At 47.0% G+C, this 70,052-nt stretch overlaps 2 protein-coding genes across 8 annotated transcripts in view; one reads left to right on the top strand and one right to left on the bottom strand.

Annotated features, from left to right (window-relative positions):
• Positions 1 to 13,068, bottom strand: part of ARHGEF37 (Rho guanine nucleotide exchange factor 37) — a 19,212-nt gene extending 6,144 nt beyond the window's left edge. Inside the window, exons 1-10 of one of the 4 annotated variants that reach the window (XM_075056611.1) lie at positions 12,776 to 13,068; positions 8,739 to 8,956; positions 8,198 to 8,321; positions 7,635 to 7,782; positions 6,516 to 6,715; positions 5,842 to 5,972; positions 5,188 to 5,292; positions 3,002 to 3,112; positions 1,443 to 1,772; positions 357 to 485 (exon numbers count right to left, since the gene is read on the bottom strand). In XM_075056611.1, the coding sequence (XP_074912712.1) occupies positions 357 to 485; positions 1,443 to 1,772; positions 3,002 to 3,112; positions 5,188 to 5,292; positions 5,842 to 5,972; positions 6,516 to 6,715; positions 7,635 to 7,782; positions 8,198 to 8,321; positions 8,739 to 8,942 (1,482 nt within the window). In that variant the 5' untranslated portion in view covers positions 8,943 to 8,956; positions 12,776 to 13,068. Of the gene's footprint in view, positions 1 to 356; positions 486 to 1,442; positions 1,773 to 3,001; positions 3,113 to 5,187; positions 5,293 to 5,841; positions 5,973 to 6,515; positions 6,716 to 7,634; positions 7,783 to 8,197; positions 8,322 to 8,728; positions 8,957 to 9,270; positions 9,338 to 11,073; positions 11,264 to 12,775 lie in introns of those variants that run through there. The other 3 variants (XM_075056610.1, XM_075056612.1, XM_075056613.1) reach the window with 3 other exon arrangements.
• Positions 13,069 to 31,529: 18,461 nt separating this feature from the next.
• On the top strand, positions 31,530 to 69,574 carry CSNK1A1 (casein kinase 1 alpha 1). Of its 4 annotated transcripts, none has more exons than XM_075056791.1 (11): positions 31,531 to 32,104; positions 32,979 to 33,085; positions 46,846 to 46,972; positions 48,767 to 48,865; positions 51,310 to 51,393; positions 54,754 to 54,893; positions 58,209 to 58,287; positions 59,304 to 59,378; positions 60,586 to 60,692; positions 61,558 to 61,670; positions 66,880 to 69,574. In XM_075056791.1, exons 1-11 carry the CDS (start codon positions 31,982 to 31,984, stop codon positions 66,885 to 66,887), a joined length of 1,062 nt encoding a protein of 353 aa, XP_074912892.1. In that variant the 5' UTR covers positions 31,531 to 31,981; the 3' UTR covers positions 66,888 to 69,574. The 4 variants fall into 4 exon arrangements, with proteins under 4 accessions (XP_074912891.1, XP_074912892.1, XP_074912890.1 ...); XM_075056789.1 differs by having other exon boundaries at positions 61,558 to 61,706; XM_075056790.1 differs by lacking the exon at positions 66,880 to 69,574 and having other exon boundaries at positions 31,530 to 32,104; positions 61,558 to 61,711.
• The last annotated feature ends 478 nt before the right edge of the window (positions 69,575 to 70,052 follow it).

Below are 70,052 nucleotides of genomic sequence, written 5' to 3'. Positions count from 1 at the left end.
TGGTGGGGAGCAAGAGACACAGGAGCGCTTGATGAGACAGGCAGGAGATTGAGGCCCTCCATGTACATGTACCCTCCATTCTGCAGGATCACATCCCAGTGAGAGGTTAGAGGAGAAACTCCTTCACACTATCTGTTCTACCTCATGGTTTGGAGACGAGTGTCTAGAACCAGAAGAGCTAAGACTGTTTCATCCCTGGTTATTCCCAGCCAGCTGCTGTTGGGGGCTTGGGGGAAATACTGTGGCTGTGGCTACCCCCCGTGCCACTTTCTGAGCCAACCTCCACCCCAAGGAGATGTTCTGCACTGCGAAGCCACGGTCCAGCTGGACTGAGACACCCCCTTCCCAGCTCCTACCTGTGTCACAGGGCTCGGTGCGACAGTCTCAAATGTCTGGCAGAAGGTACGGAGCTGAGCACCAGACTGCTGCAAGGTGTCTTCCACCATCTTCCAGAAACTGGGCAGAGGCATGCGGCCATGGGGCATCTGTGAAGACAGACCCTGAGATCAGAGAGGGCCCTGTGGAGGGGAAGAATTGTGGGTAGGGTCAAAAGAAAAGGAACAGTTAGAAAAGAGGTGAGAAAGCAAGAGAACAGACCTGGCCACTAAAGATGCATCTTGCACCTAGGATGTGGTTCCCTTTGGCAAGGAGAGCTGCTGCTCTCTGACTTTGAGCCACCTACCCTGGGCAGGGCAGTCCCGTGCAGGGCTCTTGGGCTGTACCCAGCCCACCGCAACAATCCCTGGGTCCTGCTGTCCTGCCCCAAGCCCAGAGTCCTTTCCACCTGACTAAAAAGGGAGACAGGTGGATGTAGCTCTGGGGTAGATGTCTGCAGCGTAAGCATCCCAGACTGAGCAAGGGGAATCCACCCTCATGAGTAGGTATGTACAAGCAGTGCCTGACGGGATACTTCCACGTGGCTGCATCTTGTTCTCATCTTGGTCATGGGTCAGGCCAGGGCCATGCTTTACCCCAGGGCTCTGGACTGGCCTGACCCACCACGTTTGCAAATGTCAGGCTCAGTGAGTGCCATGCAGTGAGGAGTCCTGGGAGATAAATCCCAGGGGATGGAGGTTCTAGGGATGCTCGTTCCTCAGGCTAGGAGCTGTCCTTCTCCTCCTTGCCTTCCCAGCACAGAGCTCTCGGGAGCTCAGAGTTAACACTGATCTCTCAGGCAGCACATCAATAGATTACCAGCGGTGTCCTCAGAGAGAGAGCAGGCCAGTTCCTGGCACTGAAGAAGAGACAATTTGGCTTTCCCCAGCCTAAGGGGAGATCCCTTACAAATGCTAGACAGGGAGCTGTGTGTCTGCAAGGGCAGGCTTGGGCTACAGCAAACCTTCAGTGCCCTGACGTCCAAGTGATGTTCCAAGCCTGAAGAAGGCAGGTCTGGCTCAGCACGTGTGCCAGTTTGGGCACACAGGCCAAGGGGTCACTCTCACCTGCTCTAGCTCCTTTTGTGCCTGCTGCAGGACCTGGGCAGCCAAGTCCCGTTGCAGGGCGCTGAAGGAGCACAGTATCTCCCCCAGGAGCTGCAGAGCCACCTGGTTGAACTGCGGGAGCTCAGCCACGAGCAGGGCGTTGATGGCGAGGTAGGTGTTCATGGCTGCCTCCTCGTCGTATGTCACGCTGCCCATCTCGCTCTTCCGCTCCTGGATCTCCTCATAGTCCAGCAGCTTGTCCAGGCGCTTCTTGACCAGCTGTTGTGGCCCCACCAGCATGTCTGAGAGGCTGCAGAGGGGCTGGCAGACCAGCCTGTCTAGCCGTCGCTTCTGTAGGGCGAGAGAACCCAAATCTCCATGTGAGCCCCCCAGACAGGCCCAGCTGTCTGCATGGGGCACTGTCTTACACAGGAGAAAAAGCTTGGGGACCTGTTGAAGGGCTCGTGCAGAGTGGGGAGCATCTGAGGCATCCTTCCCTGAAGGCACACAGGACGCCAACCAAAGCAAACCCTTGGTAGAGAGCAGCCACGCATGCCACGATTCAACACTTGTGCTCCACGCAAATGGTCAGGTAGGACCCTCAGGCGCAAGGTTCCGTGGGCCAACAGGGCTGCTGCAGTGACTGTCCCATGCAGGTCACAGTGTCCTGGTTTGATGGAGGCCCTCAGTCCAGGGTCTGTGTGGTTATCCCACGTAGCTACCCTCCCTCCCCATGCTGGCGCTCCTTGGGGATGCCGGCATCCAGGTGTGGGGTTCAGGCTGCCCTGCCACACTCCTCACTGCTTGGAAAACCTCCCTGACTGCGTCCATGGTGGCAGTCAGCACCTAAGAGGGAGTCCTGGAAAAGCAAGCAGGGGCAGTGGAAGGAGACAGATGGGGGACTCTTGGGCTCCCAAAGGCGAGTACAGATGCCCAGAAGCTGTGGGCAGGTTAGACTGGGGTTTGGCAGCAAGTGCCTTGTGTGAGTCAAATAAGCAGAACGCCTGGTTTCCCACCATCCTCTGCTCCGCTGCAGCCCTGCCTGCATGGTTGGCCATGAACATGTCAGGGCCCTGAAGGCACAAATAGTCTTTAATGGCCCAGACCAGCCTCACCTGGGGTCTCCACCCACACCCCTGCCCACAGCCCATTGAAGGACCTTGGGCTGCTGCTTGACTATCGCTGTAGGTGAGCTGATTTCTGCTTCTGTCTCCTGGGTGGACCTTGGACCTCTGCTGCAGGTAGCTCAGCTCCTGGATGGACCCCTCAGATGGACATTGCAGCTTGTCTCCAGCCCTGGATGGACTTTAGAGCTGTGTTGTAGCCATGTCTCTGGCCCTGTCTCCTTTTGTTTCCTGGGTGGACCCTGTTCTTCAATTCAAGTGTCTGGGACTGCTGATGGACCCTGTTACCTGCCCCTTCATGTTCAGACCCCAGGAGACTGGGTCTATTGGTGAGGACACTGCCTGCTCTGGGGATCCCTCAGCTCTTGGCTACCCTGCCCTGGAGCCAGCCTCTGCTGTAACCTGGCAATGCTTGGCTGTGACCCTGAAGGAGATATACATAGAAGGAGCACTCACAAACTCTGGGAAAACAGTGCAATGGAGGTATTCTGCAAAGCGTTGGTACTGCTGGGCAGGTCCCTCATTGATCTGCAGCTCACACTTGTGTGGGGTGGGCAACAGGAACGCCTGAAAGGGAGAAAGCCATCAGACCTGATCTGCAGAAGCTGCCCAACATGAGCTAACCCATCTGTAACCGCTCCCTGTGTTCCCAAAGACGTGCCAATGTCCCAGTCTGGGTGCTCTGTGCTAGCAGCTCAGTGGGACTGATGCTCTGGTCTACTCTTGTCTGCAACTCAGAGAGCTCATGCCGGTGTTAACAAACCTCTCTCCTTGGGCAGGAGTCATGCACTGGCTTGCAAAAGCACTCCTACCCCAGCAAGGTGGCCAAGGCTGTCCTGTGGCCCCAGCCAGTCTGCCCCAGCTTGATGTTGCCTGGTGCTTTGACACTGGGGTTTGGTGGTCCAGTAGCTCTGTGGAATTTCTTGTATTTGTGTACAAAATCTTCCCCCTGCCTCTGTGTGGAGAGTGAGGCTGGTGGGAAAGGAAAGCAGCTAGGGATGGTTTGGGTGGACACCCTCCTCTGAGAGGCTTTGCTCTAACGTCAATTCTGTGGGCAGCAGCCTCCTTCCTGCCTGGAGGTAGATTTTGACCCACAACCTCTAGACCCAGGGAAGGGAGCACTGAGCTCCCAGAGCCCCAGCCTGCTGCTGGTGCCAAGGGAAGGCTGGCCTCCAGCGCCTCCCGGGCTTAGCTTTGCTGCCCCTTGGAGTGCTGCTCCTGCAGTCAGTCCTGGAGCAGCAGGAGCAGTTTCTGTTTGATTCTCCTCAACCATGGCTGCCATAGGCCTCTTTTGGAGTGCCCTGATCTCTGTCCTAAATCCTGTCTTTTTGCCTGTGGTCATGCTTAGAAGACCCTTTCTTTGTAGTCTTCCTTACCACAGGAGGGACTGGAGACAGAAATATAGAAGGGGAAAGGGATTGACCCTTTGAGCAGAAGGCGGCAGCTCTGAGACCTGTGTGCTTTTCCTCAGCCCTACAGGGGCTCTTACGCAAGCAGAAGTGGCTGTGATGATCTTGTACACGCCAAGATTTGCCTCTCCTGGTGGTGGGGGCACTGGTACAGACAGATGCACAATAGGGAACTGCCAGCCAGCACAGAGGCCAGGCTGTTTCTGCCCTATGAGAACATGTCTTCATCGGCTCCTCAGGATGTCTTTGAGAAGCTTTCAGAGGGAGAGAGACGGGGCATGCATGCAGCCCCACCTTCCCCCACCAGCAGCTCCTCTGAAGCTGCATCCAAGCCCCAGCATGACTCCTAACCACAGCTTATTCTCTAGGCTGCCCAGCCTATTTGCAGACACTTAATGTCCTGGCTGAAGCCAAGAAGCTGGCTTACAGAGATGCAGCTTACCGAAGAGCAGTGCCGGGCAGGTCCCCAGAAGCCCTCGATGTCCCAAGGAATGGTCACACCCTGTTCCCTTAGCTGATGCCACATCTCCCTGTCATACAAATTGCCATCCTCATGTTTTTTCTTCTAATCCTATTTTACCCACTCTTTGGGCTACAGGGAGTCTTTCTGTTCCCTTTTCCTCCTTCCCAATCCTATATGGGGAGCCCTTGTCAATATTTTCATGACAAGGTGTCTCCAGCCCTTGAATTGCTGCTTTCTGAACCCTCTGCCATTTCCTGAGACTTTCCTGATTATATAGTGTCTGGGGATTTCAAGTTTGGCCATTGCTCATACTTTTATTTCCCTCAGATGCCCCAAGGGATTTCCATAAGAAAATCACAGCAGCTGCTCAGCCGGGTCATCTCAGAAGGGAAGTTTGTTGTTTCCCTGACTTGGGGACACTTCTGCCTTATACCTGTTATGCGAGAATTCCCAGGCTGAACAACACATAGCCTTCTCAGCTATTTAATGCCTTGAAATAATGATCAGTTTAAGGACCAATTATTCTCAAATGACAGCCAGCTCAGACTGGATCAACGAAGCTTTGACTTTGTTTTAAGCTCTGCTGGACCTGAGTGATCCCTGGACGCTGGGCAAGGCCCCAGCACAACGTCTTTAGCTGAGAGATGCAAGTCACTGAACATCCCCAGCTGACACTGGTTTCCATAGGGCTTGAAAGTATTCTGCAACCCCAAGAAACAGGTCCTGAGGCCTGGATGGGGCCCACCCCCTGCAAGTTATCAGGGTTTTACCTCTAAATGGCCGAGGTAGGACGCCACATTCTCCTTCAGTGCAGCCACGCTGGACACCACGCACTGGAACTTCTCCTCCAGGTCATCGTACTCCCTGTCCTCCATCTGCAAGGCAAGGGGCAACTTATCCCCAGCACGGGCAATGCCGCGGGCAGGGCTGATGCTCCTCGCTGGGTGCTAACGTAAAAAGCAGCCAGGCACCTGCCTGAAGCTCACAGTGCTGGGGACAGGCAGGGGAGACCCTGAGAGGCTCCAGGAACCTGAAAAGGGCCAAGACCTAGGGTGCTTGGGATGCATGCAGACGCACGGCTTTTGGTGTGGTTGCGGTGCTAGGGAACACCAGGGTGTCTTTCCTTTTGCTGGGGTGCCTGAGGATCCTGTGGGTCCTTTGGGGGCCAAAGCACTCCCCTGCAGCGCTCTGATGCAGGGAGCAAGGTGTGTACCTGCATCTCTCCTACCCTGCTGGTCCTTGGGATTGGGGACCAGGAGCCACCCTTAGGCTGCTCGAAAATGAGACTGTGGCTCATGTGACAGCATGGGCCACTGGGTGTCAGCACTGGCCACCTCGGCTCCGCTCGGGAGGCAGCGGAAAGGCCCAGAAATGACTCGAGGAGAGGCAGTGGGTCCGCAGGCGGTGGGGCGAGGGCTGCCCACCTTGGCCACGATGCCGGCCTCGTGCATGAAGAGCCGGCTCAGCCGCGTGGTCTTCTTGGCGATGGAGTGCGTGTTGAGGCGCGCGAAGCGGTCCCGCAGCGTCAGGTGCTCGGCCTTGTTGTATTTGATTGCTGCCTCGGGTGAGGGCACACGAGGTGGGAGGAAAAAAAGATCAGAAGAGGAAACTTCAGGGCAGCATCCTCAGCAGCCTGAGCAGGCAATGCGGGTGAGCAGCACTGAGGCCCCGGAGCTGACAAGTCGTGATTAACAGGATAAGCACAACCCACATCAAAGAAGGGCAGCCTGGGGGAAAGTACTATGAAAACCAAAAAGAAGAGCAAGCTCCTGTTTGTGGGGAGCCTGATTTCTCCTATCCCAAGGGCAGGACTGTTCCTCTCATTCCCCAGCTCCAGGAATGCAGGCAGACCGGTTTTGTGCTCAGCCCCCCCCCATGCCACCCTTCTCCTGCAGCCTTCAGGTCTTGCCCAGAGTGGCATTTGTAGGACCAGAGCGGTGCCAGGAGCTGCCTGCACGACTCTGCGGCTCCACCGGGCAGGATGGGTGCAGGGCAGGAAAGCTTTGAACTGACTTAAGTAGGAATTAGCACAACACCAAGGGAAGACAACTGGGCTCGGGCTGGGGCTTCCCAGATGCCGTGCCCCCTGCCCGCTCACCTACTTCTCTGCGCCGTTTGTACTCATTGATGTTGGCGTTGACCTGGGTCATGGCACGGACGGCTGCCTGCAGGGCCGGGTAGGCGCTGGCGCTGGTGGGGGTGTTCTCCAGGATCTTCCCCAGCAGCAGCGGGTATTTGGTGACCCTCTGCACGGGCATCACCAGGAAGAAGCTGAGGTCTGACGCACCCGTGTGAGGCCTGATGGAGAGGGGAATTGCTCGAGGTCGGCATGGAGATCTGCCTTCCTGCCTTGCTGCTCCTCCCAGCTTCTCTGCAAACATTTTGGAGAGAAAGCAGCGCCTGTCCAGCTGCAGGGGAGATCTGCCGCCTTGGACTTGCAGGCAAGCTGTGCCCAGCAGCTGGGGGGGGTTCTGGCTGTGAATCCCTGCTCCCTGCCAGCTGCGGGGCCACCCCCCCCAGGAGTGCTGGCAGGGGGACACTGTCCCCACCAGTCCTGAAGGCAGTGCCAGCCCCGGGCGGGCACCCTGCCTCCCTGAACAGTGCTGCGCTTGTCTAGCTAGGAGGCACGGGATCGGTGCTTGCTCTGGGGCAATGGGGAGGGAGGGTGTGGGCAAAGTGCAGGCAGGCTGCAGGCAGGACTCCCCTTCTACCCGCGCACAAGGTATCGCTCAAGTGGGAGTCACGTAGCCTGTGCCCTGAAACAGAGAGCAGCAAATCCCAGCAGCTCCTCCACTGCCACTCGTGCTTCTCCTGGCTCCAACAGCGTTTGTGACCCCCTCAATAGTTCAGGAGGGGTTTGGCAGGTCTCCCGGGGACAGCCCGTCTCTCTAGTCAAGCTGGGCAATGTGTGCTCTCCGTGGGCACAGCCTCTCAGGCTGTGGAGCAGGCAGGAGCTGCGGATGCCACCCCATCCCTTGTTTTGGGGTCCACCATAAAAGACCACCAACCTGTAGTGCCCTTGGGGCAAGTGGCCACAAGGATGCAGGACAGTCTGCCAGGGGCTACACCAGGCAATGCCACAAAGTTGATGGCTGTGATATTACACTCAGCCTGGTGGCACGTACCTGTGCAGGCAGATTGTCCAGAGAGGAGAAGGGCCAAGGACAGTAGGTAAAACAGGGAGAGGAAGGTGGTTGCCTCAGCAGCAGGTACCTACACTGTTGCATTCAGGGTCTCCAAGATCTCCTCCTGCAGCCTGGGGTCCTTGCGGTAGCTCTCCACCAGCAGGAGGGCATGCTCATAGCTGGCACAGTAGATCTTGTAGACGGTTTCCATCTCCTCCTTGAACTCCTGGAACAGGGCGCCTGGAGAAGGAGAGTGAGGCTGGAAAGGATGGTCCTTCCCTGTTGCCTCAGAGAAAGGCGGAGGTTTCTCCCCAGCCTGCCTGAAGGGTGAAGCCAGCAGAGCAGTGCCAGCCAAACGTGCTGGGGCAGTGCCCTGCACCACAGGCACCTCTGCCAAGCTGGGCCTGATGCTGCCCCCCGCCTCACTTTCTGCAGGCTGGGCAGGTCTGCCTTGCCCCTGTGGGGTGAGTGTGGGTGGCTGCCCACGGATGGTGGTGCGCAGGCAGCGGCGCTTCCCAGAGCCGAGGGAAGTGCAGGAGGTGTCAGGGTGGGTGGGCTGGGGGCTGCACCCAGGCACAGCGCTGGGCAGCAGCACTGCCAGCACCAGTAAAGGCATGGATGGGCACGGGTCAGCTCTCGGGGCTGCACCACTTACTGATGCAGAGCAGCTGCTCGTGCTCCTGAGCGGCCGTGGCCTCGAGACCCTTCAGAAACCGTCTGGAGACATGGAGGATGTCGTCCGTGTTAGAGAAAAGTCCGTCCAGGTCAAGATCAGGCAGCTGAAGGGAACAAAGATGCCCCAGGGTAAGCCGAATACAACAGACAGAGGTGGATCGTGTGTTCTGGAGGCACTCATGCCCTCCTGAGCACTCGTGTCCTTCCAGCTGCCCCACGCGACACCTGAGGAGCTGGAGCGGTGCTCTGTTTCAGGAGGCACTGCAGATGCTGAGATCTGGCTGTGCTCCCGAGCTGGGCAATGAGGGCTTTTCATGTTACAGATGCAGGGTTAAAGCTGTAGGACAGCTGGGTCAGACTCAATGTCCATCCAATTCAAGACCTTGACTGATCAGGGGAGCCCAGGAAGGTGGAAGGTGAGCACGCGTGACCTCCCTGGAATGATCTGGGCATCTCACAGCTCTTGACAGATTCACCCCACAGTCCCCAGCCCCTGGGTGGGGAGACGTACCCCATCTCACCTGCTTCTTCTGGAGGTGCGCCCGGATGTCCGACACGCAGAGCTGGATGTTGTGGACATAGCTGGCCTCGGTGGTGATGAGCTCCTCCACGGCCAGCTGCTGGCTCAGCTCCATCCTGTTGCAGGGCTTCACCTCCTCGTAGATGGCCTCTTCAGTTTCAGCTGCATCCTCGGCATCGGGGTCTGCCCCATGGGCGCTCGCCATCTTGGTGGCACACTCTGCAGGGGGTTAGGGACAGGCTGTGGCAAGGGCAGCCCCGGGACTGGTGCTCCAGTGCCTAACCCAGCTCAGTGCCCGTGCTCCCTCCCCGGGGATACTCAAGCCATCTGCATTACAAGCAAGGTGTGGATGACGCTCCAAAACCATAAAACCATAAAGCACTGCAAGCCAGGAGCGGGCTGGCTGTGGAGGGCAGGCACCCACACGTGGCAGGCGAGGACTTGCCACACACACGTGCCCAAACGACCACGTGCAGGGCCAGGGTGCAGGCAAGGGCAGCCCCAGCTGCAGGCAGGGGCCTGGCACCACTCACCCAGCACTGGGACTGCGCAGGGGCTGGTCCCCGAGCGGCAGAGCGGGGTTTGCCACCTCTGCCCCTGCTCCTCGCTGCCAAGGCTAGCTGTTCCCTCCCTGCCTTGGCTGTTGGTGCCTGGCACATTGCCTTGTGTTCAAGAGTCCTATTCAAAGTACAAAGAGTGTTTTCGCAGTGCTTGAACAAGAGACGTTTCTGTGGCACGGAGAACTGGCTTAGAAGTGACGGGGATAGGGGGAGAAGTGGGCGAAGCTGCCGGCGCCTCTGCCAGAGACGCTAGCAGCCCCCATTGCACAATGCCCGTGCCCTGCCCAGCACAGCCCGCTCCCCTCTCCTCTCTGCCTGTGGAGAGCTTGAAAAATCAGAGCTGATTCATGCCATTTCCTTCTCAGGGAACATCCTCTGCTCTAACTGATAATGAGGAGGATGGAGCAGGTCCCAAAGCATCACAGATAATGCTCAGTCCTAGGCAGGAGGCCTTGAGAGAGACACACAGCACAGCCCACACCAGCCCAGCACACAGCTCGGCTGGACCCAGACCCCAGCCGGGAGCAGGGAGGGACGCTGCCAGGCCGCCTGCCTGTGGAGGCTGCAGAGGAGGTGAAGAGCGAAGGCAGGGTAGAGATGGCTTGGCAGGATAAAATCGAGACGGCACAAGCAGCGGCACAGGGAGGGAGGCTCTGCCTCTGCCCTCCATTGCCTGCCCAGCCAGTGCCAACATCCACACCCAACCTTAGCCTGACTGCGACGTGCCAGGCGCTCCCTTCGCAGGCTGCAGCCCCGGGTGCCTGCAGCGGGAGCAGGGAGAGGGGCTGGCAGGACAGCCCGAGCCTCTTCGGGGGAAGGGTCCAGTTAACAAGCGGGTGGTGATGCAGTTGCGAGCACCGGGCAGGGTGAATGTCCTCTCCTGGCATATGCCCACTGCTAGCGCTGGAGAAGAGCTGGGCTTGGCACAGCAAGCAAACGCCATGTGAGAAGGTATGAGACCTCTGCCTGCCTTACAGGGGCACATGACCCTGTCAGCTGTCATCCCTGCCCTCTGCGGATTTGGCTGCTGCCCGCGCCTGTGGCATGGCGCTGGCTGCTATGGGACGTGGGGGGTAGGAGACACTTTCCTGCTTCCCTTTGGGTGCTTCCGAGAAGGATGCCCATCAAGGGCTGTTGGACAAGCCCAGCATCCTCCACCTGAGGCTGACAACAAAATCCTTGCTCAGAGGAAGGGCTGCAGTGGAGGCAGGTGGAAAGCCGTGATTTGAGACACCCCCCGAGCCCTGGAGAGATCCCCTGCAGCTTGGGGGCATGCGGGCAGTGGGGTCTCACTGCTCCCTGCGCCAGCATCCCCCAGAGCACACAGCTGCTTTGGGGGGTTGCCCCCCAGCTGGGGAAACCTCTTTCCCTCCCCCCCCGGCCTGAAACACCAGAAGAAGGAGAGAATTGTGCAAAACTAAAAGGAATCCTTTCTGGGCAGCGTTGGACCAGGCGGAGAGAGAAGGAGCAGGTTTCATTCCCACAGCTCTCCTCCCAGGCAGCTGCCTGCCATCGACATGTCACTGCCTGCCATCGACATGTCACTGCCGCCTCGGTGGCTCCCAGCATCCCCGTCCGTAACGCGGGGCCCGGGCAGCGTCCCCAGCCAGCACCGAGACCCGCAACGCCGGGGATGCCGCCGCAAGCCGGGCCGGGGGGCTACCGGCTCCGGTCCCCCAGCTCCCCGAGGGACAGGCTCCGGCACGGCCGTGCCACAACCCCCCCCCCCACCCCCCGGCTCCCCGCGCCCCGAACCCCCGCCGCCCCGGCTCTTACCTTGCGGCGGAGGCCGGGGCCGTGCCCGGCTGCGGCCGCTCTCCCGCTGCCCTGCGGCAAAGTTAACGATAAACCCGCTGAGGCGCCGCAGCCCGGGGGCGAGCGTGGGCAAGCCGGGCCGAGCCCACGGTACCGGGTGACGGCAGCCGGGCTCCTTCACCGCCGCTGAGCGCGGCCCCCGCCGCCCCACCCGGGCAGCGCCGGTCAGATGAGCGGCGACGCGCTCCCTGCGCAAGCCCGGCGGCGGAGCGGGGCGGGGGGTGTGTGTGTGTGTGTGTGTGTGTGCTGGCAGCCGGGCTGGCAGCGGGGGCTCACCGCCGGCAGCCGGACCCCGCCGGGGGGGGGGACAACGACGGGGAGCTGGGGAAAGCGAGCCGGGGCAGGCGCTGCGGGGGCGGCGGGGGGGAGGGCTCTCAGCTGCAAAAGCAGGTGGTGTCCCCCCCACCCCGAGCGCCGTACGTGGGTCTGTGTTAGCCCCTGGCATCGCAGCGGCAGCCCCCGTCCCCCCCCCCCATTTTTCCCCCTGGTCCATCCTCAAACCGTGGGGCAGCAGCTCTGGCTGGAGGGCAGGGGACGCAGCGGCTCGTTTCTGCCCTAAATAACCAGGGACAAGTCCGCTGGGTCTTTTTTATGGTCTTGCTGTGGCTCCGGTGTGTGGCCGCCTCAGCACCGGCTCGGGGAGGCCGGTTGGTGCCCTGGTGCTCCCACAGCCCATCCATGAACGCACAGGTTTCCCCTGCATTATCCCGCAGGCAGGCATGCCCCCGGCCATCGCTTCCCAGCTGCTCAGCTGCAGAAGAGGGTTTGGAGCAAACAGAAGCAAAAATATATAACTGAGGAAGCAGTTGCACAGATTGGGCCATTGGGAGCTAGTTAGTTGCTCTTTGGCGTGAAGTTGGTTTTTTTGCTCGTGAGGTGTTTGCATCCTTATAAACAAGCTGTTGAGAGGAGAGAGGCTGATCTGCAGCCAGCTCCCGCAGCTGGGAGCTCGGCCTCGGCCTGGCCACAGGGAGGGGGCAGTGGCACCTGTGTTTTTTCAGGCTGACCCACAGTGTCCAAAAAGTGTCACAGTAAAAAGGACTCAGTCTTTCAGTGACTCACGCAGGTCACAGGCAATGTCTGTGTCTAGAACCAAACCACCCCACAGGTCAGGGCGAGCTCTCCGGCACAGCCCTTCCTCTGGGTCCATTTCTGAGGGTGCAAGCCAGCCCCCCCAGCTGAGGTGTGTGGGCTGGGCAGGGCAGCATGGGCACCCACACACATCTGCCCCACTGGCTCCCACCCAGTGCCAGGATGGCCAGCCTGCCCTGCTGCCTTCCCTGCCTGCATCCCATCCTGCCTGCAGAGAGCCTGGGTGCAGCTCGTGGGGCTGTGCCGGGGTCCCCGAGCCAAGAGCATGAAACCACCCTCCCTTGTCCCTGCGCTGGAGGGATGCTGCAGCACACAGGAGCGGTTGCGGATGGATAAGCTGGGCAGCAACACGGCAAGAAGAGCCAATGATGGGAAGAGGCAGAAGCATTAACACCCAGGCAGGTCTTTGGGGGAGAAGCCAACGCACAGTGATGTCCCCTGGCTGGGTGGGTGGCTGGGGTAAAGCCACCCCACAAGAATGGTTCCCAGGCTGGCCCATGCTGTATGGGCTTAGGGAGAGACATGTGGCCATGGGAGAGATCCGCACATGGCTGGGTAGCAAGAGCTTTACCTGGCTGTGGCCTTGGGGACACAGTTGTTGTCCTTCCTCCCTTGCAGGTGGCAGCAGGGATTCAGTCCTCGCCCAGGCGCTTTCTGAAACAGCAAAACACCTGACCGGGCGGCCTGTAGGCTGGCATCGCAGCAATGTCAGGAGTTCCCCAGCTCCGTCCTTGGGCAGGCGCTCTTACTGCTGCATCCAGCAAAGCCATCACCCCTCGAGGCACATCACCGCCACTTTGCTCCCAACAGCATCTTGCAGCTGATCACACCAGAGTAGGAACAACGCTCCTGCGGCTGCCGAGGGGGTCCTGGCAGGGCAGCGCTCCCGCCTCGGACAGTGTCCTCGCCGCACTGGGGACAGCACAGCAGGGCAGCATCCCTGGCCACCCGCTCCGCCCCGGCCGGCTCACACCATGGGTGTTGCCTCCGGCATATTTCCCATTCCAGTCCGCTTTTTCAGACACTGGCTAACCTGGTTCTGGCGAGTTCTTTGCGGAATGGCCTCGCGGTCGAGCCCTGCGGGAGTGGCTGACGCCTTCTTCCCCCCGGTGCAAGCCGTTTCCTTCCTGCCGTGCCACTGGCCCCACACTGCTCCCATCCAGCCCCGGGGCTGGGGCTGCTGCGGCTCCGCTTGGCTCACTCGAGTGGCTCGGGGACCGGGAGCAGTGTCACAGTGCTGTCACCACTCCAGGGCTTCCCAGGGAGTTGTGAGAGTAGGCTGGCTGCCCTGGCCTGGCTCTCCTTACAAGGGAAAAGCAAATAGGCGCTGGCTGGTCGAGCACAATTGTTTGTGTCCCAGGGCGAGGTGTTGTGCTCAGGTTAAGCTAAGCTAAAGGGTCCCGGCGAGGTGGGCTGTCCCCTGGCAGTCTTGGCATCAGCACCCTTGTGGGCAGCCAGCACTCCCACCCTGCCAACACGAAACCTGGCAGGGGGTGGCAGGGCGTGGGACCGCGCGTGGGACTGCCTTCTCCAGCAACAGAGCCAGGTTTGTGTAAACTCATTGCAAAACTGTTTTTACAGGATGCTTCTTATAGGGCAAGAGTGAGCTACCTTCACAGCACCACCTGGCCCTCTCCATACCCACTGCCACGGCAGGAGTGCTCTGCCCGCTCTTTTCTGGCAGTATTGAAGAAAAAAAACAACCCCAAGCTGCTGGTGGGACAAGGTCCCCCTGTGACACTCCTTGTGTGACAACCACATGCCCAGTCCAGAGGCTGGAGAAACACTGGCTTGATGGTGCTGGGCTCTGGCTCAAAATAGGCATCATGGTAAAAGCATCAGAAAGAGGGAGGTAGGTTTGCAGGGCAGGAAGCTGCCGGCTGCCTGAGCCAAGCTCAGGCAGGAACATGCAGCTGCCTAGTGTGTGTGCAGCCATCTGGGGAGAAGGTACCACCTCAGCCAAGGTGGTTATTGCCCCCCTACATCTTACCCTGAGCTTCTACTGCCTCCTGGAAAGCCATTTGCTGTAGACAAGGATTTCCCAACTACTTAAAACCTGAAAGCTCAGACTATTTGGATGAAAGCTAAAGCCATCAGGGGGCTCTCTGGGAACAAACCAGATAAGCTTTGAGCCAGACAGAGCTTGCTCGGAAAATAAACACAACTTCCAGCCATGCAAAGCACGACAGTTCAGGCCATGCCTAATAACAGCAGGCGGGCGTTCCTCTCCAAGCAGCAGGTTTGCACAGGAAAGTTACATTTCCTCTATTTAATCTTTTCCATTATTACTGTTCTTTGGATTTCTTTCCCGTCTTGAAAGGACTTTGTGACTACACGCCGCTATCAGCCACTCCTGGTGGAAATGAAAACATGGGGAAAAAACCAGCAGCTCAAGAATGTGTTTGCAGGTGCATCCTAATCGCAAAACTTCCTCCCACACTGCAGGTCTAGGAAGAGGACGTTGCCTCCAACACCAGTGCTTGTGCATGCTCTGCAAAGCAGGGGAATTCGAGCTAAGGTGCTAGGGAAAGGAGGAAAAAGCCTGCGAAACCAAAGGTCTTCATTCTGCTGAGCTGGCCATCAGCAAGAGCAACTCCTGAAAAACCACACAGACGCCATTCCTTTCTCTTCCTTCTTCCCTTCCCAGCTAATGTAACCTGTGCTTAAATCATCTGTGGGAGGGAAAGAGGGCTGTGCATACCTGCTTGGGATAACCCCATCCACATACTTAGCCAAGGCTGTGCAAGAGCCTGCTCCTAAGCAGGTAGAAATTGTGTTAGCTCCAGCAGTCTGGAAGGAGTTGTAGGCTCCAGCCTCATGGCTGGGGGGCACTGCCTGCACCACAAGGCAGAGCACAGCCTAAAAATAAGCAGATAGAGTTTGGTCCAAGTGGAATAAATTAAGAGTCAGCTCTTTATTTCTAAGAGGGTTATTTATGGACCTTAGGCAGACCTCCTTTGTGGAGGAGGCTTCAGCACCTCTCAGCCTCTCTGAGGCTACAGCAGCTCAAGTCTCCTGTATCCACACTTTAGTGCTTGAAGTTTCATGTCCACCAGCCTCTGTGGTCCTTCCCTCTCCCCACCAAGTCCCTGCTGCCTTGCATTGCTTTTCTTACCCCAAGATCTCATTTTGTCTCCCAGGGCTGAAGACTCTGGGCCTTTCACTCATCTGTCCCACATCCCTGTAACCAACTGAGCAAGCTGATGGTGAGGACCGCTCGAGAAGAACGCAAGATGCTGGTTTGAGAGCACTGAATGCTGAGGTATCTGCCTTTTTGCCCAGGCAGCAGTGCCTGCTCTCTCGGGACCAGTGCGGAGCAGTGCTCTGCTGGGAGCCCTCTGCCATCTCTTGCTCAGCGAACCAAGCAGCACTGATACTTATTCTTTTCTTCCTCCCATTAATGCAGGGATGCTGGTGGCTGCTTTTCTTGCTGCTATCGCTGCTGGTGAAGGATAACAGTTTGCTGGAGAGCACAGTTTCCCAGTTAGCAAACAGGTTATGTCATAAGTGCTGTGGTCTGCGAGGTCTCCCGTCCCTGCCCATCAAGGACCCACGCACCAGGCCCTTCCTGGGCGCTGGTGTCTCCAAACCTATGAGCAGGACAGGCACTTAGTCCCTGCCTCTGCCCTGGCCCGGCCTGGAAGGCGATGGCCGAGCAGCACACAGAGGTGTGCACGGTCCATGGGCACATGGGCAGGGCACCGGGGAGGGATGGAGGTGTCTGCAGGACCTTGCAGCTCTTCGATGAAGGACAAATGTCTCCATACCAGTCGAGCCCCAGATGCCCCATCACGGGGCAGTGCCAGTGACAACACTCCTTGCCCAAAGCATCCCACAGGGCAGGCACGCCATCCCACTGAGCACCTTCTGCCTGGAGCGAGGAGGTAATGAGACACGAGAAAGGTAAGAATTGTTTAGAAAATTCTGGTGGTTTACGCTGATCAGCCATTTCCACTGATCAAACCAACATCTTCTCCCTGCCTGACTTTGAACAGTTTCTGCTCCTGCCGAGTCATTACCACCACCCACGCGCAGAGCTGGAGCTCCACGTGACCACCACCTCCTCCCAGCGGCACACCAGGCTTTCGCCCTGGGCCACCCACTCGCCCCCGCACCCAGGCACCCCCGGTGCCGGCACCCCACCCCGGGGTGCAGTTGCTCTCCTGCACAAGGCGAGGGCGCGAGCAGATAAGCAGAGGCACATCCCCTCAAGATTCACCTTCTCCTCTGGGACCAGGTACCTCCTGAGTCCCACCAGCACCCACTCCTCCAGGCAAATTCCTGCAAGAGTGGTTATTCTGGAGTCACCGCAATAGCTGCTGCCTGCACGGGAGACGTTGCAGGAGCTGACTTCTCTTGCTCGAGAGAGAAATGAAGGGTGGGAGGAAGGCGAGAGCAGCCCTTTGAAGCTGCCAAGCCAGTCCGTGTGCAAGCTCTCCACCCCTTGTTCCACTGATGCAATGGGAGTGCCTCTGCCTTGACAGGGCTTCTCTCTCTGCCACAGGCAAGCACAACAGCTGCCCCCTTGAGAGGGATCATTGTGTGCTTGCTTCACTGCTGAAGACAGAAACCCAGCCTGGGAATCTTAGCCGGCGTGCTGCGTCTCACAGCATAGTAAGGCCGCCTGGAGCGAAGACCTTGCAGTAGGGCCACCAGCTCCATGCGCTGCCGGGAAGGAGGGCAGGGGCGGGCAGCCCCCAAGCTTTGTGCGATGGGCTGGGGAAGCCCACAGGCAAGAGCCTTTTCAGGGGAGCAGCCTAATGCCTGGGCTCACCCTTCATTTCGTGAGCAGATAAACAACCGAGCAGGAAGAACGAGGCATCTCCACCGGAGGCTGTGGAGAGCTGGGCGTGGGCAGCTGCCTGGCGTTAATGGAGGTCTGACTGCAGATCCCTGGCAGGACACGGCTGGTGGGCTGCCGCATGCCAAGGCTGAGAAGACAGATGTGGCCAAACAAGGCCAGAAGGGGTGAAAAGAGGCTGAGGTGGAAGGAGACGTCCAGGTGTCCCTGGAGCCCCAGCAGCAGCAGAGAGGCTGCAGGACCAGCTCACAGCGTTGCCCACGTGTCCTCCTCTACCCACCTCCTCACGTCTTAGCAAGGAGGAGGTTTTACTGGGGAGGAGTTTGCTGTGGAAAAAACCCAGCAGCTCATACCATGGAATATAAAAGGATGGCCAGGAGTCCCGGGTGCTGGTGGCACTGAGGTCTGGCAGCTGAGAGAAGAGCCCCCCGCTCAGCCTGGCACCACTTGCCCAGACCCCGGGGCCCCGTACAGCTCAGCCCCCCCCCATACCTGCCGGGTTATCCCCACTCCGGCAACGTGGGGCTTCCAGCCAAAGTGGCAGCACCCAGCCGAGGCGTGCTCTGCCCATCAGTCGCTTCGGCTGAAAGCAGAGCTCCCCTGTGCGTCAGCAGCCATTACTTCATCTCCTTCCCTCCAGCCACGAGACGACTGCAGCGTCAGAGGGACGTCTCCATCATTAATGTGTAGATGAGATGCCAGCTCCAGCTCTTCCACCCACCTTGACTCACCAGCCTACGCCCCAGCTGCAGGTCTCCTCCCCAGGCCATGGTGGTGGAGAGCCACCAGCCTTGACACCTTCCAGGTAGAGACCTCTCTGCCGAGCCTTGGGTCCTGCTCTCGGCCAAGGGGGATCACGGGGGTATCCAGCAAGGATGCGGGGAAGGAAACCTGGTTCATGTGGTCTGCTGGGGTGTCCAGCGAGATGTCCATCCAAGCCTTCCAGCACAGGCCCTCGGGAACACAGTGCTGTACGGGAAGGAGAAAGGAAAGACCTGCTAGGCAGATCAGTTGTTATGGGCAGGGAAGGAAGGACTGAGGTAAAGGGTCTGTTTTCACAGCAGCAGGAGGTTACCTGTGCAGAACCACTGAGTGTGTCCAGAAATGATCTGAAAAAGGTCAGGGATAGCAAAGTGACAATGTTTGCCGCCAGCAGCGAGCTCTTCAGAGCAGAATAGACAAGGGCAGGCTGTGAGGAGCTGCCAGGTCCCTCTCACCAAGCAGTGGGACAGTAAGGCAGCCAAGGAAACTCCATGCTGGCAAAGGCAGAGCAAACACACAGAAACAAGTCCTAACCTTGGTAGCCCTGTGATGGGCTCTGACCAGTGCATCTCCTCCCAGGAAGGAAATCTTGGGGGTAGTGCTAAGTGATGTTTCCAAAATGTCTGGAGCAGAGAAAGCAGAAAATTGAATGTTGGAAGTGAGTAGGAAAGAAATAGAGGACAAGAAAGGAAACACCGCTGCTGCATAAGCCGGCAATGTGCCCATGCTCAGGAGGCTGCGTGCGGGTCTGGCTCTCTCTGTTGCCTCCATCTCAAGAGGGATATGGAAGAGGCTCCGAGAAGGGAAGCTGGAATGACCCAAGCTCTGGAGCCACGTCTGTGTGAGGAATGGCTCCATGGCCAGGAAAAGGAATGACAGAAAGGGGTGTGATACAGATCTGCACCGTCTTGCGAGGCACATGAGGGTGTGGAGAGGTGATTACTCACCATCTCTTCCAGTACAGGAGTACAAGCTCCAAACGAAACTACCTGAAGAGAAGTTTAAAACAAGGAAAAGGAAGTGGTTCTCAGTGCAATGTATAGTTAAACCGTGGAGCTCCTCACCACAGGATGTGACAGATGCAAAGCATTTAAACAGGATGTATTCATGAAAGAAAACCCCTTTGGATTATTAAATACAAAGAAACACCATCTCTTCCTTAAGGCTGGCGGACTGGTGGGAGCTGAGGGACTATTCTCGGGAAGTCTTGTTGCACCCTTACTCTGTTCCCCTGTAAACATCTGCCATGGGCCACAGCTGGAGCCAGGATATTGGCCTCGATGAGCTGTCACGTGGCTCTTACGTTTTGTCAAACCACTGCCCTGAGATGAAGCCACAGACTGGGCAGCTCCCCAGGAACATGGCACACCGTGTTCTCACCCGAGGGGAGCCTGGGCTGCTCCGGTCGCAAGCTCTGCAGGGAGGCTGCGCCACACGGGGGGCTCAGCCCTACCCGTGCCACAGGCTGGACCAGCCATGCCACCATAAGACGGTCCCGTTCCCTTTGGTTTTAAGAGAATATTCAATAATAATCAACTGAAGTTCAATGTTTTTCTTAAAGCACTTTTTGGAACGCCTCGCCACAGGGCACATCCCTCTGCCTGGTCTCCTCTGGATTTTCAGGCAGCATACAGCCTAACAAAAGCAAATACTTCTGGTGCTAACAGCAGTCTAGTGATGTCCTTGAGACAGAGCAGGGGAAAACAGTCTGGGAATTCATGGAAACCACAATACATGTTCTGGTCACAAAAAATAATTTTAAAAAAGTTCTTTTGCTAGAACCCAGTCCCGCTTCTTTCACCAGCCCGCACCTCTGTGTGCACGTCTCCCCTCCACTGCTTAATGCTCGCAAGAGTTTTAATCAGCTCAGAGGCGGCAGGAACTGGCTATTTGGGCACAGCGGCTGACTCCTGTGTCTTCTGTTTGCCTGCTGCCACACGGTCTGATGATAGGATCTGATCATCACGATAGCCAGGCAGCCCTATTGAATTCAGTCTGAGTTTGGAGATTTCAGACCACCATCTCCAGTTCCTCAGGGTGATAAAGAAAAATCTCACAGCAAGGGCATGCAGAGAGATGCTGTCATGTGTCTGGAGTTCCCTGCAATGCACCAGTTCTCAGCAGCTGGGTACCAGCTGCTGGGTACGGAGATGTGACTCCACCAGCTTTAATGGGAAGATCTGACTCTGGTCTGTCTTCTCTGTTGTTTGGTAGAGGGTCCAGCAGAGGTGAAACAAGGATAAATTTCTATCTTTAGAAACATTTGTTTTCAGGATAATTTTTCAAAGAGCTGACTGACAGGGCATCATGTGCTCCAGAGATTGAACACACCAGTCATGGTGTGGGTCACTCTGGCAGCTACATGACCCTTGGGAAGTGAACAGGACACTTCGGGGGGAATGATTGTTTTTGTAGCTCCCGTCCCAACCTCCCATGAGAAACTATCCTGGTACAGCAGCACAGAGATGCTGGGGATATCCAGCACTGTGGCTGGCAGACACCTGCTCCCAGCCAGGACCTGGTGCCTGTTTGGACTTAGTGCATTGCTGCTGCAGTTCGTGCTGCAGCATCCAAGGGATGCTCTGGATGCATTGCCCACATTTTGGGCAGCGGTGACACAGGACAGAGGAACGCTGTCACCTGCTGCACCCCATGGCTGCGGCAGGTCCACCCTTGGGTGAACGTCAAACACTCATTCCTTCCTCTCTGGTGTCAGACCTTTCTTTGTCTCCCTGCAGAGGGGAAGCGGGTCCACATGTCTGAACTTTCTTGAGAAGATTCAGAGAGTTGTTACTCGCCTGTCTCAGACAGGAGGTCGGGTGCCAGTCCTAGGAGCCTGGCACTATCAGCCCCAGTAGCACAGGCTTGCCATGGGGAGCCACAGCTCAGCCACTGCACGCCTTCCCCTCCTCTGGGGACCCAGTGGGACTCTGCGTCCCACTGGAGGCAGGATCACAAGACACCTTGGGACAGCAGGGGAACTGCCTCACGTAGGAGAGAGGTGATGCGTCTTGTGCCTCAGTCACACCAGATTTCAGTCTGCTCCCCAGGTACTAGAGGGCTTTGGATGAGGCCAGCAGCACCTGTAATCAGGGTGAGCCATCCTTGCTGTGTGACATTCCTGTGCCAGGTGTCAGTCACCACCGCACAGACGTGGCCTCACAGACCCAAAGGAGATGGCTGCAGAAAGGAGCGTGGGTACGAGAGCTCCACACCTGGAGCCTCACGCAGTGATAATAAAACTCCTGTATTTTCACTCAGTCTTAGTGCTAACAAGACCAGGCACAGAGCAGCAACTAGCAGAGCTGTGTTCCCGTCATGAAGCTGCTCTGCAGCTGAATCTGGTCACGGGCTGTCGGAGGTGCCTTCCTGCCCCGCAGCAGGGACCAGTCCCCACCAGCACCCGCTCCCCCTCCGTGGAGGATGATGCAGAGGGAGCTCGTGCCGCTCATGCTAGAGCTGCAGTCGGTGCAGAGCAGAAGGGAGGCTCGCCCCTACCTGGTGCTGCTCCCAAAATTGCATCATGGGTGGCAGCAAAACACCCTGCTCTTCAAGGCACCCAGCGACTTCCCAGGGCACTCAGATGACTGGCCCTGTGCATCTGAGCAGCAGGCAGCAATTCAGCCTGCTGCCAGAAAACAAAGCGGCCCAAAGCTGCCTTGCTGTGTCACAGAGCCCAGGTTAAGCTGTCCCCACAGGGTCTCCCTGCCACCCAGCCCTGGGACCGAAGCTGGCATGTCCCCGGCTGGTTTGGAGCATGGGCACGGCAAGCCCAGGGCTGCCCGCAAAATCCCGCAGAGCCATTTCTGTGGCTGCCCATGTGTTGGCTGGAGCGTCTGACACAGACACCTGCTTTTGCAAACCATGGCCCCGGCTCCCCTGAGCTGTGCTGAGCTGCTGTTCGGTGGTGCTAAAATTAGCTAAAGGCCCATCAATAAAGGAACCCTTGAAAGAGCTTGCTCTCAAGAGCATCAAAGCGGGACAGCCTGCACCCTTTTCATCAGCTCACTCTGCTCCTCAGATGATAAAGTGGGACCCACATGGCGTGACTGCTACTCCAGAGGAGATGTGGAGCAGGGCCTTGCGCATCAAGGGGCTGATTGATTTGTTAGTGATATTTCCAGTACTGTGGTGACAATAACATGTGATGAGCCTTTCCCCTTATCTGGCACTTTCCGCCCTGTGCCTTTCACAAATGCTAATGAACCGGAGCTCGTGATGATCTTTGGAGGATGGGAGAGAAAAAATTTAGACATAATCAAACAGTATCTCTCAGCCCATGTTTGTTTTTTTTTTTTTTATCTCAATAAGAATCAGCTTTTGAATGACATGAAAAGCTGCTCCATTGAGTACAGAAGATGTTCAGGCCTGCAGGTGACTGTTAGAAGGGACAAGACACGAGTGGATCCTACCCCTGGGAGGACACACTCACAAAGGGGCTGGAGCCCCAGGTTTCCAGCCATGATTTGTCTGGAATCAGGTGCTCTGGCTTGAGTCCAAATCCTGGGATACTTTTCCCAGTAGCATCCCAGTGCCATGCCCTTGTGCATGGCTTCTAGGAGATGGGCCAGCACTCAGCATCCGTCAGAGTGCAGATCTCCCCCAGGATTTAGAAATCAGGAGGGTGGCCTAGGAAATATCGTGTTTAAAATCACAGAGACATTTACAAACAAGGTCCTGGAGGGATGGGACTCCTTTCCGCTGTGCCATGCTCTCCAGGCTCTCTGGGGTGCTCTCAAACATGTTTTGCTTTCCAACCTTGGGAGGAAGCAACTTGCTTTAAAAAAAAAATGGAAGGAACTGTAATGCTCTGACTCCACAGGACTAACTCCATGACCCCCGAGGAGGTGCTGATAAAAGGCACCACATGATGTGCTGTTAGCGATAAAATCACTGGACTCAGCAGCCCTTGATTGGGTCCCTCATCTGCAATCTGCTCGAGTGCTGATCCTCACCCAGAGGCAGCCTCTAAGTGTTTTTAGATTCAGGAGGTGGGAGGCAGAGGGAGCATCCCTGCTGCGGAGGGGCCTGGGGGGCAGGGGGACACAGCCTCTGCGACATTTCTCCCCCAATGTTTAAAGAGATCCAGAACATCCCAAGAGAGGGTGATGGGGACCCCACTGTGACAGACTGTGCTTAGTTGGGTCCTGCCACCAAAGACCAGCAGTGTCCACCCAGCATAGCCAAAGCCTGCACTGGGCAGACAGGACCAAGCTGGCCACATCCTGCACTCCAGGCTTTTGCTCTGCTGCTGCAGCAGACACTCTGCACCTGCTTTCGTTCCTCTTATCCTCCCTGGCATCCTAAACCACAGCACGTGGCATGTACAAAACCCATGTTCCCTAAAACAGTTCAAGAAATTATACTTAGGGGGAAGATTTACTCCCAGGTGTATCAACCGTCATCAACAAGCTGAATTATTTTGCATTAGAGGAGACTCACCTCCGTGATTTAAACCTGACTGATTTAAGCAGTCTCACAGAGGAAATGTGCCTTGGATGCCAAATACCAGCACTCTGCACTAGCAGGGTAATTAATTCAAAAGCACTGGAGAAACTGCTGCTGAAGACTTATCCATAGCACTTGACATGCAGTGAATCAGCTGTGCTGCCATTTACATCTTTTTTGGCCCATGACTTCTTCGAGTCTCTCGCCCCACCTCCCAGTGCATCTGCTCAAGTACCCAAAGCAATTTCAAGTCTGACATCACTGGAAAGTTTGGACCTCAGCTTCACCCCCATTCAGCAAATTGAGGCTGTGCCAAAAGGAAGGAGATGCAGTTCCTCTGTCTACCTACGAACACTTCTGGTGCTGCACAGCCTCTTGGCACTGGATTAGGGAAGGAAGCTGCTTTTGAAATCTCGTGGACTTTCAGAGAGTTAAGGCAAGGTAAAACAAGGTATCCCAAAAGAAATCAGACGAGCTCCATCAGGAAATAAACTTTCAGGGATCTCATGTCTCTGGACCTTTTTGCCTGGGTGGATAGTTCGACCTCGGCAGCAGAGCCAGGGCAATCCCAGCAGCCTGCAGACACTGCTGCTTGGCACTAATATGTTCAGTAGAGAAACTCTCCAGGAAAGAGTCTTCCAGGGAACAAGTTCATTGGCAGAGCTTCAGCTGTGCACCAACGGCATTTCCTATGAATCACCAAAATTACTTGAAAATCCCCCTTTTCCTGCAGTACTTAACAAAACCCCCTCTCCAAACAGCCAGGAATGTCCCAGACTACAGAATTCCCCTCCAACTTCTTGCAAGGCTCAGAAATGGCACTGTTAGCTCACAGACACCTTCTCCCCAGACCCAGATACCTTTGGTTCAATTCAAGCGCTGCAGGAATGATATTTGTCCCACTGTCCCAGCCCTTTTCCAGGGTCTGCCCCAACGGTCAGAGCCGTGGTCCAGCTCCAAGGCCCCCTCGTGTCCCTTCCCTGCTGGAGGACCAGCAAGGCATGATGCTACACCCATGCTGTCGTGGCTGCGGATGATGGGGTCTGTCTGGAGACATGATGTGGTTAAATGCAAGTGTTTGGCCTAAGTGGGGAAGGCTCACCCCAGCCTTGCCTGTCGCTGCTGTCCTTCTCCTGCAGCAGTGCCAGAGACAAAATCCCAGGCTCTGGGTCGGACATGGCACAGCTGTTCATATCTTTTCTGATGCAATAAGGCATCACCTGTGCTGGCTGTAACCCTGGACTACAAGGGATACGACAACTTTCTGAGGGTTATGTGCGAACACTTAAAGCAGGCAACCTTGCCAAAAATAATGGTGCCTCTTGCCTTGTGCCAGCACTGGCATTGAAGCTTTGCGCTGAGAGCCAGCCTGGCAAATGCAGCCAGTGTCAGACTACTCCGGAAAAACAGAGTTATTTTCAACCTGGACCAGTTCCCTGGGCTGGCTCCCTGCAGCCCCGTGCCTGGCCCTGCCAGCACAAGGGAGGGAGCAGTGGGAGGGCAGGGACAAGTGGCCCTGGCAGGGGTGGCCAGCAGCACCTCTTTGGTGCCTGTGGATGCCCTTGATGTGGGTGGGTGTCAGGCAGGACATTGCCCAAGGAATGCGGAGGGACCGGATCCCTCCCACCCCACTGCAATGCCCTGGTGAGTGCTACATCACCCCGCTCTGCCAGAGGCACCTGCAGAGGAGCGGGGTTTGGCTGGATGGGTGGCAAAGCCACGCCATGAGGTGTCCTCGGGCACACAGACAGGACTGTCTGAAGGTGACCTACCTCATGTGAGGTCCCAGAACAAGCCTGGTTTGGTTCCTACTGGCAAAAGCTGCTCCTCTCCAGCTGTTTTCCCAAACGCTGTAAGCTCTGCTAAAAATAGCTGGATGCAGAATCAGCTAAGGTCAGCACAAAGCTGAAGCCCAGGGGCTCAGGAGGGAGGGCAAAGGTCCCTGCGTGAAGGGCACGCTGCTGGTGTAACGGCGTGGGCAGGGGGACTGCGAGGAGATGCTAGAGCAGAATGGGTGTCCCCAGACAAGCAACCTGCTGTGTCTACAGACCTGCAATCCAGATCTAATGTAAAACACAAATCCCTCAGCTGTGCCAGAAGCTCACTTGCCCCTCCTGCCAAAGAGCAAAGAAATACTGACATGACTTTGGCTGCCCAGGACTGAGTGAAACCCATTGGTGGTGTCTCGGTTTGTTCATCTGCACCCAGGTTTTGCTACTTACAGGGAAAATTAAGGGCAAAACTGCCTTGGGTTCTGTCTTGGTTTAACCCCAGCTGGCAACTGAGCACCATGCAGCCGCTCACTCACTCCTTCCCCCCCCCCACCCAGTGGGATGGAGAGGAAAATAGGAAAAAGAGTAAAACTCATGAGTTGAGATGATAAGAACAGTTTAATAAAACTGAAATAAAATATAAAACAACAACAACAACAACAATAATAATAATAGTGATAGTACTGAAAAGGAAGATAACAAAAAAAGAGAGAGAAATAAAACCCAAGAAAAAACAAGTGATACACAATGCAGTTGCTCACCACCTGCTGACCAATGCCCAGTTAGTTCCTGAGCAGCGATCTGCTCCCACCGCCAACTCCTCCCAGTTTATATACTGAGCGTGACATCCTACGGTATGGAATATTCCTTTGACTAGTTTGGGTCAGCCGTCCTGGCTCTGGACCCACCCAGCTTCTTGTGCACCTCCTCACTGGCAAAGCGTGGGAAACTGAAAAATCCTTGACTTAGTATAAGCACTACTTAGCAACAACTAAAACATCAGTGTGTTATCGACATTATTCTCATACTAAATCCAAAACACACTGTACCAGCTACTAAGAATAAAATTAACTCTATCCCAGCCAAAACCAGGACAGGTTCTCCATCTCCCTGAGACAATAAATTCTTCAGAGAGCAGAGCAGACCTCGGGTTGAAGATATGGACCTTGCTTTTTCTTGGCTACGCAGGGTGCACAGGGTGAACACGCCCCTCTGGAGCGGGGCTGATGGTAGGTGGCTGGAGGGACAAGTCAAAAGACAGAAGACAGCAGTTTTAGTTCTGAAGGTCTTGGGCTACTGCTGATCCCACTCTTCTTTTTCCCTTGCATCAGCTCCAGCTTTGTTGAACCTTGCTGTGAGACAATTTGATTCCCTAAACCATCAGAAAACTAGCCTGGCAAAACAAGGGAATCATCTCCTGCCAGCTTACGAGGTGCATCAGCACAGTGAGGGGCTGGACTGCTGGAGCGGCTGGCCAGGAGTGAGCAGGACTCTGCTGCTGGGCAGGGGATGGGATCTGTCAGCTCAGCTCAGCTGTGGCATGTAACTTTGCCCTTTGTGGTCCTTAACTCTGCCCTTTGCGGTCCTTAACTTTGCCCTTTGCGGTCTGTATAGCAGAAGCGCTCAGGATGTGCATCCCTGGTGCTCCTAGGTCCTACCCACAGCAGCAGGAGGAAAGCCCTGTAAAATGGCAGCTCCACTCCAGAGAGGCTCTGAAATTATAACTTGACCTGAATGTGAGTTGACTGCTCCGGAGCAGAAGTGCTCCATGCTCTTTTACTTTTCTAATCACGACTTCGCTTAGCTTGTCATTTCACTGTTCCTGCCTCCCCAGGAGCCTTTAGACAGAAGCCCGGAATATCCCTGCTGCCCAGGAGGATGAGCAGTTCCCTCCCGCTCCAGCTGCACAGCAGCACATATTTTCTGACATGGTTACAAGCATGCAAAGAGGATGTTGCTCCATCAGTGCTGCATGAAACAGCTGGTTTATTACACCGAAAACACTCCTCTCCTTTGCTGGGATCAAATTAAGAGGTTTGGGGATGCTCAGTTCCAAAGCAGGCACAAATAAAAGATGAGCAACGCTGGGATCAAGGAGGGCTGGTCACACTGGAGGCTTGGTCATGCAGCAGGACTTCTGGCCTGTCTTCTGGAAAGAGAAGAGAGGAGATTTATTCTTTTCACTTTATCAAGTGATGCAGCTATAAACAGGTTTTCATTCTCCCAGTGTCCCTGAAAAATGTGAAAAATAATAATGAACAGGAGCTAAAGAACAGCTTGCAGATGCTCTAGCTGTCCAGTTCACCCTGTCTTCTTTGGTGGTGGTGCTGAGGCTGGTGTTGTCCCTGTTAGCAGTGAATTCAACGATTCTCATGTTCTTTCCTGGGTGTCTGCAGAGCGCCTTTCCAGGCAGCAGGGGTTGTTTCTTCAGTTTTCCCATCTGACCCCTCCCATCTGGTGTTTTGGCTGACAGCATGTCATTGCCAACAGGGGACAACCCTTGCACTGTCCCCTGGAAGTCCTTGAGCCACTTGAGTTACTAGTCTGGCAGAACATTAACCCAGAGAAAACACTAAGAGAAACCATTCGGACAATTTTCTGTGTGCTTGGAGAGCCGAACCGACCACAGAGAGTCTGACGAGTGGCCAAAGCTGGGCATTTGAGCGGGTTGAGTAGGAGGGGAGAAGGATGCAGAAGTGAGACCACCCTGTATGAGCAGCAGTGAGTCCTTAGATCAGGCCAGCTGCTGTGAAACCACAGCCTAAAATTCCCCTTCTGACTTATATTTTCAGTGCTTTTAACTGATATAATTTTTAATCCAGTCAGTATCTCCGTGGGTTTTATGTTTGTGCAGATCTTAGTATTGCTCGTGTTTGTCTTCACCAACTTCTGTGCTTTCCTAAAGACTCAGGACACAAACCTCAAGGCAGAGGCCATGGCAGGATTTTTACAAGGCCAGGACTGCTTTCAGACTGTCACTACCTTCACTGCTCAGCAAGGCAAACCCCAAACACGGTGCCATAGGATGTGGTTTTCTGCTAGGGGCTAGGAGGGGAATTTTCCTGCACCATGGCATGAAGACAGAACAGATCTGTTGGCCAAAATGAAAAACAGCAAAAGCTTTTGCACAGGTGGACTTCATCCTGACACAGGAGGGCACAACACACCAGGTGAGACCCACCTCCAGATCTGATCACCTTCTGGGCATCTAGGATCCATCAGGCTATGAGTCTTCTCCAACTTCATGCTCTGAATAGTGCTGTTCATTTCCTGGGTTAAATTCTGCCCACACAGAAATACACATGCACCTTCCCTCTTCTCTGAAACTGAACAAAGGTCTCTTTGCTACTGTGGAGATGTAAACAGCCCCGGAGTGGCTGAGATGTAAATCTGAAAGGTAGGATTCAACATGGTGTCCCCAACCCACAAACAGTTGTGGTCTGCAACCACGGGAGTGAGGAAATGGGAAACAGGTTGAGGTCATCTTGGTGTGGCACACAGTGGGACACTGGCGCACGGGGCTCTCCAGCTCTTTCTTCACGGAGCAGCCAGAGTTGGAGATGGGGTGGTTTTCCCCACACTCCCAGTCCCAGTGTGGGAGGGTGTTCACAGGCATCCTCACTGCTCCTGGGCAGGGGTGATGGAGCTGCAGGTGTGCTGGTAGGTCTTTCTTCTCTTCTGTGTCCTGGTCTTAGCCTCGTTTATGCTGGCTGACTTCTGCCATCTCTCTGCTACCCTCCAGCCTGTCCTGCAGTCCTTCCCACATTGCCTAGACTGATCCTCCTTTGAATCCCCCCATTCCCATCCCTCCTGCAGGACCATTAGTGAATGCCTGTTAAAAATAACCAAGACAAAAAAAATACCAAATCCTGATTGCTGGTCTTTTTTTTTTCTTTTTTTGCACAACACCCAACTAGACTCCAGACACTTTGGGGAAGATGTGTGCCTGGGTGCATCTGCACAGGGCTCGGCTCTGCCAGTCCCTGTCCTGTGTGATGTTCCCTGGTCCGAGGCACCGGCAGCGTCCCCTGGACACAGAGATGTCCCCCGGCAGGCAGGAGGTGGCAGCATTGCATAGCCCAGGAAATCCTGCTCTCCTGCATACCCATGCATGGTGTATTTACTGGCCAGGAGCTGCAGACCTGTTTTTCCAGCTCCTCCAAGGATACGTGACTCAAGCCAAATGCCTCCAAACTGCTCAAATCCCATCCAGAGCAACCATTAAAAGCAACTAAACCCCAAAGGCCGCTAAGTGCACATCAGTCCTAAGCTGTGCGCAAATCACCCTTAACAGCAAAGTGAGGGCAACTGAGGACACAGGGGCTCTGCATTTAGAAATGAGTGTGATGTTTAAAGATACCTCATTTGCCCTTGAAACTCCAGCCCCCTTAACTAGTGTGCAACGTATCTGAGCTCCTCCGCACAAGATCCACATTCCCTTTGAGTGACAAGAGTGCAGATATTCTTGCTTGCGCAAATGCTCCTTCACAGAACCGAGGTGGGAATGAGTTGGAGGCTAGCTTGCTCTCGGAGCATCGTTTTCATTCTGGTGCATCTGGCACAGTCCGGGCTGATTTTGAATCCTTCGCATTTTATTTTTATTAGAGATGCAGAGAGACCTGTAGTAAAACCTCGGATCTAAGCTCCCTGAAACACAAGGGGAACTTGGAGCTGATATTTGCAGTTCAGGGCATTGCTGGCTGCCAACCTTCCCTCTCCATTCCTCCTGGTCTCTCACTATGGAGTCATCCTGTAGCTGACTGAGGCCACCACAGGAAGAAACACCGGCAAATCACAGACTTCCCTCGCTGCCTGACAGCCAGAGGGACACAAGCCAGGACTTTTTTGCACTTGTGCAGACAGAAAGTGTTTGTACCACAGTGCCTTTCCCAAGCTAGAAAGCAACATGGTGAGTGCAATAAAAGCCTCTATCACCATGTGGATGCTGTTCTATTAAGAGGACTCCTCTACCTTTGTATGAACAACTTCCTACCAATATAGCAGTGTCCTAACCTGGACCTCTGAATCTCACTTTTCTTCAAAACATTTAGCTATTGAGAAAAAATCTGTGCGCAGACCAGTCTTAAAATCAAACTTTTCATTATTCTCATGGCTTTGTATGCAACAGCAGGCTGGAAAGCAGTTTCTCTGACTGCTTCCCTTAAAAGCAGACACCCTGAGTAGGCTTTCCTTCCACATACATAAGCTACATTACTGTAGAAGCTTGCTTTCTTCTGCAGACTGAATCATTTCCCAAATGTAGGCTTGCACAGCAGAAGACGCTGCTCTGACAGGGAGTGATGATGAGTCACCGGGAATTCACAGTTTTGTGTTCCTGCAAAGGAAGAACTCACAGCGCCAAGCGAGGGGGGCAACGGAGGAGATCTTGGTTTTGACAGACAGCAAGAAACAGCTCCTGGAACACGAGCTGCTGGGTCAAAGCAATCTAGGGAAGGAGAGGAACCGAGTGTAACGGCCACGTGAAGGTGGGGGCCACAAGGCCAAGAGATGTGGCTATGACGGGTGGCTCTGCCCATGATGTGGTCCTTATGGGGGGGCCACAGCCTCCTCAGGCTCCTCCTGAATACTCACCTGGATTGAGAAATGCCCAGCAGAAACATGTGTGGCCCGTCCAGGATCTGCAGTGCTGTGCGCTGCAATCCGAGCAGGCCAAGGCTGAAGGTCGGAGGGATAAATCAGACGTGGCAGGCCGAGCAGGGAAGGGTAATGAAGCAGATGTTATGTGTGCACAGGAGTAGGGAAGGCGCCACTTGTCCCTCAGCTCAGCCCTACAACCCACCGGGCTGCGGATACCGCAGGGCCTTGGCACCGCACAAGGACAGGAGACGGCTTGTTGCGGATTCATTTATATACAGAACCAGACCATTAATGTGCACGCAGATCGGGGTTTGGGATGTGGCAAGAGCCTTGAAACGGTGCCAGCAGCCCAGCCACAACCCCGCAGAAAAGAGGCGTGAAGCGTGCGTCACGGCGGTGACTCTGGCCCGGCCTTATCTCCTGTTCCCTAGCCCCAAAGGCCACGCCAGCGAGGGCGGATGCCCCGCTGCCCAGGCTAGCGAGGAGCTCCCCACCGCCCGAGGGACGCGGAGGCGGGTGGGCAGAGCAGACACCCGGGAGGCTCAGCAGGAGCCTCGCGGCTTTGAGGCCCCCCTGCTCCCAGCCCCAAGTGGGGCAGCGCCCGGAGCCGGCCCTGTCAGGGCCCGCCAGGCAGTGGGCTGGGGCGCCTGCCCCTTTAAGAAGCGGGTGAGGGCACGTATGCTTCTCTCCTCCCTCTTCCGCCCGGGCTCGGGTGGGAGTGGTGCGCATGCGCGCAGCCAGCACGCGACGAGTCGCTGGGCCGGGGCGGGTGAAGAGCGACGCCGGTCATTGGCTTTGAGGGCGGGCTGTGCGTGCGCATGCGCAGAGGGCGGATCGCCGCCTTCTCTTCGCTCTCTTCCCCGCCCACGCGCAGGCGCGCTGCGGGAAGGAGACGGCCTCTCCCTGGCGCATGCGCGCCGCCCGCCCCGCCCCGTTCCCAGCGTGCCCCGCGCGGTGAAGAAGCGGCGGCTGCAGGCTGGGGGCATTTTGTGTCCGCGGTAGCAGCGGTTGAGAGACAAGATGGCGGCGGCGGCCGAGTGAGGGACCGGCGGCGGCCGCGACCCGGCGGAGCCAGCGGGCTTCGCGTTTCCCTTCCCCTCCCCCCTCTCCCTACCCTCACAGCACCTCGGTGGCCGCCCCTCGTCTTTTCTGGAGGGTGCCGAGAGCCGAGCGCCGCCCGGCCGGGGAGCGGGACAGAGCCGCGCAGGGGGGCGCCCGCCGGAGGGGCCCGGCTGGAGCTGAGCAGCGGGGACCAGCCTTCCTTGTTCTGCCCCCCCCCCTCCCCTCCCCTCTTTTCCCTCCCCTGCCCCTTTCCCCTCCTCTGGGGCGGCGGTAGAGCCCTCTTTCTGCCCCCGAGCCTCTCAGCGCCGGGAGGGCCCCTCAGCCGCCCCTCGCCATGGCGAGTAGCAGCGGCTCCAAGGCCGAGTTCATTGTCGGAGGCAAATACAAGCTGGTGCGGAAGATCGGGTCGGGCTCCTTCGGGGACATCTATTTGGCGATCAACATCACCAACGGGGAGGTAAGGGCGGCTCGCACTCCCTCAGCTCCTCGGGCCCGTCGGCGCGGTCCTTTCCGCAGCTCGGGGGGAACCGGAGACCAGCGATAACCTTCCCGAGGCCGACTTGAAGCCTGGTTTTGCCCCCTCTACCGCTGCCTACGAGGCACCGGGCGGCCCCGTCTCGCCAGGGGTGGCTAAGCCGCCCTCTACAGGGTGGGGGAGTGAAGGTGTGTACCCCGGGGTTGAGGGGCTTTCCCCCCCCGAGGGCCATCATCGCCGGGGGGGGGGGGGTGGCACTGCCGCTTCCGACAGCAGAGCCGTGCGATCGTGGTCTCCCCCACCCAGCAGTTGCATAGCTCGCTTGCGAGTGCTAGGGAGAGGAGACCACCATTGTGGGAAAACATACTTTGTCTTTTATGAGCAGCCAAAGTCGCCCCTCTCCCGCCAATCACCTATCCCCCTTTCTCTCAGCTGGGGAACACTTTATCTCATTTTTGTCAACAGTAATAGAAACAAAGAAGATCCCTTGTTTCTTCAGCTTTTTTTCCTTGGTGGTTTTTTTTTATCTTCTTCCCCCTCACGGCTCTGAGCTGTAAAGAAGAAACACCCACGTATGTTCTTCCTCAGTTGTATGGATCTGAAGACTTTACATTTCCAGCTCAGTTTCATGACCTGGGATGGATATTTATGTACAAATCATCAGGATATGGATTTTATTTGAAGATGCTACAAAATGCAGGACATTGAGCACCGAGAGCCTAAAAAAAATTATATGTCAAAGCATTTGCAGCAGGGGTGTGTGTGGGATATTGAAGTGTTGTGCCCCTTAAACCTCAGTGGCAAGGCTGTGCTTGATGGACACTCTGCTCTGACTCCTTGTTCCCTTTCGCTGTAGGAAGTTGCTGTAAAGTTGGAGTCTCAGAAGGCTAGACATCCCCAGCTGCTGTATGAAAGCAAACTATACAAGATTCTGCAGGGAGGAGTTGGCATCCCACATATACGGTAGGAATCATTCATGTATGCCAGTACAGTGACTTTTCTTTAACGTTAGTGTGAGGCAGGACACCACCATTAAACTGAGATTTTTCTGGGAGGGATTGGGCTGTTGGGGGGGAAAATGCTTCATTCCAAGCTGTACAACTAGTTGGGTATCCTCCACACCGGCCTGCTGTATTTTCTTACCCGTACATACTATGCTTTGAAAGTGAGATCTTCAGCAGTTCCTGAGCTGTGAGGAATTCTTGTCGTGATTAGAACAAAGTGTGAGACTGTTTTGGTGAGAGCCAATGTTCTTGATGAAGTAGAGAGTTTGGAGCCGGTACTGGAAATGGCTGCTTTCTTTTGTTGCTTGCTTTTTTTTCTTCTTTTTTTTTTTTTTTGTTCCAACATGTCTTCCTCCTCCGCTCAGAAAATGGCGGATGGACGTGATTAACCCTCCCCCTTCTCGTGTTGGGACAAGGGACGTGCTCAGGCATGTATCTTTTCCTTTCATAGTTATGTGCTGCAAGGCTTGAGACTACAGAGAACCTCAACCGGGAATGAAATGGCAGCCCCTTTCTGTGACCCGCAACAGATGCGTCACTAGGATTTCCATACAGTTAAAGTGCCAAGATTAATCCCTCCCAGTTGCTCTTTATGCAGCTTCCTTGTTTCATATTCTGTATGAAACTTTTGATAGTGTTTAATAATTTCCTGATCTGGAAGAAAATCAGTGGTGCAGCAGACTCTAGGAGGAGTTATTTCTCTTGAGATTATTGAGGTGTTATACTGGGTTAGTTCCCAACTACTGAATCTATGCGTCAGAATAGAGTAAATAAAACTTCCGTTTTCTCCAGAAAGACTTTGTACAAGAAGTTGTTCTTCTTTTAAACTTTATTAATAATTGGTTTTAAAGTTAGTATTTCTTATGTTTGCGCTATGACATAAAGGAATTTTTTTCCATGAGCTGCAGAAATGGTTTCAATTTAGATATTGGGTCAAACTGTGGATTCCATTTAATCTGTTAAACCTTCCCTAACTTTGTTGTGTGCATCTATATCAATAGTGGCCTGTAGAGTCTTACTGTAAGGTCATAGTGATGACATATTCTGGATGATGTATTAATTTTAACAAAACCTAAAACAAGTCTGCATTTCTGAGGTTAATAGCTCCTCCCCCCTCCCCCAACACAACTGGCTGTAGTCCTGAATGTAAGTTGGAGCTATATAGCAGACGAGACAGTGTTGTCTTGGCCATCTGTCCTCATTCACTACAGCCTTTTGCAGGAATAAACATACCTGAATTAAGCAGAATACTTGCAGCTTAAACAGAGTTGCTTATGTGAAAACAGATTTAGTCTTTATTTTAGACTACAGTTTCCTTCTTTTCTTCAAATGGGTGCCTTTATTTCACAACTGAAAGAATAGAAATTGCATTTTGGAAAGCTATCACAGTATAGTTAATGTGCAAAACCAGGGATAACTGGGAAAACAGCCAAAGCAAGTGGATATCAGGTGTTTCATTGCAAAACTGGAAAAGCAGACATTCTTAAACTATTTTTTTGAAAAAGTAAATGAACATTTGGTGCTATAACAAGGCCTAAGTTGCAAACTTTTCGACTTTTCCATGTTACAGAAGTGAACTACTGTTTCAAGTTCTTGGATTTGGTTAAAATGCCCTGTGAGAGTGTTTTATTTAACGCTGAAATACTGGAAGTAATCTTGCATTTTGAGAAACTTGCTTCTAGCTTCAATTACAGCAGTCATCTTTTAAGTTTTCTTTTCTCTGTATTTGATGTTCTTGTATCAGACTTTGTTTTCTGCATAACCAGTGACTGTAGTTTAGAAGTCTCATCACCACAGGGGAACTACAACCTTTAACACACACTCCCCCCCCCTCCCCCCCCAATAATACAAGATTACAAGACTCTGAATAAGAGTGGACAACTGAGGCAATACTCAAAACAACTCAAATTGATTCATAGACTCATTGTGCTAAAGGTATGTGATCTGTTTAATAATGTCAGTGAGTCTTAAAAGTTTTTCACTTTCAGGTTCTCACAATGTTAATCTTTGTAGTCTTCTAGAAAAGTGTCTTTCAGAAAATTTTTGGAAACACCTTTTTTTGTCTTCAGAAGCAGCATGAATTTTAAATCTATTTGTATGTATCAGATGCTGCTTGACAGGTTCTTTGACTAGGCTTCTGTTACTAGTTGTCATCTTGCTGTATGACATCTGGTGAGGCTTGAAGAAATCTAAAATAATATTTTTACGTTTATCTTCTTTAAAAGGAAGCTGAGCAGAGTACCCAGCACAGTTCTTGTGGCAAATGTTAAAATGTGATGTGTTCGGTAGAAGTAGAATCCATGGTACTGTGAATCTAAGGAGAAGGATTTGGCCTACCAAATGAGATGTATCACTGTGGTGCTTAACAAGGATATGTCTTTGAATAGGTGATTACAAAGAGTAAGACCAAAGTGAAATAACTGTGCATATTGTTTCAGACAATTCAAGCTTTTCTGACATGCGTTTTTTGGCAGCAGCTAAGCTGGGAGAATGTATGACTTTGTACTTAGGTCACTTTGCATGTGTAATTGATAATACACGTTCTGCCATTGTTTTATAATGGTATGCTGTCAAGTTGGAATAAGCTGTTCTTGGCTCAGTATGTTTAGAAGGATGAATCAAGTTGAAGGAAAATCTTTCAATACATTTGTTAAACTTTCTGTAATGTGACACCTTTAAACAACAGCAGCACAAACAGAGCATTTGATAGAAAATTGAGGAATCATTCTAAGCTTTTCCTGTTGCCATGCTGTGTAAGCTGGGCTCAGCAGCATTTTTACCTCAGTGCTACACATCTGGCAAACAGAGCCATATGATCTTGCATTCCTCATATAAGGCTGAGGGACTTGTTGTCTATTTTTCATCTACTTGAGTAATGCATTGGCCAAAATCAACGTACTAGAAGTTGCATTATGTGGCTTTGATTACTAAAGTGGTCTGCTGTGGTTCTTTGACTCACAAAGCTGAAATAATAGGTGAGGTATGGATTGCTCATTCATTTTGGGCACCTGTTCTAAATTCTGCCCTTTAGATGTGATTGCAAACTTAGTAATGATAAGGTAGTGTATCTGGAGTGTCACTTAAATTATCTAGAACCAAGCAAATTTTTTTATAGTCTTTAAGGTTGATTTGATGGCCTTTCTGGCTGATTGCAAGAAAGCTAATGAGGAAAATCTCAGGTTTGGAGTTAAAAGTTTTTTAATATTGCTTCTGTGGAATCAGCTGTGAGCCTTCACTTGCCATGATGGGTGAATAAGGAGCCTTGGTACTTCCACTGTAACAGAACATGTTTGCACATAAAATAGCAAAAATTGAGATTGGAGTGTCTTTATTTTCTGAATATTCTAAACCCTTTTAGATTTGCAAATCTTTGACTTTGCTACTTACTGTTGTTTCCTGGAACAGTAGCAAAGTTTTGGAACTTGTCTGAAGAGTTCCACAAAACCTTATATAAATGCTCTACAGATTTTTAAGCTGTGGTTTGTTCTTGATGTACAAATTTTGATTAATTATTACCTTCATTTTTCACAAAAGGCTCTTGAACCAAGCTTAACATTCTAACAATCTGATCTGCCTTTAGGACCCAATGCAAAGTCTGCAGTATTCTGCTGGGCTTATTCTCATTGTTCTCAGCCATCAGCTGTCTTTTTTTCTCTCTTTTTCAGTGGCACAGCATTTTTAGCTGTAATCTTGTTAACTGGGCACTGATCCTGTTAGTTTGGACTATCTACCTTTATTCCTGAATTCTTGGTTCTGGCTTGGAGGAATGCACCAGAGTGTTTGCTGATTTTGTATGTTGTTCTGTTCATACTGTAAGTGTTAAACCACTCTTGACAAAAGCAATTCTTTGAGTTATCTGTGACAGCCACTCTTGATTTTTGCCATTTATGGTGTTTATCCACTATTGTTTGTGTCCTTTGCAAAGATTACCTTTAGATACTCTTTTAGACATACCTTTGAAAGAAAAGTGGGATTCAGATTTTTCTCCTGACAGTATCATGGGATAACTTGTTTTCATTATCATCCGTTTCAAATGGAAAACAGCTATGATGGAACCAGCTGTGGCTATTGGTGATGTATGTATTAGAAGTGTTGCACTTAAGAGCAGGAAGAGAACCTAGTGAATGTGAAACAGATACTGCATGTATTCTTGTGTGGGCAAGGCCAAAGAGATACTGTACAGCGTGTGAAACTAATCAAGGTAATATTTAAGTTTAGTAATTTTGCAAGTTTAAAAACCAAAAGCTACTGACTTAGTGATTTTTTTTTTTAACATTCTCTTGCAAACTGAACAAGTAAATACTTAGGTTTCTGAACTTTTCGATGCAGTAATGTCTTGCAAAATATTTTGATGTTGAGAAATTCAGTATTGCCACCCATGCATCACTACGCAATCTTCTAAATAGTGAAACATTGTAAAGTTTGTGGCAAAAAAAAACCACCTATAAAAGCATCTACAATTTTTGTTCTTCTGTTTGCTTACTGCTATGGTGTTGGATAATCAATAACAGACTGTGTCTGTATTCACCTTCACTAAGTAATACATGTAATGGAAAAAAATGTGGTCAAGTTTGGTAATCTTAGGGTTGTTCTCACAATGGATTTTTCCTTCAGCACTTCAGATTTTGATCTCTTTCAGCAGTGCTTAAAAATCTGTAAATACACTTCTCAAACACCTTAGTTTTAAACTGTTTTCCCAATAACTTCCTGCAGCATAAAAAACCCAAAACACGCACACACACAAAACCCCAAAACCACCACTGAAAAAATACCCACCAAACCCACAAACAAAAAACCCGACACCCCCAACACTTCCCCCCTCCCAAAAAAAAGAAAAAAACCACCCCCAAAACTAGTAGTCAGGTAAAGTCTGAAAAGTTTTCTGTCTTCATTGGTAAGACTGATACTTTGATCTAGGTCTGCAAGTAATGAGGAGGAAGGTTCTAGCAATACAGCCTCCTTTTAATTAACCTTCTGTTATTACTTAAGGCTGCATACTGAAGGGCAGAACCACCCTAGTGGATAAGGGGAAGCCTGTTGTTCTGGTAGCTAAAGTAAAATTGGAAGCTAGTCTTTTAAATTGATACCCAAAATTTTTCTACTGAGAGAATGAATATCTTGAAACAAAATGTATTTCATGTTTTATAACAATCTAAACTTCTGTCTTAATTGGTCTTCATGGACCTCTTAGAAGCATCCAAGAGAGACCACAGTTTGAAAACAAATGAAGCTATCCTTTTTTCACTTTGTGGGTTTTTTCTTTTTTCTCCTTGCCTTAGCTCAGCCTTTGCAGAAGGAGCTGCGAAAGTATGCAGTTTCCATTCAGTGTTACTGTTTGGAATAGGTGATGAGCAGAGGTACTACTGAAACACTGTTTTCCTCAACAATGTTCCCTGTACCTACTGTGGATTAATGGATTACCTTCTCAACTGAACTGAACCTTCTGACTTTGATGGAAGAAACTTGACTTAGTTCTCCTCACTTCCTACCAGGTGTTAGTATACATCATTAAACAGCTCGCAAAGCAGCGAGTCAGCTACATGGAAGTATGTATGTATGCAACATAAGACTAGGCAGATAAAATGACCTTATTGCTTAGGAGATGAGTTGCACTGGCATACTTCACGTATTCGTGTTTCTCTCATAACTGTACAAAAAATGATACAGAATTTTATTTATAGAGTCTATCTAACTTCATAGCGTAGGGTGTTCATTGCTGTTTCTTTCTTTAGTACTTGGGTGGCCTAATTCATACTCACCATGGCAACTAACGTTAGATGACATCTGCTAAATATTCCACTTCAGTATTTCAGTCATGCCATATTATGTTAAGATCATTTATATTACTCGTAGCTGGCTAACAGTTAAGAAGTGCTTTTCCAGCTTCAGGGGAAATAAACTAGAAATACAAAATATATGTCAATTTAGACATGAATCTTACGATGCTAGATTACCTTTCTTATATGTGTTGCTTCAGTATCTGTTAAGACTCTAAGCAGTATATTTTTACAGGGAGAATATACTTCCCAATTTGTCTGAAACTTCATTATTTGTCAGGAGATGTCTGTCCTGAGAAGTCTAGAACGTGGGACCAGAAGGAACCACTTTGGTCCAAATCCAGCACCTGTTTTGGACAACATGCTATTTTTTCTGTGAATCAGTCAGGTGCAATGTTAAAACTTTCTAGGCTAGCATGGCAGCACTCATGATTCTGTTGTCAGAGGGAGAGCTTCTGTGCCTAAAGATAAATGCTTATACCCATAGGCAGTCAGCTCCTATTTATTTCTTCCCTAATTTTTTTTTAATAACCTTCTCCCAGTTACAGTCCTTCCGTATCTATAAAGAATAGTTGTATAACTCTGTAGCTGCCTTGCTGAGCTGTTTGAATACATGATTACAGAGGTCACCACCTTCCCAATCTTTTTTGAAGTCTCTTTCCTGTCCCTGTTCTGATTGGGATTTCCTTTTCTGAATGTTGTTGACAGGGCTTGCACATCAGTGCCTTAAGCATTGATACAGATTGCTTCACAGTTTCTGTGTAGAATACCTGTACTTTTCCTGGTTAGGATTACTTATTATTTTTCAGTGATGCCTGGTACTAGAACTGTATGATTATAGGGAGGTCTGTGTTTTCTTTTTAGTCACATCATCTGACTAATGCCTAGTTCAGAGACTTTTGTATAAATGACTTAGTGCTTGCAGAAATGGAATACAGTTCCAGAGTGTTCATCAGTTCAGTGTCATTTGGTTTTCTGTAGGATGTCTGAATCCTTTGTGTTCATGAGGCCTTCCAGACTTGCATATTCACCCTCATGTGCCTGCTGACTTATCAAACTTATTAACAAGGTGATCTCAGGTAATTCTAAGTGATCTCAGGTAGTTCTAGTAGTAAGTTCTTTCCAGCTTGCTTGTTCACTGTACGCTTTTAATAGCTTTCTTATCCACCTTAGTTTTTCTGACAATCTCCATTTTTGTCATGTGAACTCTTCCACTTAGTGTTTGAAAGCCCAAGTGCTGGGAAACTAATTGCATAGGACAGGGTAATCATAGGGTCACATACCATGAATTATGAAAGTGGCAAAAGTTTATGTAATCTGAAAGAAGTTGAAATTGGCTTTTTTTTCTTTTTATGTGACTGTAAAGGTTTCTGGAAGTCTAAAGGTTTGAGTTTAACTACTCAGGTCTTGTCACAGAAGCATTGTACTTCCTTGCAGTGAGGCACCAGGAGAATTTTTTTTTTTTTGTGTCTTACAAAAGCATGACCTTCTTCGGTTCTGTTTGTAATTTCAGGTTGCCACAGCCTCCACTGGCATGGTCAATGATCTAACTGACAGAAGCCTTAGAGGAGGATAGGTTACTTGGCAAAGCAGATGTTGGTCAAGGAGAACTTTTATTCAGCTGGAATGAAATAGTCTTGTTATAGTTGCTCTGTTAGTAGGAACACTTTCTTGTGGCACTGAGCTGATGTTCTGGTTTTGTATATAATAAGTTGACAAAATGACATGCCATTATGCTAATGGTGACAATACCTTTACTGCCTTCATGGTTTCAGAATGCATGGTATTTGGGATTTCTTTACCAGTGATGAACAGCTGTGCAGTTATTCAGTAATTTAGTTCTTCTTGATCTAAATTTGAGATTTTTTTCATGTGAATATTCTGAATCCTTTTATTCTCACACAGCTTTGATAATTGCGCTGGTTTTGTTATCTTGTTGTTGTAATTGCAAGTGCCAGTGTAATGGATTAAACTGCTGGTTGCCTATTAAAATTGTGTAAGTGGTACCATAGTCTGAAACTGAGCCTATAATTTCATGGCCTGTGTCTGAATTCTGTTAGCCCTTCGCCCACCTTTCTTTGCTAGCTGACCTACCTCAATGTGACCCTTTCAAAGGATGATAAAGGAGATGTGAAGAGAATATTATTATAACCAAATGAAATGTTTTCTCAGTTAATAGCTTTTGTTTGTTTTTTCTAACAAATTTACTCAAACATTTCTTTTGTCATTGACATTTATGAAATATGCAGTTGCTGAAATAGACATACAATTTTTGAAAGATGCAGCTCTGAAAACAGAAAGGGATTTTAAGTTTGGGTAGACCTGACTACAGTATTTGCTACTAAGTGCTAGATGTGTGTCAGTATTTCACTTGCTTGTCTCAAGGTTAGTCAAGAGAATTAAAAAAACACCCCACATGAGTTCAAGTAAACATTCACTTGTCATGTGATCTGGCATCATACCCGCTTTACTGTATGGGATTTGGAAACTGAATACTTTCAGACCACTGTGCCATGTGACTTAGTTGTTCAGCACAGAGCTACAAATACTGAAATTCAAGATGTTACAAAATTTCAGCTGTATACCTATACTGGGACAATATATCAGGCAGCTAAATCACTTGATTTGACAACTTGTTGATGTGGTGAGTCTTGGTGTTTCGCATTAGACAAGTCACTGAAGTCAAATTAAGGTCACTGTTCAATCTTTAACCATGCTTTGACAGAAAGCTTCATAAGGGATATATACTGTATTCTAACTGATCTGTAGTAATTTGATCTGTAGCTTTAAACAGATGAGGTAAGGGAGAGTGACGAAGCATTTTTATGCATGCGTGAGCTTGGGCACGCCTTACAGCTTGAATATGGACTAAGGTTCTTAACAGCTGTATCAGATGTTACAGTGTTACACTGCCAGTTGAAGGATAAATCTTAGCTCTTCAATAATAATGTTGTCCTGTTAGTGTTTTGTGTAGTCTTCAATAAAATCATCTACTGCTGTTCTTCAGGAAAGCTGATAATAATCTGTACTTGGTGTGGGTTTTTGGCATAAGGACATATAAATGGGCCTGTGCTACAGGATCAAAATTCTCCATTTAGGAAATATGTCCTAATGGGACATACAGCACTGTGGGAACAAATTGGAGAAATAATGAGTTTTCCTAGTCTAGTAATTCAGCTTTTCTTTTTGAAATAATACATTGTATGTAACTAATGCAATGTCATTACCTATCCAAAGTGAACTGTCTAGTTAAATCTCTTGCCCCCACTTTCCACTCCCCTCCAGAACTCTCCCTGCTTAAAATGTATTGCTGCTCTTGCTTCCTCAACTTTAGTATGAGAGAGTACTTCCAACTGTTCTTCAAAAAAAAAAAAAAGTCCATGGAGCTCTAACAGACATGTGGGACACTTGTGTTCTGAGACGCTAGTGTCATCTAATAGTTGCCCAGGGCTTTGTATGGATCATTCCTTCATATTAGTAGTTCACTCCAAGTTTCATTGCTGATGCAGTATTAGAACTCCTGAAGATTACTCTTTGAGACACTAGCTTTTTTTTTTAGAGTTGTGCTCACTTCATTGCCATGTTGTTTTGCACTTTAACCCAGTAGTGTTAAAACATGCATACCAAAATGCTCTGAATTTGTGTTCATCCAAAATGTGTGCTTATATGCCATCTTAAATTGATTATGCAAATATGGGAGTAAGGAGTACTTGCCAAGCTCTTATGTATCATAATATCCAAGGTTCCTAAGAAGAGCCAAGACTTCCAACATTTTTACTCAGAGCTGCCAGTAGTAGCAGCTACTGGACTTTGAATGGACATGATGTAGCCTTACTTCTTAATCCCATTTTCCCTGGAAATGTTCCAAGGGAAATGAAAACTTACTTCCAGTGTTAGCAAAGTAAATAAAGCACAAGTTACTCCAATACCCTAGCAGAAGTTTCAGTTGCCAGTAGTGAAAGGAATAGATGTAGCAGTCTTCTGTGAGGAATTACAGGCAGGTAAATATGAAAATGAAATGTTAAGAGGTCCCATCTTACTTCTTTGTCTTGCAGAGTTGATTCTGCTTTCCACCAGTGCAAAATGGCCAGGACCTTAAAATTTTCACGTGCATATGTAGAAGTAGGCCAAATGGAGGTTGTGCAATCAACCTGAATTACTGCACTTACTAAGCGGAGATCCCTATAGAGGAACCAAATGCTTTTTAAAATACAGCTCCCAGGGTAGGCTTCTTTTTCATCAGCTTTGCTTTTTCTGTGGTGCTGTAACTAAATTTTCTTAGCTCAGTTGAAGACTGGTCTTTGATCCTTTTTGCTTATACTGTAGTCTCTTGGGCATTGAACCTTTACTGAACAGTTATGCTCAGCATTTGAATTGGACTTCAGTTCTTCAGTTCTTGAAGAAAATCTTATTTTATCTAGATCTTGATTTTTCTCCTCTGCTTCAATTCGGCTTGTTATTCTTTAGACTTTTTCACAACAAACCTAAATTTCATATGACAGAACAACTAGGCAGGTCATTTGGTCCAGTTTTCATTACTCTAGATGGCCATAATGTTTAATTTTCAGTTGTGACCTATTGAATTGTTTATAAAGCCTTGTCAAAACTACTCAGCCGTTCGCATAGGTAACTTTGATAGGAACCAAGAAGTAGATTTACAGGCATAGTCAGTAATTCTTGAACTGAAGTTGATTTGTAGTTGATTAAGAACTTTTCTCAGCAGCATCTCATTTTGACTCTTTCTCCATCCCTGCATTGCATTTTTAAAATACTCTTCTTGGCTGCTCTTGCAGTTGAAACTAGCTTCTGATCACTCCTTAAAAGGCCTTAGCTAGGCAGGTCTTTTCAAAATGCTTACGTTTCATGGCTCGGTGTCAGATTGCAGTGTGAATGTTAACCTTTTCATAAATTGCAGACTTTATCAAGTAATACCATCAGCATGCTTTCTTAGTTGAGTCACTTGTGAGTTGGGGCTTTTTTGTACATCATAGTACATTCAGTGACTCTTGAGAAGGTAAAAACTGATAAATAGTATTTACAGTATTGGTATGATCATTAACATGTTCAAGGAAAACTGTTTTGTTGACGTTTCATTTGAATGACTGCTTTCAAAATACGTATTTTATCCATCCTCTCCTGATGTAGAGAATGAATAAAGGTCCTAGACTGACCTGCAAAACAATGAGTATGATGCACAGCTCACGTATAAGTTTTATCAAATTTATAACAATGCATTACAAAGTGCACGGCTTCTACTAGAATCCTGACAGTGGGAAGGTACAGGCCAGTAGTTCCTGAAACAAACCGAAATATAGAATCTTTTCTCTGTGGTTTTTAAACGTTTTACTCTACTATCCTGGGTAAGCTTGGAATACTGTGAGTAACAAGGAATTTGTCAGCTTTATCAGGGGTAACTACTTTCCAGACAACTGTGCATTAGTCTTTTGGAGTCATTGCCTAAAGTAGAAATAAAATGTCTGTACAGATGTTGTGGCTTAACCCCAGCCAGCAACTAAACACCACACAGCTGCTCTATCACTCCCCCCCTCAGCTAGACAGGGGAGAGAAAATACAACAAAAGGCTTGTGGACAGAGATAAGGACAGGGAGAGATCACTCAACCAGTTGCCGTCATGGGCAAAACAGACTCGACTTAGGGAATATTAACTTAATTTATTGCCAATCAAACCAGAGTGGGGTAATGAGAAATAAAACCAAATCTTTGAAACACCTTCCCCCACCTCTCCCTTCTTACTGGGCACAGCTTCTCTCCTGAATTCTTTACCTAGCCCCACCCCCTCAGCAGCACAGGGGGACGAGGAATGGGGGTTACAGTCAGTTCATCACACGTTGTCTTTGCCGCTCCTTCCTCTTCAGGGGCAGGACTCCTCACACTCTTCCCCTGCTCCAGCGTGGGGTCCCTCCCAAGGGAGAAAGTTCTCCATGAACTTCTCCAACGTGGGTCCTTCCCACAGGCTGCAGTTCTTTGTGAACTGCTCCAGCATGGGTCCCTTCCATGGCGTGCAGTCCTTCAGGCACAGACTGCTCCAGCGTGGGTCCCCCGTGGGGTCACAAGTCCTGCCAGAAAACCTGCTCCGTGGGTTCCTATCTCCACAGATCTGCAGGTCCTGCCAGGAGCCTGCTCCAGTGTGGGCTTCCCACAGGGTCACAGCCTTCTTCGGGCACCCATCTGCTCTGGCGTGAGGTCCTGCATGGGCTGCAGGTGGATATCTGCTCCGCTGTGGACTCCATGTGCTGCAGGGGGACATGGTCTTCCCCATGGGTTGCAGGGGAATCTCTGCTCTGGTGCCTGGAGCATCTCTTCCCGCTCCTTCACTGACCTTGGTGTCTGCAGGGTTGTTTCTCTTACATGTTCTCACTCCTCTCTCTGGCTGCAATTTCTGTGCTGCAGCAATGTTGGTTTTTTTTCTTCTTAAATATGTTATCACAGAGGCACTACCACTGTCTCTGGTTGGCTCGGCCTTGGCCAGCAGCGGGTCGATCTTGGAGCTGGCTGGCATTGGCCCTGTCAGACATAGGGGAAGCTTCTAGCAGCTTCTCGCAGAAGCCACCCCTGTATCAACCCGCCTGCTACCAAAACCTTGCCATGCAAACCCAATACAACAGATGTTTAAGCCTCAGGTACTACTGTGTTTGAGCTGAATCTTGATTATTATTTTTTTTTACCTGCATGCTCTTATTATGGGGTATATTCTTGTATTCTTGGTGTATCTTGTCTGCACCTCTGTTGTTGGAAACTTAATACTCCTCCAGGAGAGAGCTGGTCAGTGCCTTATCCATTGACTGCTGGTACTAGGTCCTTGTCGTAAGGACTAGGTGCCTAGCAAAGGCAAAATGTAGCCTTCCAATCGATAAGGTGTTGAATCTTTACTGTTACGTACTACTAGTACTCAGCACAGCTTCATGAACAGTTTTTCACACACACATCACACTTAACTGTAGGTATCTGGAATGTACAGAAGGACTGTAGAGAAGAATATTCAGGTTCTGTCTTTCAGTGCCAATTTAAAATATGGAAATTCACAGCTGAGATTTGCAGAAGTGAAGGGTGTGACTCCAGGTCCTCTCAGGTAGCTTAGGTAGTGAAATACTATCCCCAAGTTGCAGATAACATAAAGCAATGCTGTGATGGAAATGCTAGATGTGTATTGGAAGGAAAAATACGCATGGGAGGCCTTCTGCTTGTCCTCACAGCATTGGTTAACATTTAATTTTTTGCCCCAAGTTGATATATCGACGCTTAAGGGCAGATATCACAGTCTGTTTGGCTGCAAGTGATATTTTGCTGCATTCTTATTTTTGCTTTTATGACACTTAAGTATTTTTTACTTTATGATGTTTAAAACGTGGTAAAGAGCCTTTATCATCTTCTTAATAGGACAGTAGAACTTGATTGCCGTTTGTTGAATTTGGGTGAATGAACAAACTGGTAGTATGAGTTAACTGAATGAGCTGCTTTGGTCTGTTGCAGAGAAGTCACACCTGCAAACAAAGCTTAAAGCATTTAAAGATGTTTTTATGAAGTCAAATAATGCAGGAAACGATGACGGGAGTGTAAGGTGTTCTGCAGATGAGTTTCAGTTCAGACTTTGTACACATACCTCAGTATATTGACATGTAATGGTTTCTGCTTTGATTGCATTTTGATTTTGGTGTTTGGTATTTCAGTTGCTGCTAAAGTGTAGTGGTGTTTCCTCTTAAGGGAAAATTAAACATGTGCACACACACTTGCCAACATGTGTATTCTCTTTTGTCCTCAGACTTCGCTTCCATGAAAAGTAAGATGCTACTAGCCTTAGCTTTTAGTTGGCTTTTTGAGGTTGAACTTTACTCAGCAATGTACCCTTGTAGCTGAGAGGGCTAATGGTATCCTGGGCTGCATTAGGATTCCTGCTAATGCTGAATAATTTTCTTTGTTATAGGTGGTATGGTCAAGAAAAGGACTACAATGTTCTAGTTATGGATCTTCTTGGTCCCAGCCTTGAAGACCTATTCAACTTCTGTTCTCGCAGGTTTACGATGAAAACAGTACTTATGTTAGCAGACCAGGTAAGTACAAATATTACTGTGCGAAAGTTAAAAACCCTAAAGCATTTTGTGCACCATGGTTCTCTTTAAGCATGTTAATGTGTTATGCAGTGTTGTGTATAGCTAAGTGAACACTTGACCTATATAGGAATGAAGTAGTGGTTTCTGTGTGCTGTGACATACAAAATGAACGTACGCCTATAGTGGGAGGACAGCACAGGTACCAACTTCTTGATGCTGCAGATCTAACAAGTGCAACTTTAATATAAAGTATCGAGACTAATATGGGTGGATTAACTCCCAGTATCAGCCATGGGGGTGGTGTTAGAAGGTCTGAAGCAGTCTCTGGTTATGGTTGATCTGGTTCAATGGAAACCTGCTACGTGTTGGCCAGCTGCGGTGACAGGTGGGCAACATGCAAGTCTATGGGTCTGTTCTTATTGAATGTCACTATGCACTGACAACCTCCTGTAACTTCTAGTACCAGACCACAAGCTAATAAACACTGTTTTCGTGGTTGTGGTGCTTAAAGACAGTTCTTAAAGCTGTTGGTGGAGATGCCACTTTACCTCAAACTCAATCAAGGCCTCTAAAACTGAGGTCCATTAAGTCTCTTTCTAGCAATTGATATTTTTTCAGCTTCATCATGAGAGTGCAGCATTTGAAATGGCCAGCCATATTTATTTCTCGCTATTTATTAAATAGCTTGATTGTGCTGTCTTCAGCTACTTGAAAGGCAGTAAGGGCTTCTCGAGTTGAATATTTAATGGTAGTTTAAATTTCATCTAATATTACGTAATTGATGTTAGTACCAAGTTGTCACTTAGCCAGATGCTCGTAGAATCCCAGGCTCTTGGCCAAGGAAGCTCACGGCATTTGTATGGAGACAAGGTCAGCTGTCCCTATTCTCAGCTGCCTTAAGTGAGTGGTACGCTTGCTGTAGAGAGCCATTTGCCTGCTCAGTTAGCTAGAGTTTGGGTGTTACAGCATCTCCAGGGAATCTGTATGGTTTTCGTGCCATATTCCTTTAGATGATAAACACTAATTAGTTGTCATCTGGGAAACATAGATGGGATGTATTATATCAGTGCATGGAACCGGCTTTTAGGGCATAGTCCAGTAGAACAGCTGTCAAGGGTATGATGTTGTAACAGTTCAACTCAATAAAGGCTGTGTGAAGAGTGTTTTAGTAGCTGGAAAGCTTTACCTCATAAATGCATGTGCTGTGATCTCACGCACAGGAAATTGCATGACTGTATATGATGATGCAGGTGTGCCAGGGTTTCTCTGCGTCTTCATTGCCAACTGTTATTCCTGGACATGGTAGTGTAGATATGACAGTGTGGGCCACAGTCAAGTTGTTACTTGCTCTGTGAAAACTGTTACCTGGAAGAGTGATGCTTGGTGATGAATGAATAACCAGATGAATGAATAACTGGGACAGGGGGAGGGAAAGAGCTGTAAAATTGTCTTGTAGTAGGTATAGAAAACCTTTGTTTGAAGTAAGAAAAAGAAATTACTCTTTAATGGAACGCTATAGTTAGAACATGAACTTGAATGTCTAAGAAATAGTTTCAGGTATTTAATCTGCCATTGCCTGACCAACATTAGGGGATTTAAATTTATCTTTCTTGTATGTTAATTTGAACAGCATAAAAAAAACCCAAACAACTTGGTTTTCGTTAAGCAAATACATAAACTTAAGTTGCAGAGGAAAGGTAACACTAAAAATTCATGCTTTCATTGAAGGTTTAAGTGAATTGTATTGCTTTCATTGAAATCTTACCTGTTTTGTTGTTGCTGTTTTTTTTACAGATGATCAGTAGAATTGAATATGTGCACACAAAGAATTTTATACACAGAGACATTAAACCAGATAACTTCCTAATGGGTATTGGGCGTCACTGTAATAAGGTTAGTCTAATGCTCTTTGTTTAAAAGATCCAAAGGGAATGGCTATGTTACTTGATTCAAGCTGCACAACCTTTTTAAAACTGGTTGCTAAAACTGATGTTTTGGATGCTAAACCATGGTTCTTCGATGTGAGAACTTGGATTTCTCAGTGTCTGCTTCTAAATGCAGTGGCATACACATGTGGGTCTCCGACCCACTCTGTGAGATGCACTTGATTGCAAGATGATTTCTAGGCTTGCAACAAGATTGTAAACTAACCCTAGAGAATACTTAGCTACTTTTATCAATGATGGAGTTTCATTATTGATATGACTGTTGTAATAGCATTTTTTTCCTCAATGATAAAGTCAAATCTTATCTTTGGCTTTGGGGCTGACTTCCCGGGATAAAAAGAATTCATGCCAAAGTGGGAGCTCCTGACCTACAGGTCATCAGGGCATTAAATCTTGCAGTGACAGACTGGTAAAGAGAACTGTTCAGCCATCAGAATTGTGGATATGACTAATAGCCAGCATGTAAATCAGTTGTCTTTATAAATAAATGAAATTATGCAAATATGTTGGTGGAAAACTGTTAAGTTGTAGAGTACCCAAATATGTTGTACAACAAAAAACTGCTCTCAATTTGCTTTGTGGAAAAAAAAAAGCAGGGTGAGGGGTGGGCTGAGGGTGTTGCACTTGTTTGGATGGGTAAACGTAGTCAGAAGTGCATGTTTCCTGTTGAAAACCTTATATAGAAAAAACTTTTTCATTTTATTTTTAGTTCTCTTGAGTGAAATATGCTTAATTCTGCAATTTGTATGTCGAGCTCGGGCAGACAGGCAGCATTGGCAATGCATTAAGCATGCTACTTAATAGAAATTAACTTCAGGACAAATGTACGTGATCAAGCTGTTTATTGGAAGCAAGATTCCCACTTATCTTCTCTATATGCCATCTGAGAATGTCTCATCTCTTTAGGCACTACTAGTATTTAAAATGTTTACCTTTGTTTGCCTGTATGAATGCCAACTTCAGGGCCATGAACATTAGAAGGGGAAGGCTTGATTAACATGAGATAACAGCTCTTGTCTGAAGAGGTGCAGTGCACTGAATGTTTAGATACAACCATTGTTGGAAAAGCTTGTAAGTCCAGCTGAAAGGCAGTCTTTATGTAATCCTGTTGCTGTTAAACTTTGCTTGTTCCCAAGTTTCATACTTTCACTCTATTTTTCTCTGCTGTGTCGAGCAGTTAGGCTCCTTAATTTTCTGGCATGACTTAGAGTATAACTTGAAAACTTTAATTTTTTTTCCTAGTTTTAGTTTCTGATTTCCAATTGTTCTTTTTGGGCCATTTTTCTATACTTTTGCACGGTCATGCTAGGTTGGCATTGCTGCACTCTGTTTCATCTTGATGTGGATTAATGGCCTAGAAATTGCTGCTGTGATTACTTTAGTGGAGGAACACATTAGATTTGCATCAGCTGAAATGAAAAACAAAATTGCCTGTAAACCATTATTTTTTTTTCCCCATTAGTAGACTAGTTAGGGAGCCATGCAGTGATATGGTGGTAAACACTGTCTGTGGGCATGGGCTTTGTTACTGTTGCAGGGTTTTAGAGATTAGGGAGTGAGTTCTTGACTGAAGTGCAAATTGATAGGTTTACAAGAAGCAAAATGAGGAATGGGTTGCTTCAGTTTGGAACCAAGTGCTTTATCTAGGGAACACTTGCCACCATACAGAATTTACTTTGTTTCTTTTTGTAACTAAGTGTAGTTTTTTAGAGATGACTATACACAGTTCAAAGAAAATCAGCCACAAAGACTAGAATAGTATGGTAATCTTGTTCCAGTAGCTTCCTGTCAGTTATATTTTTTAAAAAATTAAATTGATTTTTTTCAAATTTTGATTTGGTGATTGGGAGAAATTTTGCTCCCACCTTAAAAGATGAATTTTCAGCTCTGCTAGAAGTAAGCCCTGCATGCTTATGAAAGTAAACTTTAAGGTGACTAAATGCCTTCTACCTCTTCCTTACTGAAGATTTACTTTTTCTAAATGTCTTTTGGGGGAAGGGCAGTTTGTGGAACCAAAGGATGCTTTTGTAAGCAAAACTTCAATTTCCTTTTTTAATAGAGCCAAATGTCACCATTGTTATCCCTGGTCAAGGCAGTGCCATTTTGGAGCGGCTCACAGTTGAAATTTACTTTGTCACATCTAACAAATTTTCTCCTTGAAAAAAAACACCAAAACCAAAAAAAAAAAAAAAAAAACAAAACAAACCAAAACACCAAAAAAAACCCCAAACATACATAGTTTTTTGAAAACTACAGTGCTTGGTGGAAGAAGGATGGCATTTGGCTACCCTGTTCTTTCTCGAACGCCTCGGTGTTGCCTGTCTGCGCCAGCCATTGTTGCAATGTAAGCAATACTGTTTGATGCACTGCCACCCTCTATTGTTTGTTCAGTGTTTAGAATCTCCAGTGGGGAAGAGGAAAAGAAGCATGACTGTTAGTACTTCTCAGGACCCATCTTTCTCAGGATTAAACCAGGTCTGAACTGTCTCCTATTCCAACCTCAACCCCAAATTCATGTGCTTTATTTTTGTTTTGTTTTTGGTTTTGTTTTTTTTTTTTTTTTTTTCTGGAGAATGTAGACCTTGCAAAAGCACCTCTTATGTTGGCATTATTCAGACATACTTGGCAAACATGTAACATTACTAAGATGTTTCCCTGTGGCGCTTGTTTAAATTGTGGAATTATTTCTAAACTTGATATTAAAAAGGGCTAAATGTACGTGCTTGATTTCGTATGCAGAAGGAGGTTTTATTTTTGTCCTTTGACTTTTAAAGGCAGTCTGTTGAATGTGTTGAAGGATAGACATGCCACCCTAGTGAAATAGCAGGCCTTCTGCATAGGACTGTCTGCTTGCCTTGCTGTAGGGTTCCTGCAGTGTCTTTGAATGCACATGGAGAAGTTCTGTTATTGCTTCAGCCAGACTCCTTCCCTTGCAGTTTTTGTTAAAAATCTTTCCAAATGTGCAATGAGGACTCTCATTTTTTCATCCATTGTGCTTACAAAGTGAAATTACTCCAACAAGCTGGGTCTTGGAGAAGCATGAGCTTATCTTGTAGTGTTAAATGTAGTACTTGTGACTCTTTAAGAGAAGATGAATTGGAGAGAAATGAAGACATGCCAGTTTGTAGCAGGATACCTGGAAATTGCTGAATATGAATCATAGCTCAGGAGTTTGGCCATAGAATCAGTCTGTAGCTTTCCACAGTGATAGTCTTCGTGTATTAAATTCCAGGCAGCTAGCTGCTGTACGCAAGCTGACAGGCTTCTGTTGTCTGCTTCTGAAACTTTCTTATCAGTTGAAGCAGAGACTTTGATCTACTTCTCTAGTTGCTCTTGGCAAAAATCTTGCCCTACTTCTCCAGTTTCCTGCTGATCATGCAACAAACAGAATTAAGGTGGTATGAGGTTATCTGTGGGAATACATCTGTGTTCCTGCTGGCTGGCATCGGTACATTCTGTGCTCATCCAAATCAGGCTGCATCTTCCAACTTAACTCTTTGCAAGATGGACTTAGTCCTTTGCCTTCCATCCATCTAGAATGGGAAATACAGAATGAGTCTAAGCTAGGCAAGAGAGTAAAATTCCCCAGAGAAATCAGTGCCGTAAAATAATATCCAGTTACTTGACTAGCGTAAAGCAGGTCTGTGTTGCTGAATTGATTCTTTTTTTTAAGAAGTTCTGCCCATACCTCTTGAGAGAAGGCAGAATTACCTTATTCAGGTCTAGTATAGAGAGCTTGTAGCAGCTGTGGAAGAGGCAGAGCATCATTTACTTTTATAACTCTTGAAGAAAGTAGTCTAACCATGTCTGTGCTAAACAGGGCTAGGCACCAGCTATTTATGTATTACAGGCATGCTTCCAGTGTTAACTATTTTGATTCATGAACTGTGACTTTGTTCCTTCATACCATTAATTAACAGCAAAATCCCCAGGATTACCAAAAGCATGTAAAGACTGAATTGTTTAAAGTGTTTGTAACTAAAAGTGCAGTGAAAATATTCTGACTGATGTGTATAGTGTTTTGTTTTCCCTCCTTATCAAGGTATAGTATTTTGCTTAAACTAATGGGCAAAGGCCCTGTAAAAGTAGCTATTGCAAACTATACATTCAGTCTGTCATCAGATCAGAAAGCTTTAATCGGAAAATAAGGGATTGCATTTGAGCTCAGGCTTTGCTTCTAGGAAAGTTGCATTTGCAGTATAATAATCACATAGAAGCTTTACACTATCTGCTTTAGGAGTTTAGTATCAAAATAGCTAATTTCCTGGTAGATGGAGAACATGTCCATGCTCACTAAGTGAATAACTACCTCTAGTGGTAGCTGTGGTGGGTGCAACAAAGACAAGACCCTCTACTTCACTGGACTATCTGACCAGTGTAGTTGATTTAAAACTTGGTTTTACATCCTCTTGCTCAAAGCATTCTGGATTTTGAGGATGCCTTTCAGTAGAACAGCAAAGGTAGAACTGCTGTGCTTTGTGATTTCATATAAATCACGGCAAGACATCAACTCAAGGTTTTCTGCTCCAAAATCAGTAGTTTAAGAGGTTTTTAGCTTTGCTTCTTTCTGTCTAGATTACTATAGGTAGAAGATCTTCTTCAGCCAGAATTCTAAAACATACCTACCATTCAATTCGGAAACTTTCAGTCTTTCAGTATCTTTGGTACTTCCGTGTTGAGTGTCACTTTATAATTCACAGCACTTCCAGTATGCCAGTGACCCTTTGTTTCAGTCTTGGATGCAGGTGTACCTGCATATCAATCTCTAGTACTTGTCTGCATTTAAAGCTGCATCTTCCATTCTGGAATCACTTTTAAGGTGTTACGGAATAGGTTTTTACTGAGCATTTCTTGAACCTTATGACTTCTTTCCATCATCTCCTTCCCCCATCCAAATTACTTTTGCAGTATTCATTAATCTGTAGGGGTTGTAGTCCCTGATCCTGTAGCATTAATCCAGCGTTGGAATCAGGAGCTCAGCCTGATGATTTGTAGCTTGAAGACTGATTGCTAGAATTTGAAACGTTCCTTATGTACTTCTGCCTCAGCTTTTTTTGCCTAGTCCTGAAATCTTGTCGCAAGAAGGTACAGTCTGTATTAACCTTTGTAGATAGGCTGGCTGTTAGCACACTAATTAGTATGCACTCAGTTGTTGCTAAATATCAAATCATTGGGCAAGCTTGGTTATTAGAAACCTAAACTGGATTCCATGTACTAGGCTCTAGCTTCCTGGCTCTATTAATGTCATCAGCAAGTGTGTCATGCTGCTGTGGTAGTGTTCTGGTAGTTTTAAAATTAGCATATGATTGAAAGCAAGATGTCTTGTTTGCTGTTGAAGGTTTTGGCCTTATGCTCTGCAGAATGGCCAGTGTTCTTTGAGACATAGAGAAGAATACAGGATGTGCATCATTTGCATTAAGCTGCTGAGCTGCCATTAACTATCTGTATGTGTAAACTGCTAGTGTGAGTGGGTTTTTGTGAAGTGTGCTTTTGCACATACTAGTTTCCTTCCTAAATTGTGCACTGTAGTTATTGAGCTAATGTGATACGAACTACAATAGTAACATAAAATAGTTGTAGAACTAGGCTACAGATGCTGAGTAGCACAATCTAATCTATTCCACTGGATTGAGAAAAGGCTTGAACTAATTCACTATTAAGTTTTTGAACTGGCTAGTTAAAGCTAGTTGTGACTCTGCATTGTTACTTTGCTTCCTCTTAACTGTAGGCTGTTACATTGTGTGGATGTCTTAAAATGGAGCTAATGCCTAGTGAAAGAGGTTGGGGATTCCTTGCACTGTATAGGAATATAATCTATTTTCATTTTTCTTTAAGTTATTCCTTATTGACTTTGGTTTGGCCAAAAAGTACCGGGACAACAGGACAAGGCAACACATACCATACAGAGAAGACAAAAATCTCACTGGCACAGCTCGATATGCCAGTATCAATGCACATCTTGGCATTGAGCAGAGGTGAGTTCAAGGAGATTACTGCTGTGCTTTTGGAGGCTGCAAGATGATCTTATTTGTAAGCTTCTGAAGTGTCTGAATTAATTTTATATGAATAAGTGTATTTATCCCTTTGCAATGCTTTTCTTTTTGGCTGCCTAAACAAGGGTGGGGGGAAAATCCAAGCACCTAATTTGCTTCTTGAAGAGAGTCTAAGTCTTGCAGGCATGAGGTGGATATTCTGCATACTGTTCTGGTTTTTTTAAAGTATAAGCTATGCTTTCATGTGGATCTGTCAGAGGACCTTCACAAATAAAATGATGCACTTTCCTGATTGTGTTGGTACCTGTTGATGCCACTGCTGACTGGCTTGAGATGCAATTCTGTAGCCAGAAAGGGTATTCTAAAGCTGGTGTCTGTGTCCTGTTTTCTCACTCTCCCTTCAACTGAGTACACTATTGTTTATCTTTTTGCCTGCAAGCAAGACTTAAAGATCTACTTCACTCATATTGTATTTTGGTTTCTGGTATATGCAACTATAGTTGTGGTGCTGTATGTATATATGTACACATGTATATGTGTGTATATATATGTTTATATGTTTCAGCTTTGCTTAATCAACAGACACATTTTTATCATCTGGATCAAAAGCATATTGCTACTACAGTATCCTAGCAGTAGTCCAGTGGCGATAGCACTTTAGGTTGTTTGGAAGTGTATGTTAGGTACTCGTGAGATATGAAGTGATGCCTCTCTTCCTTACCTATATGCCTAGATACTGTAATGTATAAGTGTAATAGTGTGGCTTTACCACATGGTACTGAGGTTGCTTAGACATAGTTAAAACTTCCATGAATGACTGTGCCTCTGACCTTCAATTTAATCAGGATGGGAATGACTAAATTCCTAGTGGTCAACTTCAACAGAACATGTGACTTACAAATATTTGGTGCTTTAAAATGCTTCATGCTTTCTCCTTGCCTTAATTTCCTTAAGGTTCCTTAAGTGTATTTTATTGTCTGTCAGTGTCATTATTTAAACCTACTTGACATGTGGGTCAAGTAGAGTAAATGACAGGTGTCACTTCTGAAGTAAGTACATTTCATAGAACCCAAGCCTTTCTTGTAAGGCAATAGTTGTGCTAGCACCTTACAGTGAAGGGAGGGAACTGCAAAGGACTATTGCTTTTGAATTTAGTTGGAGGTTTTGTACCATTTCTGCTGGTACTGGGAATTCTAATATAATTAGAAATGTAGCTTGGTGCATGCTGTAAGCTATTAGACTGTCTAGATCAAGGCAACAGTGAGGCAAACAAATAATATTCCTGTAATCAAGAGAAACCAGTCCTGAAGGTTATGGCAGAATATTTCAACTGTTAGTGCTGTACTTCAACAGTTACAGAACATGTGTTCCTATATGTAATGACAGCTATTCTCGGGGAGCTGTTTGCAGTGTTATCCATTTCGTGTTTTAGTAATGGAGAATATTGTCTTGTTTTCCAAATCCTGAAAATCACTTTTATCAATATATGATCAAATGTAATATATCCATTACAGATTTACAGAACTAAACGTTTCCTACTACAAAATCATGAAAATAAACATTGAAACAATGAACTGGATGGGGAATGGAAACTATTAATCCCTTTATTGCTTCTGAATTTACCACTGCCTTCTCAGAAAATGTAATTTTATGTCATGACCCCTTACTGGTTCACTGAATCCTGTTGATTAAAACCTGCAATTCTAATAGAATTAGCAAGTTTTGCAGGCTGAAATCTGTGGTCTTAGTATCATCTTTCATCCCTCACTTTGGCTGTGGTTTCATGTTATAGCTGAGATGACTTCAGAGCTAGCTGCTGTCAAGAGAAGTAAAGCAATCTTCTCTTTCCTGACCCCTGGGCACAGCTAGTGCTTTTTTGGCCTTGTGGTGAAACAGTTTAGGAAGCCAAGCTGATTTTCTTCTTGGATAGCTCCCTGAACAGGTTCCTGAAAGGGTTAGAGAGCTGGAACATGAGTTGAGGGGCTGACAGGCAGGCCATTCTGATGATTATTAGTGGTTATACTGGGTTGGCTATAACATAAAGCATCACCTACCACTTCTTTCCTCTCATACCAAGATCTGGAGGTGGATCTGTCCAGGTTCTTACAGATTGTTCTCATTTAAAGGGAACTGTTTTACTCTCACCCATATGTATAATCCTGTTTGCAATAACTCTCTCAGCCTTTTGCTCCCTTGTGGGGGTAGTAAGTGCGTAGTCTTTCTTGCCACCATTTAAATGCTTTTCTTGCAGATCGGCCTTGTTGGCAAAGCAGCAGCAATACCTGTCAGGTTCTTTTGATAAGGAAGCTGGGAGGAGAAAAAGAAGTTATTTTTCTGTCTCCTGTTAAATAGATGTCAGCTACAGAGGGGCAGTCAGAGGAAAAATCTGATTCTACCGCAGCTGGGAAGAGGCAACTTTGCCAAGAGGAAAAAAATCATGGAGTGTTTTTTCCACTTCAGTGAACTGTGCTAGCCTTAGTAATCATGAAAGCTGTGTAGCAAAGTATGACGGTGTTCATGTGGCTGAAGTGTGGATCTGGAGCATATGCAGTACAGAAGACATTTGAAGCCTTTTAGATGAGAGTGTGCGTGCAAATTCTCACTGAAGTCTATGGATGGATAACATTGGAGTTCTCTAGCTGCCTTGAAACAGGCTTCATATGGGAAGAAAGCAGAGGCACCTCTCAGATTGATGCATGCACCTTTCTAAATACTGCTTTTCTTTTAAAAGTCACAGAGTTCAGGGTTTTTTTAACAGAAGTGACAAAAGAAAGGAATTATGCCCTTTTGAGGCTAGATGTTCAGCATTGGTCCCAGACTGAGGCAAGGTTCAGGGAAAAATCTTCCTTAACAAAGTTAAAGCTAACGTCATATGTCTCTTACAATGTGTTCTGTGGTTCTTACAGGTAAAACTTCAGTTTCTATCCAAGCTACTTAATTAAATGGGAAAGACATTTAATGTTTCACTCTTTATTTTCCAAAGTTTTTATGTTTCCCAAATTATTCTAATGTAACTGCAGATGGAAACTTACCACACACAATACCTACTGCCTATTCCTTGCTTGAAAAATGAATAGGATCTTCCTGCTTGTGAAGACTTGTTACGTGCCTGCCAGTGGAATCCTGAACACCTAGATGTCTTAGCTGTATTAGAAAGAGACCTTCCTTTGCACCAAAGCTTAGGTTTTGTTCCTTAATTACTATTATTTTTTTTTAATTTCGGAATGCTTGCACTATTTGGAAAAAAGTATGAAGTGCTGAAATTTGTAATTCATTATGTTCTTCCTCTTTCTCCAGTCGTCGGGATGACATGGAGTCTCTAGGCTATGTATTGATGTACTTTAACAGAACCAGTCTGCCTTGGCAAGGATTAAAGGTAGGTTATGTTGCCTTCCCACCCACCCCCTTCCTTTTTTTTTTTTTTTTTTTTTTTAGTTTGGGTATTGTGCTTCTGCCCGCTGGTCCGGATAGGTGGTTGTATATGATGTTTAGCTTCAGTTACACAAAACAGCTTTTCCCAAGGCATGATATTTATAGAATGTAGAAGAAAAGTTCTTTTTGCTTCTCATGCAGCAGGCAAAATGTGTATTGTTTGACTGTCTTAAAATTTATGCTAAACAATAGCTTACGTCATCTTTGCAAATTATTATTGTAGTCTTGTAGGCTGAGGCCCTTTTTGGGAAGTAGGGAATAACAGTGGCTTTTTGAATTGCTGTAGAGAGCATGGAAATAATCTCTTGCCTAGCAAGTTCAGCTTTAGCGATATCTTCGGTCCAGTTTATGGCACGACTGAATAATTATTAGCCACAACAGACTTGTTTCAAGTATTTGCATGTATGGTAGCTAAGTACAAGCATGGCAAATATTTCTTTCTTCTGTTATATAGACTTCAGTGATTTGTTTTCATGTTGTAATTGTTTTTCTTCATGTGAGAATTGTGTAACTCAAATGGTGTTGCAGCTGCAAGTTTTCTAAAAAGGCAAGCAGCTTGTGAAGCACTAGAACTCTTCGTCTGCAAATGAATGTAATGGCTGCTTACTGAAACACGCAGGCAACCCTTGAATGGGGTACTGAGTGGGAATTAATAGAACTTTGGCAAATGTAAATGCAAGTCTGGTCTGTTTAACAGACAAAAGCAGCAGCTAGAACTACACGAGCTGTGCCATGTGATGGAAGCATTAGTCTGCAACAAATGGTATTAAACTGAGTCCAAATCTTAATACCAGATTGACCTTCATTCCCTTTGCAATAAGTGTGTGGGACTTGGAGATTTCACATAAAATACTTATGGTTGACCAAAGGATTTTTGTCATTTTTTTTTTTTTTTGCTACTGTCCTTGTTCATCCAGTGTTGCACAATATCTCTTATATTGTGACCTACATGTTCCACAGGCTGCAACAAAGAAGCAAAAGTATGAAAAGATTAGTGAAAAGAAAATGTCCACTCCTGTTGAGGTTTTGTGTAAGGTAAGAGTTTCCAAATGATGTCATACTGTGAAATGGAAGGTCTTTTCTTTATTGTTTTTTTAAACTAGAGCCAATATATTAGATAGTCTCACATGGCATTTGCTGCTGAATAATACTTCTCTGGCAGTCATGGGTGCCTTGGGTTTGGCCACCCAGCAAGACTATATGTGTGTAACAGGGCAGGCATTTGCTGCTGTTTCTTGGCATAGCTCATGCCACCATCATACCAGTTCTTGGTGACTGTTGGCTGTGCAAGCTCTCCAGCTCTCTTAGGTGAGGCTTGTTCATTTCTTCAAGTTGGAGCTGTATAGCTTGCCTGTATATACTTGTTTCTGCCTCTTCAAGATTGTTCATATTGTCTTCTGTATCTCAAATAGAGGTTGTAGTGAAAATGGATGTCAAGTGATCTTTAAAGCCATGTCACAGAATGATGTTTTTCCAATGCTATCCTTTGGGTCTTAAGATTTCTCTTGAACTGTGGCAGCCATGTGCTTCTTAACAAAGGTCCTTGAGAATATGTGGTAATTCTTGCACATCAAACAGCAGCACCAAGGATTGCACTTTATAGTCAGGCACATTTATATACTCTTACAGTCTGGCAGCATCTTCCAAACTGCTGAACTGTTATACCCTGTGTTTTCTTTCTTGTAGTACAGCATTATGCTGCGTGCTATTACCTATTCATATGTAGGCCTTAATATAGCATTAAATGTACAAATATGTAAAGCAGAGAATCTTTGAAAAAGTTTTTTATGGTTTAAGTCTTCACACTTAATAGTGTTAACTGACCTTGCCTCTAGTATGTTGAAGTAGATTATCAAGGAAACATAAGTGGAATCTTTTAAGAGACAATAACTACTTGTTTCAGAGACCTAGTTAATAAAACCTAGGTTTAATTAGGATGAATGAAGTGCTTTAAATATGTTGTATGTTGAAGGTTTTGGTAGCAGAGGACTTGTGATTGCAAAACATACATCAGGTAACAATTCTGGGGAAGGAATGTGTACCTGGTAACCTGCTGATCAAATCCACTTTCTGAAATACAGAATAAATTAATAACTAGAGGCAGAGTGGAACTTAAGACTTATGAATCTTCAGCCAGTTTTTTCTCTGCCATACAGACAGAAATACAGCTTTTTGCCTTCTTACGGGTTGTTAGAAGCTTTTTGCTGCAAGCCATGGCTTGATTAACATTGTTGATTTACAGGGATTCCCTGCAGAATTTGCCATGTATCTGAACTACTGTCGTGGCCTGCGCTTTGAAGAGGCACCAGATTACATGTATCTGAGGCAATTATTCCGTATTCTTTTCAGGTCAGTCTCAAAGTGGAAAAGTACAGAAATTTGTTAGTGCTTTACCAGTTGGTAACTGTTCTGTGGGACTTGCACTGCAGAAAGCTGCTCCATATGTGTATGGTGTAGGGAGTTCCTCTGGGACTTTCTTTCATTTCAGAGTTAGAAAAGCTGTTTGAAGGACGTGAAAAATATTGTTCAATGTTAAACATGAAGGGAAAGATTCCCTTGTTTTTTGTGTTGCATGATCTGACCACTAATGCTAGAGGGTTGAGCCCATGCTTCAAATTCTGTTGCAAGTAGTTTAAGAAATCAACCCTCAGTAGAAGTTAGAGGCTTTTTGTGTTTAGAGATTGGTGATGGGACTAGCAGTTGTGCCCAGGAGATAGATCTCAATGGAGGGAAATAGTGCTGTTTCATTGAGCTTGTTAGAAAAAACAGAACATAAACTCAGCCTTGTGGAGTGAACAGCATCTGTCAAAAGAAGAGCTGGTACTGATCTCTCAAGAGTCTCCCCCCAGGTTTCTGGAATCCAAAGCAATTTTTTTTCTACGATACTGCAGTCTCTCTTTAAAACTATATATATTTCAAAAAAAAAAAAAAAGCTGAGAACCTCAGTGCAGACAAATGTGTAAGCTGGGTTGTGAGGAAGTGCTTCTTATACAGACTTTTGTGTAAACAGTAAAGAAAACACTGCTTGATGGTATTGTGGCTTGCTTCAAGAATCCCTTTAAGTTAGTAATACTTAGCATTTGTATACCATTCATAATCTCCAAAGCAACTTACAAAAAGAGTTAACCTCTAGTTCTGGGTTTTCAACAAAGGCTTGGTATTAGTAGTAAGGAAGTTATGATGTATTACAGTAAAGTATTTCACTCTTTTCTAGGACCTTGAACCACCAATATGACTACACATTCGACTGGACAATGTTAAAGCAGAAAGCAGCACAGCAGGCAGCCTCTTCCAGTGGGCAGGGGCAGCAGGCCCAAACCCCCACAGGCAAGCAAACTGACAAATCCAAGAGTAACATGAAAGGTTAGTAGCCAAGAACCAAGTGACGTTACAGGAAAAAAAATTACACTAATTTGGACAATGTCAGCAATTTAAGTGTTAGATCAAGGAGGTGGTTTAAAAAATGTATTTGGCTGTTAATTTAAAAAGCAAAAACAAAAGACGTCCTTGGAGAATTTGACTACTAACTTTATACCAAAATGTCCTTGTTCTTCATATCATTTCTTCTGGGGATGTTGGGTCATTTTAACCACTGCATCTTTTGCTCCCGCATTAACCACTTTCCAAAAACAAGAAACTGACTTGGTGTTGGGAATGTGACATTTTTATTTATATATATACATATATATTTATATATATATAAATATATAATACAATCCAAAATCCTAGACCTAACACTTCTTAAGGGATAATTCTCATTAACTAGGCAAGGATCTAGAGACTTTGGGTTCTACTGTGTTCCAGCTGGTATAGTGCTGTGAGTTTGCTTCTGTTCTGTATGTCTTGAACATTGGAAACAGAAAATTGTGAATGATCTGGCTTCCTCCAGTGGGTTTACATTGAGGCATTTGGTGCAGAGTTAAAGGAGAGGACTAGTGAGATCAAATTGTCTTGCCTAAATCAAGGAACTGCTGTGGACTGCCAAGTCACAATTTTCTCAAGTATCTGGATGCTCTGGGGTGGGGCTTCAGGTTTCTTGACTATTTTTAATGTTTGTAGGTTATGGTTTCAAAGGGAAATGTGAAATGTTCAAGATGTAATTGTGCAAAAACTGAAAACTGAGTTCTGAAAAGGCACGTGGTTTTCTTTTTTACACATTCCGGAAGCTTTTTAAATTTTTTGTGTTGTAAATCTGCCAGTGTTAATCTAGTAAGTCACTAGAATTAAACTGCTACAGCTAGTGACTACTACAGCCAGTCTTGTAATGAAACTGATTCCTCAAGATGAGCTGTGGATAAAATTGAAGCTATTGAGGTTGTTCAAGTGAGAATAGAGAAGCTAGATTTAAGTTATTTACTGAGGTATTGCTAGTACTTGCTATTCTTCAGGACATTCTTGTCTTGACTATCATTTTTGTGTGTATAAAATTATATATTAAGCTAACATGACAGACTTGGAAGTCAAAGAAATGCTGAAGTGTTTACAGTAAACTTATCAAAACATTGTTTTTCATGTATTGTGGCAGCATTTGAACATTAGCAGGTGGCTTTAGTCAAAATAGCTATCCAAAAATATAACGCTTCATCCAGAAAAATATAAAGTGAAATACCTGCTGGTCTTCCCAAGGCTTAATCTGAAATGGTTTCTTGAAGAAAAAAAATTTCCGTAGGATACCATTAAATGTCAGATGCTTTGTGGCATAAAGAATCCAACTTGTTTTGCTGGAGCTGACAGGTATTACAACACTGAAGGCTGTAAACCAGTTCCTTCAGCTGAAAAGCCAGTATGTAGCAGACTTGATGATTAAGCACCCAGGCTTAGGCTGCTTCCTGAAATACAGAAGCTCTGACTGGTATTCAGAACCCACTGCTGAACCCAGCCTGATGTTGGGGTGTGGAGAAGTTGACTGTTAGAGCAGGAGGAAATAATCTGAGAAAAAATGTGGATTCTTTATAACAGCTCGTGCTTAAAGTGAAGGTCTTACAGGAGGTGATGATCTGTAAATGGACATTGCCCTGAAAATCAAGTTGCATGCACTTGAAATATTGTTTTGCTGGTGAAGTATTCCAAGGTTTAATGTGCTACTCTCCTGGCTCAGGTGGTCTCTGACCAAGTGCTATACCGTAAGTGAAGAAAAAGTCATTATAATGATTACCTGCCTCCATCTTGTAGTTATGATTTAGTGATAGAGTGCAAAGCTGCAGCTGACTGACAAGCATGAGTAACGGGGAAGTGGTCTTGCAGTTGAACCTTATAGACCATTTCTCTCTCTTGATGGACATTCCTCATCACACTGTCCTTTGGTAACAAGGCTCATCACTATAGCTGTGGAGAAGTTGCTGTTTTTCTAGCAGAATTTCATTGGCTCTTTCACAAAGTAACAACCTTTTGGGGGAATGACTCCCTTCTCTCCCCTCACCATCATGAAGAGAAGGCTTGTGACCTTTCGGATCAATCAAGTTGTAATGTCAGCAAAGCATTAAAGTAGTGCTTGTCAAACATCTGAAGACTTCCTCAGCTTCCTGAAATAGTTACCTTAGTCCCTTCATCAAAGTAAAGATTCCAGATTTCTAAAATCCTACATGCCTTTTTGTGGGGAATATTGCCTGTTAATGAAGATTTTCTGAAACCAGCTAAGCTCAAGCAGGAGGCTGTATGGCTTATATGTTGCTGCCACAATAAAGATTAATGAAATACCTGGTTATCTTTTCCAGAGTTCAGTTAAATTCTCGTGTAGTTGTTGTAGCAAAGCCTATGCTGAAGTGCCTTAAAAGGCTTCATGGTAGCAAATTACACCCTTCTGGTAACCATATCCAGTTTAACAAGAGTACTGGAAATAGCAATTTACAGGTGCATTTATTGGTTAAAATCTTAAAATATACTGTATAAAGTGCAAGTACTATTGAAGATGTGTATCTGGGGAGGGTGGTAAAACCTTAATTCTTTCAAACAATGTCCAGAGACTTACCTGACTTAGATTGTTTGGACAGTGTGCTCATTTATAGCTCTTCCTGGCTACCTTGACTCGGATCCATATTAAACCATCTCACTGAATCCTATAGGTTATTCAGACTGAATATTCTGTTTGGTTCCAGGGTAGCCTGTTCTGTCAATGGCCTTTTTTCTCTCTTTTTTTTTTTCTCCTGTCACTCTCTGGAACCCTGTGCAGTGTCTTTTGTAACAGGAAGGTCAGCTGTTTTTTTAACTTGGGAGAGGTGAACTGTTTGAACAGACAGAGCTTCTCTGCTGACTCTGGGTAGTTTAGCTCTTGATCTCTTGACAGTGCAGCAGTTGTTCAGGTGTGATTTGTTACAATGCTTACAGTCAGCTTCCCTCAGTCATAAAACTGACTCAAGCAGTCTATCTCCAGGATAAAGTCTATCAGTTCCATTTGCAAGAGTTGTTTTTAATTCACTTCAGTGTAGAGTTCCGTAAGCCTGTCAGCAGTCCCATTAGCATTCACTGGACGCCTATGGTTGTGGCAGTATTTCTCAGAACAGACTATTAGTTCACTACTTGAGATTTAGCCAATTGACAAGTAAATACTTTTCACTGTTTGTCTCTACAGCTACTTAATAGTGAAAAGGTTTGAACACTTCTCAAGTAGAGGTGCTTCTTAAAGTACAACAGTACAGTTACTCTTCCCTGGTTCATCAGATCTCCAGCTGTGGTAGTAATAAAGCAATTTGAGTATCCCTGACATAGCATAGAGATTATCAAAGTTTTGGGTAACACCCCGGAAGGACAAGGAGTGATGAATGTGCAGATTTGAGCTGGCCCTGTATATAGTGAAGATTTGTTACAGAGATGCTGGCATAAACTCTTCAGCATGTTCTTCATACTGGCAAAATCTTGTGTGCTACGTGAAATCTCAACATCTGACACCTGTGGTTAGGCTGTGTTTGGGAACACTTCTATGTAGCCTTAATAGGACTTGAAAGGGATGTTGTGGTTTGAATCCAGTTCCCTATTGCTCTCTGTAGAGTTGGGCATTCTCTTGCCCATAACACCTTGAATTTGAGGTATTCTAACAAATAGCAGCATATAATTTGTTAGCATGTCCTTTGTCCTCAGGTTCAGGATCCCATTTTCATTTGAAACGTTCAGGCTTCTAAAGCAATGAGTTGATCTGTTTCCACACTGGGAGCACACTCCTTCTTCGTGGACTTAGTTTTGGCTTCTTTGATGGAGAAAGTGGTTCAAATGATGAATGAATGTTCACTACTCAACACACTAAATGGAAAAATGGTGTAAATTTTGGTTGTATGCATCAAGGCTTATGGACAACTTTATGCCAGAGGAACTAAGGAACCACTAGGGTTTCTGTGAGAATTTGCACTCAAGTGGGAATGACTGTCTTAATTCTGGTGCAGGATTTTTTTTTTTTCTTTTAGAATTACTAGTGCTCAATAAAGAGAATTGTCCATCAGTGCATTAAGATTGGGTTCAAACAGAGCTATTTAATCTCTTCTAAATTACCTGTAGCCTATTCTGGAAGATATAAACTGTCTTCTGGGTACTATCCAGATACATTTTTGATTGAATGTCAGGCTATGTTTAAGACTTGTCTGCACCTGCTTCTCTCTGGATGACAGCACAAGCTATAGCTGAGGTCAGCTTTGTCTGTATTTCACTGTGAAGAGGTTTCTGTTGCAAAAACTCAGAGCTGTTGCTCAGATGAATTCATACATTGACAGAATACCATGCTGTTTGGAGGGCATCCAGAACGGAAACTTGCTTGGCAAAGTAGTCTTTGATTGAGACTCTTGTTACCTCTTTAAAGCACAGTGCTACTACCTCAGTCACCAGAAATGAGTATATAAGCAGTCACATGAAGAGAAGACTGGCTTAGCTTGCAGTAACTGGTTCTCTGAGATTTGCATATATATTCCTTCACTCTCCCTTTTCCATGATGTGACACCCCACCCCCCATCACATGAGTTGTTACTTTTGTCCTTCCAAGGACGGAAGGTGTGCTGGGTTCCTAGTTGCTGTCAAAGGTTCTCGCTTCTGTTCTGGTTGCCCAGAGCGTCATACATGTGAGCATGTAGTGAACACCAGTTACTGTAAGGTAAGTTATTCCTGTTCCTTTTCCTTCTGTCTGTGTGACATGGCCATACTGAGTCTCTGAAGAACACCACTGCAATCAGATGACAGTTTGACATTCAAGGGTATAAACATGAGACATTGCAGACAAGTAGAAAACAATCCTATGAAATTACATCCTGCTTCCTAGTGGCAATAACACATCTTGTTTTCAAACTGTTGGTCTGAATTCCTCTTTGAGGAATGTGACATCCAGCTGGTGCATAAGCCTGTTTTCCAGTGCAGCAGTAGGTGTGAGAGGTGTGTGTTTGAGCTAAAGGCTGGTGGCAAATGCTAGCTTTGGAAATGGATGCCAAGAGCTCTGCAATTCTGAGATGGAGGAGCATTTTCCCCTTTGAATGACCATAACTGATGTTTAATTCTCCTACTGTGAAGGTTATTTCTCATTTTCATCCCATATCAGTAAGTTGCCCTTGTGTTTATCTTGCAGGTTTCTGAGCATGGCGAGGATGGGACAAAGCAGAGCAGATCGGAGCAGGACTTGTCACTCCCCAAATCCTAGAAATTTTAGTTCATACGTACACTTGCCAGTGGCTGTGGGCAACCATTTACTTGGTGTAAAGAACTTAATATCAGTATAAACTGGCTCTGGGCAGTGTCAGTGATGCTGCACTTTGAGTTGTAGCAGCTGTAATTGTGAATATTACTGAGATAGTGAAACATGGTGTCCAGTTTTCTATTGCATTTTTTTCAAGTGGAAAAGTTAACTAATGGTTGACACACAAGTGGAGAAAATTGTGCATATGCCAATTTTTGTTACCTTTTTACTTTGAACTACACTGCTTATGAGATCTCATTGTTTTGGAAGAATGGCATGAACAGTCTTCGGCAACAGTTGTGATAATTGTAAATGCTCACAATTGTGCACTCTTTTCTGGTTATTCCTCCCTGGGTTTTGAAAGTTGTACACTTAAAACATTCTTAAAGTTGTTGGCTTCTATGTGCAACATACCAAGCCAGCTGACATGGTAGTAACCAAAGATTCCAGTTTTTAAGCGTATGAAAGACTCTGCCTGCTTACCTGTGCTAGAAATAACAGCATCTAAAGTGAAGACTTAAGAGAAACTTAGCGACTACTAGATAATCTTTAGGACTCTGCATTAACTCTATAATGTTCTTGGTATAAAAGGAAAAACAGCATATTTGTCACAAAATTTAGTTAACATCTTACAACTGAACCTGTATGTAAGTTGCTTAGATAAATGTAATCACTGTAAACATCTATATGATCTGGGATTTTGTTTTTATTTTGAAGCGGGAGCTTTTTGTTTACAAGTTCATTAAAAACTAAAAACTGTTTCTGTAAGGAAATGAGATTTTTTTTTAATTTGCCTTGTTAATTCAGTTTAAGAAATCTACATTACCCTGTTTTTAAACCAAGTTTCGAGGCCATTTGTTAAGCAAAAGAAGTCATATTTCTTTCTAAATCATTTTAGATTTAGTGTTGTAACTCTTCCTCATTTTGTTTTTAAATAAATTTTGTATTTTTCCCTTGAGGGGGAAGGGGCAGTCTTGCATTTTTATAACTTGTTGTTTGAGACCAGCCCTCTATACTAAGATTGGATTTTTTTAAAATGAAATGGCATCTTTTGCAGACCTGGTATTGGCAGCCTCCGAGCATTGCCATGTCATGCATCGGCTGGACTGACTGTGATTTGCTAGTTTTGAGAAAAATTTGAATGGAGTATTTGGATGGTTTTAAACCAAGGCATTTTCTTTCAAGTTCTTGTGAAGTGGATATGACCAGATTTACTCTTGTTCTTGGGGACAGCCTCGCACCACGCAGAGTTCACATTGGTTACTGCCCCAGGCTGTCTTCCTTCTCACTCCTATTCTAGCCCAGCTGAAAGAAAGAAATACTTTTATTGCTGGTAATTCTTCAACAGTGTAATTTATTCCTTTATAGCATGTCAGAATAAATTAAAAAAATGTCTGAAAATGCTGCCAGATGCCTATTGTGTAAATGTTGTTTGTATGTTAGCTTTTTAGACAGTTTCCATGCATGTAGCAGAGTTCCTGCTCACAGTTCATATTTTTACTGTTTGAAAAGGTCTTTCATTTTTAAAACCATTTCTTCAAGATCATAATACTTACACTGTGCACTCTCTGTCATCACGGAGTGGTAATCTGGATCAAGGCCGTACTGTCCTGCGGTCACTATGCATACTCTCTTTATGAGAAGGATCTGCCCTGAGAAGATGTTAAACTTTAGCTGGAGAACATTGTGTGCTAATAAACATTTGTATAGATAATCTGGGAGTACAGGGAGGCAAAAAGTCTTCCGGGCTTCAGAGATATTGGTGCACATTTGGAAACTTCTCTTCTGAGTCAGAATGGTCTCTCTCTGTTACCTGGAAGGTGGAAGAAGAAATGTAGCTCATTCTTCTGGCTAGGGTGTTTTTCTAGACTCTGAGTATTACCCCATCCGAATAAGGATGCTTTACAAGCAATGCTTCATATGAATACTGGTATGTTTCTAAGAACTGGTATCTAGAATACTATGTTATGTCCTTATATATGATTTCTACTGTCTAGGCAATGCATCTGACAACATGCATTGGCAGAAGGGGAAGAAGCATCAATGAAATGTCTTCTTGGCAGCTGTTTTCAGAGTGGCTGCTTGGAATTGTTTTGGCACAACTTTTCTTGCTTTGACTTGAGATATTCGAAAGTCGGAGGAAATGATTTGGTTTCAGAAGAAATTTTTTCCTCTGTCCATTAAATTTACTCATGACTTTGAGGAGGGTTGTCAAATTTTAGAAACAAAACTGCCCTTGATAAGCACTGTAAGCAAGAACAGTTCATATGCTTGGAGTGTCAAAATGCATTGGTTTGTAGTTCTTAAAACTGCAAGCCTTGTCCTACGGAGGAGCGTGGAGTCCAGTTAGTCTTTCAGACGTGGTGTGCTAATAGAGTTTACTTCTGCACAGAAGTGCGGGCTTAAACTGTCAGCTGTGTCACGCTGCTTTGCAGAAAACCAGCCTGCACCAGACATGCTGAACAACAAACAAGATGGCAACCTTCCTTAAAGAGATGCTGTGATACTGAACACTCATTTGCTGTATAATCTATTTGGTTTGTAACAGACTTAAAACTGAAAGCATTAAAAACTATGTGGATCTTGACTTCTGGTTGCAGCTCTGCAAAGGTTTTGTGTTGGGAGGTTTATTCTTATCTGCTGTCCTGATGCGAAGTGAAAAACTCTTGTAAGCAATCCCAGGCCCTTTACAAGTAATTATCATTATAACAGAGGCTATAAAGCACAAGAACTACAACCTCGTGCTCCCTGGAAAGTGCTAGAATTCAGGTAATGACGTTAGGCTGTGACAACAGGTACTCAGTTGTCTTACTAAGCTGTGTATGGGATTTCAAAGAAATTTATTAACCTCCTAACAATTCTGAGAGGCGTCCCAAGGCCACCTTTTAAATGCTTGCTTAATTTGGAGTGTGGAGTGCTCATGTGCAGCATACTGGTTCATTATTTTTAACCTATTTAAGTCATTCATTGTTACAAGCAATTGAGAGCCTTTTTCTCTTCTCCCATGAAAGGCTCTGAAAGAAGGACATACTGCTGCAGGTCTCAGTAATGTTGTTCTCACTGTC

This window comes from Buteo buteo, chromosome 24, assembly GCF_964188355.1.
Source record: "Buteo buteo chromosome 24, bButBut1.hap1.1, whole genome shotgun sequence".
In the NCBI taxonomy this organism is placed as follows: domain Eukaryota; kingdom Metazoa; phylum Chordata; class Aves; order Accipitriformes; family Accipitridae; genus Buteo; species Buteo buteo.
Note: the sequence above shows the minus strand (reverse complement) of the source record. Positions and strands in the feature narration are given on the sequence as shown.

Excerpts from the sequence above, each read along its gene's own strand:
- CSNK1A1 (XM_075056789.1), top strand. The coding sequence starts at position 31,982 with ATGGCGAGTAGCAGCGGCTCCAAGGCCGAGTTCATTGTCGGAGGCAAA. Across the intron at positions 33,086-46,845 it reads GTTGGCATCCCACATATACG|GTGGTATGGTCAAGAAAAGG; the intron begins GTAGGAATCATT and ends TCTTTGTTATAG. Across the intron at positions 46,973-48,766 it reads TACTTATGTTAGCAGACCAG|ATGATCAGTAGAATTGAATA; the intron begins GTAAGTACAAAT and ends TTTTTTTTACAG.